The sequence below is a fragment of the Monodelphis domestica genome, chromosome 4 (genome assembly GCF_027887165.1).
Source record: "Monodelphis domestica isolate mMonDom1 chromosome 4, mMonDom1.pri, whole genome shotgun sequence".
Lineage (NCBI taxonomy): Eukaryota > Metazoa > Chordata > Mammalia > Didelphimorphia > Didelphidae > Monodelphis > Monodelphis domestica.
The window spans coordinates 326,291,018-326,363,106 of record NC_077230.1 but is presented as its reverse complement, the minus strand read 5'-3'; the positions used below and the strand labels follow the sequence as shown (position 1 = coordinate 326,363,106).

General features: G+C 39.5%; 1 protein-coding gene across 1 annotated transcript; it reads right to left on the bottom strand.

Annotated features, from left to right (window-relative positions):
• Positions 1-14,078: 14,078 nt before the first annotated feature.
• Positions 14,079-53,169, bottom strand: RAB38 (RAB38, member RAS oncogene family). The gene is made up of 3 exons (XM_001362328.4): positions 52,432-53,169; positions 33,445-33,725; positions 14,079-14,815 (listed from the first exon to the last, which is right to left on the bottom strand). Exons 1-3 carry the CDS (start codon positions 52,631-52,633, stop codon positions 14,663-14,665), a joined length of 636 nt encoding a protein of 211 aa, XP_001362365.1. The 5' UTR covers positions 52,634-53,169; the 3' UTR covers positions 14,079-14,662.
• Positions 53,170-72,089: the final 18,920 nt, after the last annotated feature.

Below are 72,089 nucleotides of genomic sequence, written 5' to 3'. Positions count from 1 at the left end.
AAAAGAGTATAGTGCCAAGAAGCACAAGATCCAGGAATCCACCAATCCCTGGGGGATTAATAAGAATCTGAGCCAAGACAAAGGACTTGTTTGGGATTTGAAGAAGTGGATATTTGACAACATCAGATGCTGGACTCCTCCATGCCACATTCTGACAAGTACCTAAGACCAAAGGTACCATCAGAACAAGGAATCATATTTCCCTTTTACATCAGAATCTAGTCCCTTTTTCTCTTTTATAATATGGCAATTTTCAGTCCTGGCTACCATTGGGTAAGTGCAGTATTGCTGTATTTGTCCTGTAGGTTTGTAGGACATAAATCCTTTTTAATTGGGTCTTGTTAGTGATCCAAGGACTTATTACAAGTTTGTTTATTCTTTTTTGCTTATAATTTTATTATTAGTATGGACTGATCCCGGTGTTGGTCAGCACCCTCCTCAGGGGGAGGGGGGGTTGTATAACTATCCCAAAATTCAGAATTTGAAATCTTTTAGAGGAATTTTAGGAAAAGAACCTTACCAACACCTCGAATCAGGAAGACTAATCTTTTGAAGAGGGTGCCATGGAGATGCCTGAGGAAACCACAGGCTGCATCAAGAGATCCAGAATGAACTGAACTAAAGGGTGTTGAACACATTTATTCTGAATGTAAACTCTTTTGACAAAGGTAACTGCCCCCTAATTGGCTTTTTTTGTCTATGCATCTATTAATTATTGTTTCTCTTTTCTTCCTTTTCTATTTCTGTCTTGTTTCCAGGTTGCTGTAATTTACCCTTAGAAAGGGCAATATTTTATACACCTTTAGTGGGAGAATCCTTAGAGATATATGTTGGTTATTTGAAATGATTCATTGGGGAGACTAAGCATGTTAATCTCCCAAAGCCCCAATTGAGGAGATTTCAACATGCTTGTCTCCCAATAGAATCGGGGGGGGGGGATTGTGAAAAGGGAATTTGTATTTTGACTTGATCAATCAGAGATTTAGACTTCCCTTCCATTTGTTTTGAATTTGGGTCAATCAGCAACTAGGGTATTGATCCCATAGGCACTGTCCCCGAGGTGGTGCCAGGCTAACTGAGAAATTGTGATTGGTTCCTGGGGAGTAATGTAAGAGAACTAGTGGGTGTAGTAAGGATTTATAAGATGATACCTAGGAGGAAGCTGGGGGGGGGGGAGGTGTTTTCTAAGGCTGAGATTTGGAGACAGACACTGAGTTGTTAGGCTCTGAATTATTAGGCTAGGAAATTCTTCACTTTCTATCTATATTTCTCTCTTATTTTCTTTTTCTTACTAATAAATCTAGCTATTAACAATCTTGTGACTTATGGGTTAATTATAATTTTGCGACCACCCATTCTAATCATTACATTAAGCAACAAAAATATTGCTTGAAGAATGACTTGTTTAAGTGATAACATTTGTACAAGCCAGTGAAATTGCTTGTTGGCTCTGGGAGGGGGCAGGGAAGAGGAGAGGAAAGAAAATGAATCATGTAAATATGGAAAAACATTTTTTTAAATAAATGAAAAAAAGAATGACTTGTTTATGCCCACCTCCACAGAAAAAAGTAACAAACAGAAATAAAAGAACAGTTTTATATATACATATATCTTTTTATAAAATGATGCCTTCTTTAATGGGAGAAAGGAAGAGAGGGTGATACGTAGGTATTTTAATGTAAGAAACAAACAAATCAGTTAAAATTTAAAAATTTATACTACCAAATCATTTCATTTCCAGGCTAAAAGCCCCCAGTTCTTTCCATATAACCATTTTTTATGATCTCACAGCCCTACATACTAGGGGTTCATAACTTTTTTGTGTGTGTCATGGACCCTTTGGCAATCTGTTGAAACTAATGAACCCCTTCTCAGAAAAAGGCTTTTGAGTGAAACAAAATAAAATACATAGGATTACAAAGGAAACTCATTATGTTTACATATAGTCATCATAATATTTTTAAAAACAAGGTCATGACACTACATAGCTGGGTGACCCTGGACAAGTCACTTGACACCCATTGCCTAGATCTTACCATTCTTCTGCCTTGGAACCAGTAATGAGTATTGATTCTAAGATGGAAGGTAAGGGTTTCAAAAACAAAAACAAAAGCAAACAAGCAAAATAACAAGGTCATGCACCCAAGTTCTGAACCACCGAACCATATTTTTCATCTGTCTCTGGATACACATTAGCTTATTATCCTTCTAGAAAATGTAGCATCTTGTGCTGAACATATTATTCTAGTTAAACTTTGAGTAAGGCAGAGTTCAGTGAGACTACCACTGCCCTCTTCTTAGGTCCTATGTCTCTCAATGCAGCCTGAGATCACACCGTATTCTTTGGTTGCCATATTGTACCATTGGCCCATCAGTAATGAAGCCCTCAGAATATTTTTAGAACTCTTCTCTAGTCATGACTTCTCTATCTTCTATTTGTGAAAATAATTTCAAACTACAATTGTAAGATTTTATATTTACTTTTCTTAGTAGAAGGGAATCAGCCTGACTTATGAAAATTAATAGCAATAACTTGGTTATGACTTAAGAGGGACAAGAAAGATGCCTTCAAGGACCTGAACCCTGTTATGAGTAACAGAGATTAGGCTTATTCTCCTTGACTGTGTAGAGCAAAACTAGGAACAGAGTTAAGGGCAGAAAAGCATATTTCATCTCAGTATAGTGAAAAGTAGCCTAGCAAATATGGAATGAGCTGCCTCAAGAGGTAGTGGCTTGCCCTTCCCTAAAAGTCTTCAAATGGAACCTATTCCCACTTTTGGGGGAATGTGTAGAAGGAATTCTTCATCTAGATCTAGTAAGACTGAATGCCATCTAAGATCCTGTCTAGGTTTTATATTCTGTATCTTTATGGTATTGGCTCAAAGTAATATAGAATGTTTTACAAGAGGATAGCATGAAGAACTTAGGTGATAGTTCTGCTTGATTTCCAAAGATCAAAGGATCATATGATTGGAAGGATGTTTTATTATATGGTCCAGGACTCTCCCTGAAGGATGAAAAAACTGAGATGCACAGCATAAAAGGAAATCCTTTACAGAAACAGGTATACTTAATAGAAGCAGAGGTGTGATTTGAACCCAAGTTCTTTAAACATAAATGCATTACTCTTTGCTATGCCATGCATGTCATCTTTGAGTTTGGCTGGTAGATATATACTTTCAATAACACAAAAATGTCCAAGCTAGAGTCAACTGAACACATCTGGTCCAACTCCTACCTTTGACTGACTGATGGAGAACTTGAGACTCAAAGAAATGAAGAGACTTGTCCCAAACCACAGAAATAAGAGAAGAGAAAGGATTTTTATTCATTTTTTCTGACTCCAAATTTACTACTCCATTTATTAATCAGGAATGTGATTCAATAAATCTAACATTTCCCAGACTTTGTCCCCTTTAAGTAAATGTTTTAATCCATTATTTTATTTATTGTTTTTTGTTCAAGTAAATATATACCCTACTTATTTAGTTGATGAGTCATTCTCTCTGTTGTGTTTGTCCCTTATTGACTTCAGTTTTAATCAACCTTTTTCTTTCCTGAAAGTCTAACAGCATCCCTAAAGCAGTAAGAAACCCAGTTTGGCCAGCCAAAAGGGAATGTCTATAATTCTGCTCAGTGTGTTGGGAACAGAGATTGATAGATGAGGAACTAGCTGTTCCAATGCAGTGTTTTGCAGTCAGTTAAGTTATTCAGGCCTTTGAGCTATGATATGAAATGGAAAACCATCCCTGGCACCATGCTATTTATGTTTTGTATTTTATTTGGAATATCATTAATATTTTAATCAAAGCCTTTGCTAGTACAATTTTAAAAGGTTTGTTGCATTTTTGTACATGATTTGTGCCTCGAGGCCAACATTATTCTCCCCTTCCACAACTATACATATCCATTTCCTGAATCTTGCATGCATGAGCAGCAGACATTTGTTAAATCATCTAGAAGTTATGTTAGCTTTTATAATAACGTTGTTTTAAATTCAACTTGTGGTCCACTCTGACTCCTAAAGGCAGTATGGCTGCTTTAAAAAAAAAGTCATGTTGCAAAAGTATATTTCCTTTTTTGACAGGGTTACTGGCCTGGCACATCAGATGTGAGATGCTGTAGATATTGTTTACCAAGAATTCAGTGAAGCATTTGACAAAGTTTCTTCCTCATGCTCTTCTTGTGGCCAGGATAAAGTCATGTGGGCAAGATGATAAATGGTGCTGTTAGGTGGTTTTAGAACTGGTTGAATGGCTCAACCCAAAGAGTAGTCATCTATGGGTCATTGTCAACCTGAAGGGAGGTCTCAAGTGAAATGTCAAAGGGGCCTGTCCATGGTCCTTTTCAGTTCAATGCTTTTATCAGTGACTTGGATAAAGAGATAGGAGGGCATATCGGTCAAATTTACAGATGGTACAAAACTACATACTTAACACTTTAGATGATAAATCTTGAGCCCAAAAGATCTCAAAAATCTAGAACAATGGACCAAAGCAAATTATGCAAAATAGAAAAGGAAGAAATGTAAAAGGTCTTAAAAAACATTCAAATAGGGACTGTATCATATTTGTTTTTGTATTCCCAGGACCTAGCATAACGCCTTACTTGTAATAGGCACTTAAAACAAGTTTGTCAAATGAATGAAAAGTTCAAGCCTCAGTAGTATGGGAAGAACCATTTGTATGAAAAAGACATGTCAGTAGAAGGGAAAGTTTCATAAAGTAGAAACTAAAAACAAGTTAATGGCAAAATATTGCAATAAAAAAAGCTGATGTAATTTTAGGCTGCATAAATAGCAGTTTTTTTATTTAGGTACAGGTTAGATTCGATGATCTGTGTTTGTTTTTAGAACTAAAGTTTGAAGATTCTTCTAATAGTCACCTTTCAATTAAATAAATTACTTTTTCCCCCTCTTAAAACTCTTACCTTCTGTCTTAGAATCAAAATCTAGTATCGATTTGGTAGCAGAAGAGTGGTAAAGTCTAGGCCAGTGGAGTTAAGTGATTTTGTCCAGGGTCACATACCTAGGAAGTGTCTGAGGCCAGAATTGAACCTAAAACCTCAGGTCCTCAAGCCTGGCTTTCTATCTACTGAGCCACTGAGCTGACCCTTTTAGTTTACTTTTACAATTTATTTTAAATTTACTAAGTCTTCTCTCCAACAGAACGGTAGAAATGGGCTAAGTGTTATTACCCCAAATATAGAAGTAATTTTTATAAGTCTTGGAGAGGTTACATGTCTTGCCCATAATTATGCACAGTCAGAATGTCAGTGAAACCCAGGTCTCCTAACTTCAAATCCAGTTTATTTCTGCAGTGTGTCTACTCAACAATTTCTGCCTTATAATTATACAGCTTATTCCCACCCCAAAAAACATACCACCCAATATTTATCCCCATTTAGTTGTAATCTGCTGGTTTTATGTTCATTTTATTTTTCTCATTGGCATGAACTATTTGGTTGTATTCCAAAATGCCTTTGTCAACAGTGTCCCTTTGTACTCATTTACTATTAGGACAGATGGAGTAGGTTATAAAAAAAAAAAAAAACACTCTGAAGCCATAAAATTTTCACTACAAACATAAGGTTATGTAGCAAGAAAGGAGATGGGATTGCTAGGTGTAGCTCCAGCTCTGCCATTAATTCACCAGGTAACCTTAAGTAAACTACTTCCTTTTCTGCATCATAATTTCCTATTATAAAATTAAAGGATGGGGCTAGGGGCGCTCTGCAGGCCCCTCCTGGCTCTAACATTCAGCATCACATGAAATTCAGAGTGAAAAGTAAAAGTAGCATCAAGAGCACAGTGGAGCTGATGAAGAACCCTTTCCAGAGCACACCTGACCACTGGTTATCCAACCTTTGCTCGAAGACCTCCAGTGAGGGGAACCTATCACCTCCTTTATTATTCTTTTATACCTTTTTTGATGTTTTCTTTTTACATTACAAATATTTATGATTACCTCTGCTCCCATCAGAGAAGACTCTTGTAACAAAGGAAAATGGAGTAAAGCTAAAAATTTATCTGAAAGTGCTTGCAACATTTCACATCTGAGCACCCCCATCTATTAAAAATATTAACAGAAATATGTTTTCTTTCCTTCACAACCCAATCCAAAAACACAAATACCCTTTATAGAACAAATATCCATCATCAAGTAAAACAAATTCTTCCAGTGACTGTAAACAAACATTTATATATATTTTTGTTGGTTAGTAATTTCAGTCGTGTCCAATCCATCTTGACCCCATTTGGGGTTTTCTTGGTAAAGATATTGTAGTAGTTTCCAATTTTCTTCTCCAGTTCATTTTACAGATGAGAAAACTGAGGCAAACAGGATTAAATGATTTGCCTAGGGTCACACTGCTAATAAGCGTCTGAAGCCAAATTGGAACTCTGGTCTTTCTGACTGTAGGATCAGTACTCTAGCCACTGAACTACCTAGACAAATAAATAACTACATATATATATATATATATATATATATATATACATATGTCTAAATACATATATGATATACATATTCCCTATTTATTTACTGGTACATCATCATTCTCTGTTATGTTTACCCTCTATTAGCTTCAGTTTTAATCAACCTTTTCTTTCTTTAAATACACTCCTACACCCCATATATATTTTATTATTATATATTATATTTTTATTATATATTATTATATCATATGTAATTTTATTATATATGTAATAAAATCTATAGGAAGAGATGGAAAGATATATTTCATTTAAAGTGACTACAGAATAGTGTCATATTATCAGTATGATGGAGGACTCACATTTTCTTAGATTCCCAGGACTTCTCAAATCTCTCTAAAACAAAAATTTTGTGCCAAAGACAAAGCAACTTCAGCTGTCTTCACTGGCAAGGACACCAAGGAACCAAAATAATGTTAAAAACAAACAAAACCATAAACTGATACTTACTCTGAGCTCCCTCAGCACCTTCACCCTTTCCAATCACACTCTGAAAGGGAGAAAGCCTGCCCTAACTGACCCAACTCATGGGGCCTACAATAAAACTCAACCCTACACCCTGGTCCCTCCTGCAGATGTGCCAAGAAAGGTGCCCTTTCCAATGCCGTGGAGATTCAGGCTCCTGGTTGTAGATGTTTCCTAGCCTCTAAACAGATAGCCCTGGGGGCAGCATTCTGTGATATGAACGCTCTCTGTAAGAGAGTGGAGGAACAGAGGGAAAAGGGGAAGACCATTTTCTTGCACTTAAAAAATTGATTTTTTGAACCCAAGTCAAGACTTTATATTGATTGCTGTTCAATTTCATCTCATTTGATTGAGAACTTTTCAAACCCTTTAACATTGTGTTAATTATCCCTCCAAGCTTCAAGGCATTCTCTGACCTAGTAGAAATTTCATTATCCCACATTTTAATTATTCTTTTCCTATAAGCATTATTCCTCAAGTAGAACATATATACCCCTTGCAGGAAGGAACTCATCTTATACTTACTGTGTGCTAGTTGCTTACTGTAAATCCAACTAGCACATAATGAGGCCGCTAGTCGTGATTGGAGAAGCACAATAGCCATATTACTGAAGTGTTTTAAGGTTACCCAAAGGTTTCCATGAGGTTGACATGTATATATTTATTTAATAATTAACAATTATTTAATAATTAATATTAATTATGTTGCAAATATAATTTATAAATATAGAAATGAATATAATTATTAATTTTAAAATTAATTAAAGAATAAATAAAAATACATTTATAATGAAAAGTATTATGACTTCCATTTCATAGTTGATAAAATGGAGCCTCAGAGAGGTTAAGACAGTTGGCCAGGCACACACACACTGCTCCGGAGCACCAGAGCTAATATTGAAACCTTGACTTGCTTGAGTCCAAGGATGCCAGGATCACATCTGCTCTCCTATAGAATTCTAAAAATGAAGCTCCTAAGACAAAATGGAATGATGTACTGCTGAGTATGTAATATCACCTTTTTGAAATACTGCACGGAAAGCCAAATATGTCCTCCAAAGGTTCCTTCCTAGAGCCAAGAAAGTTCTATTGTAAGAAAGAGACAGAATCAGTCCCATCTGGAAGTTTTAAATACCAGGGGCTTGTTTTCTACATGCCAGATTCAGCATGAGTCCTGTACTTACTAATATTCCTTATGTGCCTAAAAGTGCATTAGTTTAAAAAAGGAAATCTTTTGTGAGTATGAGAAAATACTTATTTATATTGCAGACAACTCTAGAGCCTTCTTTAGCCCCACCTCTCCTTTCCCAATCTATTAGGTATTTAGAACCAGGGATATGCCAAGAACTAGCTCAAACTGGTTTAAGAGAATTGATTGTTCAAGTTTCAGTGTAGGGACAGCTAAGTGGCTCAATGAATTGAGAGTCAGGCCTATAGACACAAGAGGTTCCAAGTTCAAATTTGGTCTTAGACATTTCTTAGCTGTAAGATCCTGGGTGAGTCATGTAACTTACATTGCCCACCCCTTACTGCTCTTCTGCTTTAGATAATATATATTAATTATTTATGGAATATATATGTTACACACATGTAATATATATACTATATTATTCGGTATTGATTCAGAGACAGCAGAGGAAGAGTTAATTTCCCCCCCCATGTAAATATTTGCATCTTGGAAATTAATAAATGCTACATACTGAGGCCTGATTTATTGTTTTGTTGATTGTCTGAACTTAAGACCATAAAAGGAAAAAAATATTAATAATGAAGATTAAACTGAAAAGTTCACTCTGAGTACATTCACTTTTTCAGAGACAATTATTAACCATTTCCCAGCATTCCCTGGCTTAGAACTCACTCTGGAAGCTCTTCTACAACAGTGTCCAGGGACCTCGGCCTCTTTCCAGATTCTCTTTCTTTGTCCCAGTCTTAGAATTCCATGAATTATTTCATAATGATAGAGCCCAGGACAAGCATGATTCAGCTTCCAAGTAGAAGACAGGTCAGGATATGCAAAAATGTATGTGGCAGAAGGAAAATCCTGCCTGTTCAAGGAAGGGTTCTTAGAATGGGGTCAATGAACTTGGCCTTTTAAAATATATATTTGTGGGTCTTGTTGATTTGGGTATATGTTTTGGGGTTTGGGCTTTTATAAGATTATTTACTTACAAAAATGGATAATAATAGAAATATGTTTTATGTGATAATACATGTATAACCCAGACTGAACTGCTCACCAGCTCCAGGAGGGGAGAGGAAGGAGGGGAGGGAGACAATTTGGATCATGCAACTTCAGAAAACTGATGTGGAAACTTACATGTAATCGGAAAATAAAATACATTTTGAAAACATTTGTGAGTAACAAATGAATAAATAATCTAATGTTTACAATATACAAAATAAATATCTACACATATACATGTAGATATAATTTGGAAGCAACTCGTGGCACAATGAAAATAGAACTGGTCCTAGAGTCAAAAAGACTTGAGTTCAAATCTGGTCTCAGATACTAGCTACATGATCTTGGACTAGTCATTTAGGTTCTGTTTGTCTCCATTTTCTCAACTGTAAAATAGAAATAGTAATAGCATTTACTTCACAGGGTTGATGTGAGGATCAAATAGGATAATAATTGTAAAGTGCTTTATACAACACCTGGCACATCCTTTAACTAATTATTTCAAATTTATCCTAGATAGGACATGTTTGTAAATGGTTGTTTGAGTGTTGTCTCCCCTAGTAGACTATGAGATCTTTGAGAGCAAGGACTGCTTTCACTTTTCTTCGTAACACCAGGGATGAATGTGGTGTCTGGCACATAGTAGTTATCTAATGTTTATTGACCGATTGCTAACTATATTTTCATTTAACTAGCTTCTTTAGTGACCAAAATATAAAAATACAATTATCAGTATTTATATGTATTTTATTTTATGCATTTAAAAACATGATTTGGAGATTCTGTTTCATTTGAATTTTGAAGTCATGGATCCAGTTGTTTTTATAGCTAAGCCTTAGAGACAAGGGGATACACTCTGGGCATGGGACACTGCTAAGGCAAAACCATTGGAGTTGGAGGGCCCCGCATGAGGAACAGCAAGAAGGCTGTTTGGTAGGAAGGGCATTAATTAAATAGAAATAACCCAGGAAAGATCTGGTCCCTCTATTGCGGAATATATCCCAGCTTGTTTATATTTTTCAGAATTTCTAGACATCATTCTAGGAAAAGCATAAACAAGCTGGGATATGTCCTCAATAGAGTGACCAGAATGACAGAAGAATTGGACATGCCATTTAAGAATTGGGTGGCCTAACTGGGGACAGCTGGGCTAGAGAAGAGAAAATTAGAGTAGAGGGTTTATCTGTTTTCAAGTGTTTGGAGTGTTCTCAAGTAGAATTCATTACACCTGGTCTGGTTTGCTGGGCCCCAAATTACAAAGGAAGGGACAAAAGTCACAGAAATCCTTGTTTTGAAGTAAGGAAGACTTTCCTAATATTTAGTGGTAACCAGATATGGGGCAGACTGCCTTAGAAGCAATGGGTTCTCTCTCACTGGGAACCTTTAAACTGAGATTTGATGATCACATATTTATGATTTCCAGAGGTGATTATTATTCAGGTACATGTTGGACCAGATGGCCTCTGAGCTGCCTTCCAAAAGATTTTATGACAAAGCATCTAATGAAATTATAGTGAAAATTAATGGGAAAATCCAAAAGGCAATATGGTACACTGGGGAAATGACTCCCAGCTCTGTAACTAACTCATTGTGTGACCCAGTGTAATCCAAGGAACATTTAGTAAGCGCCTAGTACATGTTGGGCACTGGGCATATAATTAAAAAAACAAACAAACAACACCTCATCTTCCTTCTTAGAATTATATATTGGTTCCAAAGCATGAGTGGTCAGGGCTAAGCAATGGGAGTTAAGTAACTTGCCCAGGTTTACATAGGTAGGAAGTGTCTGAGGCCAAATTTGAACCCAGGACCTCTGGTCTCTGAGCCTTGCTCTCAATCCAAAATAAGCAGTCCCTCCAGCAGCCCCCAGAATAAATTAAATAATTAACAACCAACTAGTTTAAACAATTAATTAAAATTTAATTTAATTAAAATTAAGAATTAATAAAAAGGGCAGTCTTTGCCCTCTAGGAGCTCACCATCTAATGGAAGGAGAGAGCATCAGAATGATGCAGGATGGTGGTAGGAACAACAGCAGGAGGTAGCTGGGCATTCTGTTCTATGGAATTAAAACCAGGAAGAACAGCAGCTGCAAAGAAGAGTGAGCCAAAATGTCTCGTTTCTGCCTTCTGTAAAGAAAGCCATTGGGAGGAGATCGACAGCCCCCTCTCCAGGGAGGCCAGTGAAGGCTTTAGTTAACAGCATGATGGTGACAGTGATGGGAATGAACTTAAAGTCTTGGGAGAGTTGAAACTGGCTGACCTGAATTCTTAGCCTTTTGTTTTTCCATCAATTAATTAGGTTGGTCTTAAGAGAATCTCTAAGGCACTTCCTAATGAAGTGCATGTGTGCAGCGTACCCAGAGCCGAACTTGGAGCCGGAGGCGGGGGGGGGGGGGGGGGGGGGGGGGGGAAGGGGTTCCAGCCTTCCCGTGGAGGTACATGGCTCCTGTGCTGGCCCATCTCGCGGGAGTAGTTACGAGAGTTCCTAGCCTGGCGCCTGGCGCCAGAGAGACTCACCATCCTGGGGTCCAAGAAGCGCCAAGACACTGACTCACCATGTGACTCTGAACCATCTTGAACCATCTCGGCCTCCATTGCTTTCTCAGCTGTAAAATGAGCTGGACAAGGAAAGGGTGAACCACTTCCGTATCACTGTCAAGAACACCCCAAAAGTGGTCAAAAGAGAGTCAGACACACGCAGACAGAACGAAGATTCTCCGTTCTCCCGATAAGGCTGTTTTTGCAACTACATCCTTAAGAGGAAGTTCTTCCCCAGATCTGTGCCACAATCAATTCAGATTTAGTTCCCATCGCAGTCCCTATATTATTTACAAAAATAATAATAACTGTTATTATTATTTAATGGATTTACCTACAACTTTTTAAGAATATAAGCGGGATATAAAAACAAGTGTACTTGTCAAGACTTTCTTGCATTACTGCTGGGTCTGTACCCCAAAGAGATAATGGACAAAAAGACTTGTACAAAAATATTCATAGCTGCGCTCTTTGCCGTGGCCAAAAATTGGAAAACGAGGGGATGCTCTTCCATTGGGGAATGGCTGAACAAATTGTGGTATCTGTTGGCGATGGAATACTATTGTGCTAAAAGGAATAATAAAGTGGAGGAGTTCCATGGAGACTGGAACAACCTCCAGGAAGTGATGCAGAGCGAGAGGAGCAGAACCAGGAGAACATTGTACACAGAGACTAATACACTGTGGTATAATCGAACGTAATGTACTTCTCCATTAGTGGCGGTGTAATGTCCCTGAACAATCTGCAGGGATTCAGGAGAAAAAACACCATTCATAAGCAAAGGATAAACTTTGGGAGTGGAAACACCAAGGAAAAGCAACTGCCTGACTACAATGGCTGAGGGGACATGACAGAGGAGAGACTCTAAACAAACACTCTAATGCAAATTCCAACAACAGGGAAATGGGTTCGAATCAAGAACACATGTGATACCCAGTGGAATCACGAGTTGGCTATGGGGGGGTGGGAGGGAGGAAAAGAAAATGATCTTTGTCTTTAATGAATAATGCATGGAAATGATCAAATAGTAATAATATTATAAAATACTATAAAATAGTATTTTATAATACTATTAAAAAAAAAAAGACTTTCTTGCATTGTATTGCATTACATTTCTAGATCCTGGGCACAAAGACTTTTTTCCTGTTTTTGAAACAGAACAAACAACCCCCCTCAACCCCATTCCCTTAGAGGCAAAAGGAATGCACAGGATAAAAGTTCCAGTTCTCCTAATTAGGAGTCAGGTGAGCTTTGGGCGAGTCCTCCCAGATCACTGGATTTCCAATCCCTGATTGGATGTGATCACTTTTTTGTTCCACCCTGGCTTTAAAATGGAATGTTTCTAGGGTGGGGGGACAGACCTGCTTCTATTTTAAATATTCTTATCATTGCCACAAAGTGCCTCATTTCCAATCCTTCTCCTGAATTAAATCTTTAAAATTGAGTGGTAACAAAACTGGATAAGAGATGAGACCGGATTCGAATCCCAGGCACTGGGGAGAGTGGGCTGGGCTGGGCTGGAGAGTCTGGAGGCCAGAATGGGCTATTGATTCAGGATCTTCTTTGCTGGATGACCTGGAGCAAGAAAGGTAACCTCCCAGGCCATTTCCTCATCTGTTTAAATGGGATCCTAAAGGAATATATTTCACAGAGTTAAGTTTAATCAAGTGACAACATATGTGAAGCACCACACCATCCTTAAAACACTACATAATGGCAGTTACTACCATTATTATTAACAATTAACTAATTATTACTAATATATTGTATGTAAATAATATTAATGATTTTAAAGGTTAATTTTTAATTTAAATTTAAGCTGCTCCAGCACAGGGGACAGCTGGGTGGCTGAGTTGACTGAGAGCCAGGCCTAGAGACTAGAGGTCTTGGGTTCAAATACAACTTCAGATACTTCCTTACTGTGTGACCCTGGACAAGTCACTTCACCCCCACTGCCTAGCCATTCCTGTTCTTCTGCCCTTGTCACAGAACTAATATACATTATTGATTCTAAGATGAAAGGTAAGTGTTTAAATAATTATAATAATAATTAGCTATGTGTGGGGTGGCTAAGTACCACACCTGGAGTTGGGGATATAGGTACAAATCTGGCCTACCTGGACAAGTTATTTAACTTGATTGCCTAGCCCTTTCCCTTCTTCTGTCTTAGAATTGATACTAAGACAGAAGGTGAGGATTAAAAAAAAAATTAGTTGTGTGACCTTGGGCACGCCATGTTCCTCTGTGACTCAGTTTCCTCATTTGTAAAAAGCAGTGGAGTAGCCAACTTCCAAGGCCCTCTCTGGAATGAAAACATTTCAGAAGTCTATGAAATGATTCTGAAAAAAAATGTGCTTATACATTCAGAAGAGAAAATAATAGAGGAACAGAGAAGTTATATATTTCCATGTTTTATTTTCCACTTGAGAAAAAACAATATTATATATACATACTCTAAGTCAAATATTCACCCCACAACTTGAGTAGGAAGAAGCATGTAGAAAAGCTTTTAGAGGGAGAGGTCTGTAACTTGGTTTTCCACTACTGGGGCCAGGGAAGGGGAAGATTCAAAGGCAGACATGACCTTTTTTGGCACTGATACCCAGAAGCCCTGGCAGGGTGTTTCTGAGATTCCTGCCCTCTCTGAAGAGCAGGCTGAAGCCTTTCAAAGGCCCGGCAGACAATGGGCAGCTGCCCATCTACAAAAAGCTGAGGACCAGGAGGCTCTAACCTGATGGGTGGGGAGGACCAGCAGGGAGTAGGAGCTTGTAAAACACTCAATTTTCTGAAAACTTGTAAACACTGTGTTGGTGATCTTTGAAAACAATCAATGGAGTTTTCTCTCTTGCAGGACACATGGGCAGATCTTGGTGCAGAATCCTGGCATTCAACGGAAACAATAAATATCCAGTCACAGCAGATGGAGCCACAGTATCGCCCTTGAGAGATTCCCACCAGAACGGGCCTAGGAGAACTGGCCTAGGACCTGGAACAGCCGGAGCAGCTGGAGACTCTGGAGGGAGAAAGATTTGGCTTCACCACATCTGTTTCCACCGACTGTGTCAGGTCACTCTCATTGGCCAGTATGTGCTTCACCAGGCACCTGGAGGCTTCATCAATGTTTATATTTTCCTAGAGGGAAAAAGAGAACAGACATTGGCTTGGGCTAGGTCCTGAGATGACTCTGAGACCTGTGCGAGTGAGCTGTGAGCCTTAGGGACTAATGGAGAAAGCCCTTTGCTCAACAACTTCAAAATCTTCCCCACTTCCTTCTTCATTCTAGTCCACTTTTCCCATGAAAAACATTCCCCATTATAGATTTTCAATTCAACGAAGGCTACAATGAGCTCAGTAATAGTGATAAAAAGTCAGTATAGCACAGAACCTCCTCTCAGGGAGGTTAATAAGGAAAATGTTACATATTTATTATTAAAAAAGGAAATTATCAAATAATTAATTAAATAATTAATTAATAAACAATTATACAATAATTAAATAATTAATTAATTAAATTATTAAATAAAAAATTATTAAATAAGGAAAATGTTACATATTTATTATTAAATAAATAAATGTATTCTTTAATATTATTTTAATAAGTAAATAGCAATAATTACTTAATAAATTTGTTTTTGTTTATATTTATTTATTATTATATATTTAAATAAGTGTCTAAAAGGGCTTGAAAGTTTTGGGCCAGTGATGAATAAGATTTAGATGGCAAACGGGCTGTAGGCCCAAATGGTAGGCCTGACCTGCAGCTGAAAGTCCAAATGCTATCTGATTGATATATACGATGATAAAAATTTTTTTTCTTTTTTTTTGGTTTATTGATCTTTTAAATAAAAGAGAAAGGGAGAAGGACCAGCAAAGAAGAGTCCCTAAACTAAATCCTCTGGATTCTCCTCCCTCTGGCCTGCAGGCCTCTCACAAAACTGTCTTCCGTCTCTTCTGGCTGCCTTTCCTACTCTATCTGAAACCTTTCACTATCTAACTTCCTGACCTATTGAGCTATCCTCCAACTTGATGGTGGACAAGTTAATAGTTCATCAGAAGTTGATAGGGTTGAACTCTTGTCAAGTTCACCCTCTTGAGGTCTGAGCCAAGATGGCTCCAGGCCTTTCTCTCACAGACGGGTCACTGGGCAAGTTTCTTTTCCGCTGTCACAAAACCACTTTGGATACCAGATCTCAGGAACTCAGATGGATAGTATGGAGACAAGGTTGGCAGGATCTCAAGACACAGTATCCCTCAATGGCTTGCCATAGGAAGGAGGGAATCAATGGCTTCCTCCAGAGACAGGCAGGTAAACCCACAGGAAGTAACCCTTCCAGTCTCCTCCAAAGGAAAGGAACAACAGCTCCCCAACTGTGGCCTTGTCTCCTGTTTTATAAAGTCCCTAGATTCTTAGAATAGGGTCCTTATAATTCTGTGCATGTACCAGACCCTCTTTGCAAATTCTTGCAATCAGTATCCTTTGCAAAACTTTCTTCCTGTCTTTCTCTCACAATATTGTCATATATAATAATATATTATATATAATATATTGTTGTTATAATTAAGCCAAGGGAAGGTTAGAGGAATGCAAAGGAGTGGAGGGAGAAGGCTGAGAGAACCTGAGGAATGAAGGATCACTCTCAGCAGAGGTGCGATGGTGGTACCTGAAATTAGATCCTGATAAACAAGAGATGCTTCAATAGACAGAAGCGATGGACTCTCCGTGTAAAAAGAGAGATACGTTTTTGGACATGCCTAATGGGAAAATTGTTTTGCTTGATCAATAAGTCTACTATGAGTTGCTGGTTTGTTTGTTGTTTTTTTTTCCAGTTGGATAGAGAAAATAAGAGAAAGTGAATTATATATATATATATATATATATATATATATATATATGTGTGTAAAGATGGAGATGATGGGTGCCCATTCCTTATAAAAGGGATGATACAAGCAAAGTATGCAAAGTCCTTGGAACAAAAGGAAGATTTTTTTTTAAGGGGAAGGAGAAGAGAGAATTGTTTTTCAGATTCAGAATATATATATTATATTTAAGATACAGTTTTATTCAATTAAGTATACACATGAAGTTTTTCTATATATAAATGTGAGAATGTTTTTGTTTATTCCACAGAACAAAAAAGGGACTTATATCTTTAAAGTGGTACTTCCTTCTGGCCTGGGAACTGTGGGATGATGGAAGATACACTCATAAGGGAGTCCAAAAGCTGGGTTCTTTCTAGGCTTTGCTTTCCCTACTGTTCTACAGAGAAGGAAGCATCTTTTCCTACGCTATAATTGCTCTTTCTGTTGTCCCATCATAGTATGTCCCACCTCAAATGATTAAATCAAACTACAACTGATTTTCTATGGGATGTGGCTCAATCCACCCCACTCTAGCAGCCCCCAATGTTGTCATCTGTAAAATAAAGGTGCTGTACTAGGCCAAGGGTTCTTATCCATTTTTGTGTCATGGACCACTGGGCAGTTTGCTGAAGTCTGTGAACTCTTCTCACAGTAATCCTTTTAAATGCATATAAGATACATAAAATTAGAAAGAAACTCAATTATGTTGAAATATAGCTATCAAAAATTAAAAACAAAAAATGAATTCACCAACCCCAAGGTTAAGAATCCTGATACTAAATAATCACTAAAGTTTCTTCCATTTTTAAGCCATATGATCCTCTGTGCAAGAAAATCTTTAATGCTATCCCATCATGCATTTATTTGTGAGTTAAACAAGCTTTTTTCTTTCAAACATGGGAATTACAGGGCATCAATAAATGATATAGAGTTAAAAGAGAATGCTGACAGATCATTGCAAATCCATTTTCATTACTTACCAGAAAAGCCACTAAAACCCTTGTCCTATTAATTTTGGGTCAGCTGCCCAGGCATCTTAATACGACATAAGCATGACTTTGAAATGTAACCAAAGAGGCCGGCTAAGTAACAAGAGGTAGGGCAGAGAGGGGGCATAAGAGACAGAGTCGGTCCAGAAGTCTGGAAGGCTCATCTCCCCAGGTTCAAATAGGGCCTCTGACACTTCCTATTTGTATCACCCTGGACAAGACACCCAATCCTTTTTGACTCAGTTTCCTTATCTGTAAAATGAGCTGGAGAAGGAAATAGCAAACCACTACAATATCTTTACCAAGAAAATCACAAATGGGGCCATATAAAGTCAGGCCCAACTGAACAACAATAAATAACAAGACCTAGCATGGATGAGGCCTTTGATGGATACAAAAAAATGGCCCTCTACATCCTCTCATCTGAATATCACAACAAAGATAGCATTGGCCCCTTTGCATGAAGAAGGGCACTGAGCCTCTGAGAGGGACAGGCAGATAGACAGACAGACAGATATTCGTAAAAGGCCAAGAGATATTAAGTATCAGAGCCAAGATTTTATTCTGATTCTTAAGCCTATGGATAATCAATCATAAATAGAGTACAAAAACCTGGGCTTTCTGTGTGCAGACACACTGTCAGTCTGAATTGCATAAAACAGCCCAGCTTCTACTCTAGTATTTCCAGTCACATTTGTACCTATGAATAAATACTATCACCATCAGCAGCAAGATCTCTGTGTATGAACCGCCCTCCCACACACACACTGAATAGGAATATGGATTATTTATGTTCTTACAGTCTGAAGAGATACTGAGAATGCCCAATCCTCTCCGCTGTTATCGGTCTCATCACTTGCTATGCTATGATTTAATCCCTGCCTCTACTGACAATGTGATTTTCATATGCATGGATCCCTCAAAAATAGATTTTAAAAACCACCTACAAGCTGTCCTTAAAAACAGATGTGCTAAAAGCCAACGAAGAGCCTTGTGGCTTGATATTAATGGAATATATTTTCAAATATGTTATTTTTATATAGCGCTGGCTGCAGGTTGCTATGGAAAGAACAACAGATGTGGAATCAAACAACATAGGTTCAAACAGCAGGTTTGGCACTTTACCTAATATCTGTGTGACTTTAGGCAAATCATCTACCTCTCTAGGACTCAGGTTCCTCTTCAGTAAAATGGGTTTAAGAATGTTTGCATTAAATACCTAAATCACCAGGATGTTGTTATGGTTAGCACTTATAATGGGCACAAAGAGATTTGAATGTTGGCTATTAAGGTCATGGGATGTTAGCATGGAAATGACTTTGCAGTGGGTCTGTTCCAACCCACTTATTTATGGGCTGTGAGATCCTGGGCAAGTCACTTAACCTGTCTTTCTCAGTTTCCTCAACTTTAAAATGGCAATCACTTTTCAATGACTTTCTGAGGACCAAATATGCTATCTGTAAAAGGGTTAGCACAGTACCTGGAATGTAGGAGGCACTTAATAAATGCTTATTACATCCTTTCTTCCTCATTTGAACCTTCCTTCCTTCCTTCCTTGAATTTCCCTTCCTCCTTTCCATCCTTTCTTGAATCTCCTTTCAACCCTCCCTCCCTTCTTCCTTCCCTCTCTTCTTCTCTTCCTTCTTTCCCTCTCACTTTCCTTCTAACTCTCTTCCCTTCCATTCATCCTTGCTTCCCTCCTTTCTTTTCTTCCCTCCTCCAATCATTTCTTCCCTCCTTCCTCTCTCCCTTCCTTCTGTCCTACTCTTCCTCCCTCCCTCCTTCCATCCCTCTTTCCTTCCATAGCTCCTTCCTTCCTTCCCTCCCTTTCTTTTCTCCTTCCTTCCCTCTTCTTCCTTTCTTCCTTCCCTCCCTCTTTCTCTTCCTTCCCTCCTCCATTCCTTCCTTCCTTCCTTCCTTCCTTCCTTCCTTCCTTCCTTCCTTCCTTCCTTCCTTCCTTCCTTCCTTCCTTCCTTCCTTCCTTCCTTCCTTTCCTCCCTCCCTCCTTCCATCCTCCTCATGTTGCCAATGAAGAAAGTGAGTCTGAAATGATTTATTTAAGGTCACGGAGTTAGTAACAGAATTTGGTTAGAACCCACCTCCTCATTTTCCAGTCCCTGCATTATTATTTTAAGAAATGCTTTTCCGCTGTTTGAGAACAGGAAGCCATGGCTTTAATTCTCTCTGTAAGGGCTCCTAACCTGTTTGGATGTGTGTCACAGACCCTTTCTGCATGCTGATGAAGCCTATGGACTCTTCAAAATAGAAACCAATGAAATGGAAATCATTCTCTATCTACCTCTCTAGCTCTCTGTCCATTAGCCAGTTCAGGGGCCCGGGTTAAGAGTCCCAGTTCCACAGAGGAGCCCATAGAGAGTAGCGAATGATAACTAACATTTTTCTAGAACTGCCTCAGTGCCAGACTCTGGGCTAGGAGATCCACACACAGAGCTGCATCCATCCCTCCATCTGTATCTGTCTCCAGCATTTACACACACAAATGCATCCATATGGAACATTTACATAGCACTTCCTGTGTGCCAGGCACTGTGCTAAGTGCTTTACAATGATTATCTCATTGGAGCCTCACCGCAATTCAGAGAGCTAAGTGCTGTTGGTATCCCCATTTTAAAGATGAGCTGGGTATCACAGTGGATAGAGAGCCAGGCTTCGAGGCAGGAGATCCTGGGTTCAAATATGGCCTCAGACACTTCCTGGGCCAGCCACTTCACCCCCATTGCCCAGCCCTTATACTCTTCTGCCTTAGGAGCAATACCCAGTATTGACTCTAAGATGGAAAGGAAGGGTTAGAAAAAAAAAAAAGCATTGTGCTAGATAGCTGGGATGCAAATACAAAAATGAAATGATCCCTGAACTCGGGGAGCTCACATTCTGGTGGGAGAAGATGACAAGAAGACACAAAGTATGGACAGAATGAAGAGCCCTTTCTGGAATCTAGCCCTCTGTAGAGAGGAGAGCGATTCCTTAGTGCAAAAGCACCAGCCTTGGGGATTTCCTCATGAGTATTAAAAAAAAAAATAAAGAGGAACTTGAGGTAAGTGAGACTAAGTGACTTGCCCAGAGCATGTGAGGCTGGATCAGCACTCAGATCTTCCTGGCTCTAGGCCCAGTCCGCAGGCAGCTCCCCTACCAGACTAACATTTCATTCATCTCTTCATGAGCTCATAAACCCCCCTTTTAAGGGTCCAGTTAACTTGAAAGAAGCGCAGGATCTCAGAGTGGGAAGGAACATCAGAGGGCAATCTATCCCAATACCCCCAACCAGGGATCACCTCAGCTGTGCTTGAATACTTCTCAAGATGAGAAGCTCATTCTGTCCCAAGGCAGCCTATCCCACTTAGGAACAGCCCTGATGAGGAAGAAGATTTTCCCTGAAAGGACCCCAAGTTTGCTTCTCCATGACATCTCCTCACGCTCCTACTTCTGCCTTTGGGTCCGCACAAGTCCTTTTTCCATATGGTAATCCCTGAAAAACCTGAGGACGGCTCTCTCGCCAGGACCGCAGCTCCAAAGCCTTTCGTACATCCCCAGAGGCCAAGACCCAGGGTGCCCTCGGCCCTGGAAGCCCACGCCTCGGCTCCCTTTCCAGCTCACATAAACAAAAACTCATCCCGGCACTAATTCAGTATTTGTCATTTGTGGTCCCCTTAGTACCACGAAGCAAGAAAGGCTGGGACAAAACACACACACTCACAGTTAGAAGCTGATACGTGTCCCTCTTTCCTTTCTCTTCCCAAATAAACCAGCTGTAAATAAAACACACGTCTTCTACATGACTATGGCTCTAAATTCCTCAGCTCCATAATAAGGTTTTTCATAGCCCTGTGAAATTTAATTAGCACAAACACTTAGAAAAGAGCCACACTTATTGTTCTGTGGTGAGCGGAAAAGCTTTTCAAACCCCACATGTGGTCTTTTCTGGAGAACTGGTTTATCGTCTTACATGCAAGTCTGACCATGTCCCTCCCTCTATCCCCTGATCAATAACCTACCATGGCTCCCTATTATCTCAGGATCAAATCTAAAACTCTACTTGGCCTTTAAAGCCCTTCATAACCTGGCCCCTTGCTACCTTTTCAGTTTTCTTCTATCTTTTTTTTAAACCCTTCCCTTCCATCTTGGAATTAATACTGAGTATTGGTTCTAAGGCAGAAAAGTGGTAAGGGCTAGGCAATGAGGGTCAAGTGACTTGTCCAGAGTCACCCACCTGGGAAGCACCTTCCATCTCTAGGTTTGCTCTCAATTTACTGAGTTACCCAGATGTTCTTCTGTATCTTATTTTCTTCCATATATTCAGCAATCCAGAGACAGTAGCTTCCTTGCGCAAGATGCTCCATTTTCTGTCTAGGTGCTTTTCCTCTGGCTGTTCCCCATGCCTAGAATTCTCTCCCTCTCAACTCTCCTGGGTTTCCTGACTCCCTTTTGGACCCAGATAAAATCTTATATTCTATTGGAAAAGCCTTTCCTGATCCACTTAGCACTTAAAGCTAGTACCTTCCCCTAAGATGACTTTTAACTTATCCCATAGAATAACTAGAATTTTGTTTCTTTCATTTTTTAAAAAAAAATATTTTTCTCACATGTTGATACAATTTTTAATAACCATTTTCTGAGGTTTACAATTCCTGTTCTCTCTCCTTCCAGTCCCTTCCTCCTCCCCAAGGTGATGAGTCATAGGCCATAAGACTGTATGTGTGTTGTGTTATCATACAATACTATTTTCATGTTTGAGAAAGAAGACATGTATCACTTACATGAGAGAAAAAATCATGGAGGAAATAAAATGAAACATGGCCATAGGCAAATCACTTAAACAAATGCTCTGTGCCTCAGTTTCCCCATCTAAAAGGTGAAAGGGCAGGTCTTTGGCCACTAAGATTGCTTCTGGATCAATATAGATGAGCCGCAGACCTCTGGAGCATCGATGATCCCATGGATTTGCTCCTTTGTAGGAAGGGGATGCTCACCATACCAGACTACTCCATTTCTTTTTTCTTTCTTTTTTTTTTAAAATTTACCTTCTGTCTCAGTAGCAATTCTAAGATAGGAGAGTGTCCAGGACTAGGCCTGTGGGGTTGAATGACATGCTCAGGGTCACCCAGCAAATCTGAGGCCCAATGTGCCCCCAGGTCCTCCTGATGCCAGGCCTGGCTCTCTAGCAACCATGACTAGCCCCTTCCAAAGCACCCTTGTAAAGAAGGCACTAAAAGCCATCCGAGAAGAGCGGTGTATGGGGATTCCTGAGAGGGAGTCTCCAGGCTGCTCGGGTACCGCCTTCCCCCTGGCCCACCTGCACAAACATAGTGCAGGAAGCCTGCACCGAGGCCCCCAGAATCAGAGCCATGTGCTCCTGCACACCTACCTTCTCAGCCTACTCAAGAATTTTCTCAGCAGTCATTCACATAGCGAACATTTAAAAGCATACCCAGTAAACACAAACACAAGTTATCGCTTAGGCAGGCTGCACAGGCCTCCTCAGATGGCTTAGCAGCCCCTGGTGAATAGAGAAGTCATCAGTCACATAAATCTCTCCCGGGAGATGGCGCGTGGAAATGTCCAGACGGCCTCATCCAGTCATTTCCTGGACCGAGAGATGAAGCAGCACCCAATTGACTTCTGTTGGGAGTCGGGGGTTTCCCCTTTTCATAAACACCAACAATACTTATATTGATTTATATGTATCAAGACCATCCACACCTACTGGTGTCTTAGATGGTAAGCCGGCTCTGGTCCCTGCAAACAATGGACTTGCTGCAGATGCTTGCTAAAGGTTCTAAATGGTGAAGATTAGAGGCGGAGCAATGACCAAATATGAGATTGTATGATAATAGAAATAATATACATTATATAACAAATAATATACTATATATAATGTATTGATGTAATAATAAATAACATATAATAGGAATAGGAATAGTTGGAAGAGACCTCGGCACATTCTCTACTTCAAAACCACCATTTGATACAAAAGGGAAACTCTCAACTCTGGACTCGAAGGGCTGGAACTAGATGACTTTACGTCATTTTTAAGTTTAAATCTTGAATCACAGTCTTCTGATAATCTTGATATCATTCCTCCCAAATGATTAGACCAAGGAAGACTCCAACCTGCCTAGGTGAGATAAAAGGAAGAACATTCTAGGAACAACACTGAGGTGGGGTGAGTTATGGCTGAAGATGGGGCGGAAAACTCTCCCACTAAAGAGAATGAAGAGACTGCCTACCTGGAAATAGGATGATTACCTTAAACTTATTTGATTTGTTCCTGTTCTGTTGCTTTAAGAACATAAAATAATAATTTATAATCAGAAAGAACCTTAAAGATTACTTTGTCCAGTGCCTTCATTTTACATAGGAGGGAACTGAAGAGAAGAATGATAAAATAACTTGTTCAAGTCATGTGTTTTATAAATAACAAATTCCAAGGATGGCACTGAATTGAATTCATTACACTATCAGGGCAGCTAGGCGGCACAGTGGATACAGGAGGCCTCTGATACTTCCTGGCTGTGTGACCCTGGGCAAGTCACTTACCCCTCATTATCTAATCCTTACCACTCTTCTACCTTGGAACCATTGATTTTAAGATGCAAAGGAAGGATTGGTTTTTTTTTAAGGTTGCATTAAATGCCAGCTGCACAGAGAGCATCAAGTACCCAAAGGTACAAAGCCTCTGCTGTCAAGAAGCATTTGCTATATATAATAGTAGGAAGCTGCTCCCAGAAACCAGTGCTCAGCATCAGTGTGCAGGGCTCAGCTCCTGAACTGAACTCTGGCCTTTCTAGCTTAGAAGGAGGCACCCACCAGCAGCATCAAGGACTCCCCCAGACTATGCTCCATCTCCACATCCTCCAGCCAGACCAGCAGCCCTTGTGCATGTGCATGAGAGCCTGAGAGATAGAGGAAGCAGACACGCAGAGCCTGGGATGGTGTTTTGGGTGGTAGGGCTGGAGCTCTCCCTTTCCATCTTCCCTGGTGTTATGGCACATGCCCCCGGCTGCCAGGCCATGGCGGAGTTGGTGTGACAGGGTAGTATTCCCCTGGAAGTCTTGGGAGGTCCATAGTCAGGACCCCAAGGACACAGGCAGGGCTGCAGCATCCTGCAGGCCTGGCTTCAGGGCTGCAGCATCTGATCCTTTGTGAAGGAAGACTTCCCAGAGGTGGCACCCTCATGAGGGAAGATGATTCCTGCCAGAGATCATACTCCAGTGGGAAAACCTTGGGGAGGCCTGGGTCCCTGCCTGACATGAAGCCTAGGAGGAGGCCTTTTGTGGCCCCCCTCTCTATATTTTATAGAAAACAGGCCACCGCTGTCCATTTCAGACGGTGTGTGTGTCTATGGCTGGATTTCTCTGGCATCTTTCCTTTGGAATCAGAAGAAAGCACAAGGCTAAAGTACGGCAGTCCTTCAAGCACCCGTTGGCTCTTGTTATGTGCCATTTAGAGGTTTTATTATAGCTGTTTACATTTCTAACATGCTGCGCAGAGAACATTTTGCTTTGGCCTCTGGAAACCCCTAGAGTAAAATCCAGCCATTTCGCTGGCCCCTGGATAATTCTTCAAGGTGCTTGTTTGAGCCCAGAAAGCCTTGCAGGCAGCATGGGATTTTCACCATTTGCCACAGAGGCATAAAGTGGATCCAATTTGCTAAAGAAAACCTTATGGGAATTCTTCCAAGTTCTCAAATTTGCTGTGCTGCTCTCTTGGTGGACAAGATAAATCGCAGTTTCATGCAGCACGTGCAACATAAATAATGCAAGTACGGTACAGAAGAATACAGTTTTATAAACACTGAAGTTCATTTTAATTCATTTCAAGTAGTTTTTTATCAAATACTTAGGATGACTCCCACTTAGGTGATACTTTACAAAGCATTTTTCTACGGGAAATGGGGAATGCCAGTATGATTCATCCCCATTTTGAAGATGAAGAAGCTCACAGAGATCAGTTTGTAATTATTGAGGAAGGGAAGCCCAGCATTGCTCCATCAATAGTGGGTTATGCAAGATTAGCCTCATTTCTTTTTTTTTTTTTATGAGGTTGCTAGACTGGTAAGTCAAGGAGATGCTCTACATATCTTGTAATTGTTCAGTCATTTCAGTTGTGTCTGACTCGACTTTTCAAGACCCCACTTAGGGTTTCTTGGTAAAGATCCTGGCATGGTTTTCCATTTTCTTCTCCAACCCATCTTACATATTTTTACAGAAACGGAGGCAAATAGAGTTAAGTGACTTGCCCAGGGTTACAAAGTCAATAAGAGTCTGAGACCAGAATTGAACTCAGGTCTTCCTGACTCCAGGTCTGACACCCTATCCACTCCTTCTAGAATCCCATTATTCTTCCCGGTTTCCTTGCTTGTTTTGGTGCCACAGTGCTGTCTGTGAGTCCCTGAGCCCTAGGGAGAAGGGAACCTGCAGGGAACAGATAACTTTCTTTTCCATCCACAACTGCTCAGCTAGCTAGTGAAGTATTGATTTCTTAGACGAGCACACCGGGGGGAAATCAATATTCCATTACACATAGTTGAGGAGTAGCCATAGTAATGCATCAACAGCCCATCCACTGTCCTAATGTCAGGTCGGCGTCCAGAAATTGAGTTAGACTGAGGAGTTCAAGGATATTTGGGAGTAATTACATTATCTATACGATCATGTGTCTGGAAAGCAACTGATGAAAAAAACCAAGAAGGGGTGAATCCCCTTCACTGAATTAAATCATAATGATTTGCACTCCTATGGAAGGTGCTTTACAGGTCCCAAAAGCATATTCCTCCCAAAAGCCCCTGCACGGATGACAGTCTGCAGAATACATTGCCATTTTACAGATATGGAAACTGATGCCAAGAGAACAGAACAACTGAAAAATATACCCATGGTGACACAGCAAAGAAATGTAACTATGTTCAATCACAAAAATACATACAAAGGCTTCTGTGGAGTGAGCAGAACCAGAATGTTGTATACAGTAATAGCAACCAGGTACGATGATCAACTGTGAACAAATAATCATCAACAAGGCAACTCCAAGGGACTCATAATAAGAAAGACTTTCCATCACCATTGAAGAAACTGATGAAGTCTGAATGCAAATTGAAGCATTCCATTCTTTGTTTTATTTCCTCCATGAATTTTTCTCTAGTATAAGTGATATGGAAACATAATATGACAAACATGGAGATCTGTATTATATGAAAACCTATATGATATTACTTGCTATCTTGGGAAGGTGAGAGAGGGGAGGGAAAGAACATGGATCACAAAATGTCAGAAGATGATTATTAAAAATCATATTTACACATAATCTGGAAAAATATAATTTTAAAAATATAGGAAAGCTCAAAAAATATTTATCTATGTCCTGAGTATGGCAAATAATGAATCCTATGAAGTGGTTACATTTTTGGAATTTGCACTGCATATTTCCATTGGGTTAGAAACAATGATCATAATTTGTATGTAATGATAACTTTTAAGAGTATGAAATTCAAATAAACAAGATCACATCACAAGATTGCTTATTCACATGACTTGGGACCTGGCTGAGCTGGGATTCCAGTGGGATCTTAAGATTCCATGTCCATATGTCCTATAACAAAGCAGGCCCATGGAGTAAAATAAATTTTATGTATGTATGTATTTTATTTATTATTATTATTATTTTGATTTTTTTATGCCTGGAGTCAAGACATATCAGTTGAAGACTTTTACAATGCCTTACAACAAAGACTACATTGAGAGGTAGCATGCTTTAGTGAAGGAAGAAATTCAGGACATGGAGCCAGGAAAATAATCTCTTTTGAAGATTGGATTTGGGTATCTCCTGATTGTAACAATGAAGGTTTATTTATATTATATATATACATATGTATAAGAAAGTATAGTATTAAATTATACTTTCTTCCTTTATAGTGAAGCTAGAATTGTAATCCACAATCTATTTTTAGATTTTAATCTACAAAAAAGTGATAACTCAGTATTTTAAGTACATCTACCCATTTTAACCACAAAAAGATGCTAAGTAACCCAAAAAGATAAAATCTAACCAAAGAAGGTGAAAACTAAAGAGGGGATGGTCCTGGAGAAAAGCATCTGCTGTGATTGGTATACTGAAATTTAGGGGAGGTGGCACAAGAGAAAAAGATTCTTTAAAAAAAGGACAAAAGGTGAGAAGAAGAGATACTTAATTCGAGTTTTGATGGAAGGAGGCTTTAACTCGGAAGAAAGACTGGAAGACAGACCTTTGAGGAGTGACCAGAAGACAAAACACCCAGACTTCTTTCCATTTAGACTGTCATCACTGGTGAGTGAAAGGCTGACTTAGTGACCCTGCCTTTCTGGAGATGTGAAGCCTCTAGGAAAGGTCCATCCTCTTGAGACTTGCTTCCCCTGGCTGGGGCTTAGAAATTTCTAAATGGCTCAGAGGAAGCCAGAGTTTTCTCTCTCTCTCATTCCTTAATATCTTCCCTCTATTGTAAATAAACTACCATAAATTCATTTTACTTTAGTAATTCATTTGGGATTTAGAAATTTAAATCCCTGGTGACCACCTATTATATATTCAGAGTCCAACAACAATTAATTTTAACTCTCTGTAGGATTAAATAAATTACTTCCTCTCATCTCAGAGTCTCAGTGTCCTTATCTTTAAAATGGGGGACAGAAACCTAATTTATGGGGGGCAGCTGGGCAGCTCAGTGGATTGAGAACCAGGCCTAGAGATGGGAGGTCCTAGGTTCAAATCTGGCCTCAGACACTTCCCAGCTGTGTGACCTTGGGCAAGTCACTTAACTCCCCTTGCCTAGTATTTACCACTCTTCTGCCTTAGAACTAATACACAGTATTGATTCCAAGATAGAAGGTAAGGGTTTTAAAAAAGAATATATAATAATATTATGAGGAAAACACTATGTAACCTTTTAGAGCTACACCATATTAATGTAAATACTTACTGTCATTATTATATTTTGAATCCAATCTCAACATTCTTTCCATGAATTCATGAGCCTAGGGAAACTAATCCTGCTATAATATAGATGCAACAACCTCCAAAATAGCAAAGAAAAAGTTATAAAAAGGCAGAGTTGGTGGCAGCAAGATGACTCAGTGGATCGAGAGCCAAGCTTACAGAGGAAAGGTTCTAGGTTCAAATCTGATCTGATGGTAGCTGTGGGACCCTGAGCAAGTCACTTAACCCCCATTTCTAAGTCCTTTCCACTCTTTTGCCTTGGAACCAATACACAATATTGATTCTAAGAGAGAAGGTAAGGGTTTACTTAAAATTAAAAGAAAAAGACAGAGGCCATAATGGGCCTCCTTATAAAACATCAGAAATTATAGAATTCCAATGTCATTTATTTTCCCCTCACATTCTTCTCTTTGGGGCACACTCACAATTCATCAGAGGGATGGGAAAGTCTGGTGACACGCTGACACATCAGTGTGGGTTAAAGAACATCCCCTCTCTCTCCTCCTCGATCCCACCCCCACATACCAAAGCATCTTGCTCCAGGCCTGAGATATCTGCCAGGGCAATGCTAAAACACCAGTGAACCAGGATGGGCAGAGGGCCCAAATCCAGGAAATGCCTGAGTTAGGACAGCCGGGGGACATTCCAACACCCCCTGGAGACTGAAAGCAGAAGCTGCTATGAGTGCTCATCAGTGACTCACTCTTTCCCTGCCCTAGCTCCCATCTTACCTCTGCTTCATCCATTATCTCCCTGCAGCAACAGAAGGAAGGGCTCTCTCCACGGACCTGTGGCCTTGAGTGTCCCCCTAAATCTTGTGGGATTCCTTGAATGATCCTAAGTTCCCTTGCTTTCTCTAGGAGGCTGTCTACTCTCTCTGAATTCTCCCCATGCCTTAGCCCTTTGCCCAAGGAACACACAAAACTGGAGAATCAATATTGCATCATATACTATTGTGGGCAGTGAGGCAAAAGGGACCATAAAGCAAACAAGAGTCAGGAAGACCTGGTTAAAATCCAGTTTCAGATAAAATCCCTAATTGTGTGACCTTTGGCAAGTGACTTAAACCTCTGTATGCCTGGGAGGCAGCTACTTGGCTCTGTGGATAGAGTGCTGGGCCTGGATTTAGGGGAACCCGGGTTCAAATTTGACCTCTGACACTTATTAGCTGGGTGTCCCTGAACAAGTCACTTCACTCTCTTTGCCTCAGTCTCCTCATGTGTCAAATGAGCTAGAGAAGGAAATGGCAAACCACCCCAGCATCTTTACCAAGAAAAACCCAAATGTGCTTAAGAAGAGCTAGACACAACTTTAATGCCTGAACAACACTTTTACTACTGTCACTGAACCTCTGACCACCTGACAAAAGGATCCACTGTGTCCAAACTACTCCAGGACCCATACCAAGAACTCCCCAAGGATTGCTAAGGCCCTTGGGCTCACAAAGAGTAACACCACTGAATGACAGCAACATGACTACTAAACGAATGTGATATCTGACCTTGAACAAGATACTCCATCTTCTGACTCGGGACATTTTCACTAGCTGGTCTCTCCCAGGTTTGTGATCTTCTTTTTTTATTTTTAATTTGAAAACTATTTCTTTAATTTTATTTCTATTGTCATGCAAAACACACTTCCATGTGGGGGAACCCTGTAGAATGCATCATACCAAACCAAAATCCCAAAATAAAACCATAAATACACTGATGGGAAAGATGAGTCCAGCAGTTCTTTCTCTAGAATGTTACATAAGTCTTTCAGGATGGTCCCAGATCCCTGCATTGCTGAGAGTCAGGTCTGGGATTTTCTTCCCCCTCATCTCTGCCTCCTGGTTTCCTAAAGTCTCAGCTCAAACCCCACCTTTTACAGGAGCCTTTCACAACCTCCCTGTCTTTTCTCTGTTGATTATCTCCAACTTACCTTGTACACAATTATTTGCATTCTGCCTTCCTCATTGACTGAGCTCTTGAGAGCAGTGCCTATCTTTTTCCTTTTTATTTGGATCCCTAATACTTAGCACAGGGCCTGGCACAAAAGAATACTGAAGAGATGTTTATTGATGGTTGAATGAATTTCAGGTTGGAAGGAATCTCAGTGGCCTGTGAGTTCAACCCATACCTGCCAAACCGCTTTCCCTGCCATCTTCCCAACCACTATATGATGTAAGATCTCTGACGAGAGAGAACATGATGATCCCCAGGGCCACCCATCTACTTGTTCAGAAGTTTCTTCTTATAAGTCTACATTCAGGCAGAATGCTTCTAGTCCCATCACAATAGGACAGCCCTTGAAGACAGCTGGTAGATCCGTGGAATCTTCTCTTCTTTAGACCAAATGTCCTCAGTTTCTTCAACCAATCTTCATATAGCATAAACTCAAGGCCCTTTACCATATTGTTAATATATTAATTATTACCATATTATTAATATTGTACCATATACTATACTAGTATCAATATTGCTATTATATTATCAATATCTTTTTTTCTTAAAAACATAAAATAAAACATATCTTTTTTTTAAAACCCTTACTTCTATCTTAAAATTGATTTAAGTACCTGCTCCAAGGCAAACTAGTGGTAAAGGCTAGCCAATCAGGACCCATAGCTAGAAAATGTCTGAGGCTAGATCCTCCTGATTGCAGTTGGGTACTCTAGCCAATGAACTTACCTAGTTGCTCCTAACTATATCCTGCTTAAAATGTAGTGGCCAGAATCGAACACAAAACTCTATATGCAATCTAATCATGGGAAACAATAACAACATGGCTGTTCAGATGTTTTCAGTTGTGTCTGACTCTTTGTGACCCAATTTGGGGTTTTTGTGGCAATGATACTGGAGTGGTTTTCTATTTCCTTCTCTAGCTCACTTTACAAGTAAGGAAACTGAGGTAAACAAGACTGAGGGACTTGCCAAGTCATGTTCACCTTTGGGAAGTGTCTGAGACCAGGAAAATGAATCTATCTTCTGCACCACTTAGCTGCCCCATAACAGTAGTAACATCTCCTTACTCTCAAAAGCTGCACTTCTCTTAATGTACCCCAAGATTGCATTACTTTTTTGTTTTTTTTAAATAATGTCATATCATATCTTTTGACTTAGAGTGACCTTAAATACACTAAATTTTCCATATCTTTTTTTCTAGACAAACCTCAATCTAATTATTCTTCTCTCATCTTTGTACTTGTGAAGTTAATTTTTGGAAGCCAAGACTAATTCTTTATATCAATCCCTATTAAATTGCCTTTTATTTACTTTGGCTAAATGTTCAATTTGTCAAAATCTTGACCTTGTCTCTAAGTCTAGCCATGTCTCTCGGCATATATGTGCTCTTTCTGCATTTATCCAAGTCATTGATTAAAAAAATATTAAAAGAGAAAAAAAGGGCCATTTGGGAACTGTTCTACAGCAGGCCTTCTGATGACTATTCTTTGAGTCTGGAAATTCAATGAGTTATGAATATTTGTAGTATCATCTAGCCTATGATACTCCACTTTTTCCAGAGAAATAGCAAAAGAAACCCTACCAAATGTGCTTACTGAAATCTAAGGAAACTATAACAGTTCAGTAACCCTATCAAAAATAAGGATCTTAGATTAGTCTGGCATGCCCTATTCCTGATGGAACCATAATGGTTCTTTGTGATCACTGCTTCCTTTTTGTTTATTTACTAACTATTCCTTTAATAACCATCTTCTAGGTTTTGCTAGAAATAAAAGTAAAGCTCACTGGTGTATAATCTACACATTTTATTTTCTTCCTTCATTTTGAAAATTGGAACATTTGCCCTTTTCTGGGCATAACATATAATGGCCAAGTCACTTAGCCTCAATGCCTAGCACTTACTGCTCCCCTGACTTGGAACCAATACTTAGTATTAATTCTAAGATGGACAGTAAGGATTTTTTTAAATCTATTAATCAAAAATTATTTGTAAGAGTCTACAAAATGAAATGCACTGTGCTATATGCTAAGGAGATAGCGAAAAAATGAAAGTTACTTCTTTCAAAAAGAATCTACCTTTCTAATATTAAAAATACTGGTGATAAAATATACAAAGTTATGAAGAATAAAACAAGCAGAATCAAGAAAACATTACATATAGCAACAGAAATATTATTTGAAAAATAGCCTGTTCATGTCTTCCTCCAGAGAAAATAGAATGATAAAAAGAAACAAGCAAGACAGTTTTATATATACCATATCTTTTTGTCAAATGATACCCTTTCAGGATCAGCTAAATGCATCAGTGGATTGAGAGCCAGGCCTAGAGATGGGAGGTCCTGAGTCCAAATCTAGTTCCAGATATGCCCTAACAGTGTGACCCTGGACAAGCCACTTAATCTCTATTACCTAGCCCTTACCCCTCTTCTGCTTTGGAACAAATACATCATATTGAGTCTAAGACAGAAAGTAAAGGTTGGGTTTGTTTTTTTTAACAATGCCTTTTATATTTGGGGAAGGGGAGGGAAGGAGAGAATTTCTGGGATATTTTAATGTAAGAAACAAATAAATATTTTTAAAAGAATCTATCAACACATCTGTGATTTCTTTCAGCACCTAAAGATACAATAATTTATCCAGCCAGATAATTTAAATTCATCTAAGGTGCCCTAAGGTTTTTAGATTTTTAATGTGTTTAACATACATGCACACACATATTTATGGATCCATTTTTGTTTTTCAAAAACCCCTAAAAATATTCCTTCCAAACTGACTGTATTCAAGACAGCTACTGCCTGAAAAGTCAATATCTACTTACAGTTCTAATGACTTTCCTCTCTATTTTATGCTTATCTATGCTATGGCTGGTTTTCTATGGCGATGACCAGATTTCAAGCCTCCACCTTAGAAAAATGGAAATGTGTGATTTTTTTCACATCTGATACTAGCAAGGATGTAAGCTCATTAAAAATAAAATTACCTTTGCTGATGTTTCAAACCATCCTACAAAACCATTTTCCTTGCAGAACTGGTCCATCTTGAGTCCATTGTTGAGGAGCACATCCTTCCCTTGATCGCACTTGTTGGCCAAAAGAACTGCAGATACCGGTTTGCCATTGGGGAGAGTTAATTTGGCATCCAAGTCACTTTTCCACTTTGTCACTGCCTCGAAAGTGGCTGGCCTGGTGACATCAAAGACTATAAATGCTCCCATGGCTTCTCGGTAATAGACCCTTGTCATATTTCCAAATCTTTCTTGGCCTGTTAGAAACAGAGCAGAGAGCACACTTATATTTGTAATTTTATTAGAACTACAACTCCTAGGTCAGACTCCTTTTTTCAGTATAGTATCAATAGAGTATCAGCATGTTTTTCAAGGAGTGATCATAGTAAATCCAGAAAAAGCCATCATCAGGTGGAAGAGAATCAGAAAGAAGCACGAGCAGTAACGGGGACCTTCTCCTAGAAGGCAGGATGTGAAAGAAAGCCAGTGAAGTCGGGAGGTAAAGGAAGGAGGAAGCATGTTCCAGGCCCAGGGACAGTCGGCCTGCCAGGGAGGATGTAGAGACTGGGGAGAGGGATCATGGTGACGAGTGATGGGGGAGAGATACAGAAAAGGAGGAAGGAGATGGGTTTTCAAGTGCTCTAAAAGCCTAGCCGAGGATTTTATATTGGATCCTGAACATAGAAGAGAGACAGTGGAATTTACAAAGAGGGAAGAGAGAGAAGATCAAACCTGTACCATAGGAAGATGGGCTGGAGAGACTTGAGGCAGGGACAGGACATCCCACCAGAAAGCTGCTGCCATAATTTAGAAATGAGGAGATTTAGAAATAATTTAGAAATGAGGAGTGGCCAAGGAGGCCAAGGGGCACTTTGGAGGCAAAGAATGAACAGAACTTGGCAACAGATTGGATACTGGAGGTCAGAATGAAGAGTGGAGGGTGAGACCTGGCTTTGGGTTCAGACAGCTAGCATCATTCTTTGTCTTTGACAGTGCATGTGTCTCTCTAACTACATTGTTGATTTCTCTTCTCTCTCATGGATCTATGATCTCTATCATCCATCTCATATCTATTTCTGTTATCTCTCATATCTATGTATTGCTCTCTATTATATCTCTATCAGTTTCTATTATCTCTCATATATCTTTATCTATTATCTATCATCCATCTTCTATCTCTATTATCTCTATCATTGATCATTATCCTTTTTAGCTTTCTCTCTCTGCTTATCTACCCATCCTTCTACCCATCTCTCTCTCTTTCTCTCTCTCTTTACCTACCTACCCATCCACCCATCTCTCTCTGGAGAGATATATCTGGACATATCTGGAGAAGTGGGAAGGGGAGAAGAATCTTCCAATAACTTTTCTGCCCCGGTGTAACTTTGTGATCCAACCTGGACACAAAAAAAGGATGGAATGCCAGACTGCTTGTGAATTCATATTGCCTACCTAGGATGTATAAAACCAAAGTTCCTAAGTCAATTTGCAAAACATTAGTAAGTGCCTACTACTATATTCAAGATGCCATGGTCCCAAATTAGAAGATTTCAGAGACAGAATGAGCATTTAAAATCACCTTCTCCAGCTTCCTCAGGTCCAACATGATGAACCTGGTTAGTAATGATCTGGCCACGACCACCCGGGTAAAAACTAGCAGAACTGGGATTCTAAAACAGCTATTTGTAACTTTAAATACTGTTATCTTTCCAAAACTCCATGCTACTACCTCTTGGGCTAAGCACTAGATCTCTAGAATTTGTGCCATTAAATAAGCTGGCTAGTCCAGAGCGATCGGGTCATCTAGGTAACTCTGGAAAGAGAGCCAGGCTTGGAAATGAGAGTTCCTCTGTTCAGATCTTGATCTTAGATACTTCCAAGCTATGTGACCCTGGGAAAGTCACTTAATTCAAATTGCCTAGCCCTTGACATTCTTCTGTCTTTGAACCAATACTTATTCTACTGATTCTAAGACAGAAGATAAGAGTTTTGAAAAACAGATATTCTATTTGGAGGAAGAAACTGTGAGTAAGGCACATAATAATAGTCTTGGCAACACACTGCAATACCTGTAACACAAAAGTAATATTTTTATTTCCGCAATTTTTTAGCGTAGTCAATCAATGAAATAAAGTCTGTGGATGGGAAGAAGCAGGAAAGGAATTCATTCATATGACACATAACCCTTCAAATGAACTTCTACCTTTTCTAAATCAGTTTGGGGGTTGTGTGTGTGTGTGTGTGTGTGTGTGTGTGTGTGTGTGTGTGTGTGTGTGTTTGCTGAAATACACACGGGTTTCCTTTGATAAAGTTCATCGTGGCTGTGACATTTCAAGAAAAATGTATGGGTGTTCAGAACTCTAATTGCTTCTGGGCTTTTTCACGGTCTTATGATCCATTTCCGTGAACTAATCAGATGAGGGGCTAAGTCATGTGTTACTCAATAAGCCCCTTGTGAGGAGGTTTTTCACGTTGGAGGAAGGTGGCCTTTGAGAAGAAAGATTGTGTTTCATAACATGAGTTTTATCAATTTTTTTCTAGACAGTGAGAATCAAATGCATATCTGTGTTTATACTCATATACATACAGGAACAAAGGGATACAGGGGTGGGGAAGGGTAGGAAGATGGATAATTGGTTTTTTGGGGGAAATCAATTGTTGTTTACTGTGGCCACTAGGCTGTACAACTTTGATGTCTATCTTTCAAGTTTTTCTGCAAGACATCACACTCAGATTAGAGATGGCTCAGATTCTCAAACTTGGCATCACGGGTTTAGACTACGAAAGGCTCTCACAGGTCATCTGGCCCATTTCTTGCATTTTACATTGGATCAAGTTGAGGCTCAGATAAAGTTACTTACCCAAAGTCAAAGGCCTGAAAGGCAGCAGCAGAGCCACAGACTTAATTTAAGCTCAGGTAAGCAAAGTTACAAAGTCTCTTTTATACTGTATCCCACATTTTCCTCTCCTCCATCATTACAATTCAAAAATTAAGACGATAAACATTGATTAAGCACTTATAATGTGGTAAGCACATTGCTAAGGGCTGAATTCAACAAATATTTATTTAGCACCAATAAGAGCAAGGCAAGATTCCCAATTCTAGTAGGAAAAAAAAAGATGAAACAATCACCACTTTTCAATGAGCTTACATTATACTAATGAATAAGATATACTTCTCATGGTTGGTTTTGTTTTTTGGACTGAAAAATTAAGTTAAAATAAAGAGGGCGGGGCATCTGGGTGGCTCAGTGGATTGAGAGCCAGGCCTAGAGATGAGAAATTCTGGGTTCAAATCTGATCTTAGATTCTTCCTAGCTGTATGACCCTGGGCAAGTCACTTAATCCTTATTGGCTAGCCCTTACTGCTCCTTTGCCTTGGAACCAATACTCAGTATTGATTCAAAGATGGAAAGTAAGAGTTTAAAAAATAAAACTAAAAAGGACAATATAGCCCTTGTTTATCATTCGTTTTCTATATGCAAGTAGAGATTGGAAGCAAATTATGCTGATTTGGAGGGGAAGGGGAACACAGATGGGATTTAAAAAAAAAAACAGCAACCTTTACTATGCACTGGATATCCTTACTGGTTATCAAAATCACTATACAACGGTCCATTTTTGCCTATGTAGTCATAATCTATGTCCATTTCTATATGCTACATGATAAAACAATGAAATATCAAAAACAATGAAAATATCATTGGCTTAAGATTTTGTTTCATAAAGGTGAAGTGTTTGATCATAAAAAATATACTTTCAAAATCACATTTTAAATGGTGAGTTTACCCTCAATTCATTACTCTTACCTTCCACACCTAAAATTAGGATAATTCTCTGTTAATACAAAGTTTATAAATCAATCTATAATTAAGAACCCAAGTTAAAACACAAATTCTTTTGAAACAATTTAAATAAGTTTATAATTTTAATTAGAGTATGGAGTTAATTGTTTTGACAGCTTTTAACTGTTTTAAAATTCCTTGTTATCTTTCATCTAAGCATCTCAAAGTACTTTAATAATTAATGTTTATTCCACTGAAGATTCCCGTTTTTAAAATACTCCTTTCATTTTAATGACACGAGTCATCATTTTTTAAAAGATATAGTTTTAGTTAGTGGCAAAGGTAACATTAAAATTCTGGATACTAGATGTCTGTTTCTAGCTCAGATTTTTGAACTATTAAAATCTTTATAATTATTAGTAGAAATATAGCTTTTTAATAAAAATATTTTAAGATTGATAGAGAATATAATCTCTATATTCTTATACCTACGTTCTAATTTAAGGATAATACTAGTATTAGACCTAGTCTTAAGTCACTTAATACTCCCCCCCCCCCCCACCATGGCCTGGCCCTTACAGAACTGCCTTGAAACCAATACACAGCATTGATTCTAAGACAGAAGGTGAGGGTTTCAGAATTGAAATAGTATAGACAAAATGGTAGGAGGTACTGGTGTTGGACTTACAAAGGCCTGGGTTCAAATGTCACTCCAGAGGCTTTCTAGCTATGTTGCCATGGATGTATCACTTCATCCCTGACTCTCACTTCCCTCATCTATAAAATGGGGATAATAACATCTTTGGTCCCTACCTCATAAGGTTTTTATGAAGCTTATAAGAGTTAATACAGTTTCTAAACTATAAAGTGCTAATTGAAAACCAGTTATTATACTAAGGGATCTGAGATCCAGCCTAGAATAATGGCTAGAAGGAAGAGATGGGTTCAAATCTAGCTTCATACCCATATCAAGGTGATGATAGGCTAATTCTCTTAGAGCTTAAGTAGCCAATTACATGGCTAGAGAAAGTGTTTCCTCAAGTTTTACTACACTGTAAAATCACAGATTCTGGCCCATAAAAATAACATGGGGCTTGTCGTTCAGTCATTTTTCAGTCATTCTTTGTAACCCTTTTTGAGATTTTTCTTGGCAAAGACAATAAAATAATTTGCCATTTTCTAATCTGTCTCGTCTTACAGATGGAACCGAGACAAGGTCTTCTTGATTCCAAGACCAGAGCTCTAAACTTTAAGCCCAAAGCCCAAGCACCATGTAGCTGCCAATATGGGCTTAGTCTAAGCCAAATGTGAGCTTCCTCATTGAGAGAGAAAAAAAAATCAACTGCACAAGGCCAAATTTCCTTGTCTGCAAAATGAGCCGGTCAGACTTGACAGCTTCACAAGTCCATTTCGGCACTAGATCTGTCATCCTATAACCCAAGAACAGGCTTTTGGTAATAAGGAGAGGCGATGGGGCAGATGGACTGAGTTGGACTGGACCAGGAGGCATGAGGACAGGGTTAGAGTCCCTTCCCTCAGACCACCTGGCTGTGGGTGAGTCACTGATCTTTGAGCTTTAGCTTCCCCTTGTTGATGGTAAAATGGGCCAGGGGGCCAGGGGGTAGGGGGGATCCTTGCACTATGGAACAAGGTTATTGTGAAGAAAATACTTTGTACAACACTTGATCCTTGAGAGGTATTGTTTTGGATCAGGATTCAATGCATTGGAAGAAGGACTTTGGGATCCCTCTCTCCCCCCACAAGTCATCAAAGTATCCAAAGAGTCAGTCATTCAATAATTACTTATAAAGTATCTACTGTGTTCCAGGGACTGTGCTGAGCAGTGGAGATATAAAGAAAGGCAAACTAACTAAATAAATAGTTTTAGAGATAGGGTAAACAGCTGAGGGGTCCCTTAACAAGTAGCTTTAAAAAATCCATCTAAAAAAATGTATAAGAGATTATAAAGTGAATTTTACAGAAAGCTGGGGTCTCCATTAATATAAATACATTGAATATAAATAAAATATTTCAAAGTAAATGCAAAAGTGGGATCTCTGTAATAGTAACCTTAAAACTATTGCAAAAGTACCAGAGACTTCAAAATGAATTTTAACACATTTTTAAAAGTTTTAAAGAGATACACATATTTCCTTTTAGCTTAAAAGAAGAAGTTGATGTGACATAATTGAGAGAATGATGGCTTTGGGACCTTGCAAAGGTCACATGATTTCTCTATGCCTTGAGAAATTCATTATGATTTATTTACTAAGCCACAGATGGATGGATTGCAATCTAGTTCTGAGTTAGTGTACAACCGCAAAACATTTGTTCACTGTGAGGTATCATTTTGGACCAAGATTCACTGAATTAGATAAGGGCCAATAAGAATCCTCTATCCCTCCAAATCCTAGGATCCTAGATGTTGTGCCAAGTACTGTACTAAGCAGTGGGGATATATACAAAGACAAAATTAAATTAAGATCTATGTAGTGAGTTTCTGGAGTTTCCCCAAACTAATAAAATCCCAGATCTTAGTATAGTTTAAGATCTATTCATTCCAAAAGCATTTATTTTATATACACATTTTTATTTTTATATATAAAATTTTAAATTTTATATATAAAATATACTATATATACATAATATGCATATTATATATATATAATGTACCAAGCTCTGTGCTATGTGTTGGGAATATAAAGCAAAAACTAAATCATCCTAAATCTGAGGAGCTTATAATCCATTAGAAGTAAACAGTACATATTCAGAAAGATTAAATTTAAGACATAAAAAATCATATAGAAAGGTTTTTAATAAAACTGGCCTTATTTTGCTTGCCCTTACCTACTGGAAGTAATGGAATTTTAGCCAGAAACTGACCTAGATTTCTCCAGGCTGATCTACAGTACAGTGATTGCACTATTCTTTGTGGTGAAAGAGGGGAGGTGGTTTGGGGATTTGGATGAAAATCCAACAAAAGGAACCTGATAAAGGGCAGTCAGAGAGGAAGGAGGAAAAGCCAGGACAAAATGTCATGAAATCCTGAGAAAAAGTCTATGAGAAGGGCATGATTAACAGGTCAAAGAGGTTGAGGACTGAGAAAAGATGATCAGATCTGGCAATTAAGAGATCTCTGGCAACCTTAGAAAGAGCAATTTCTGTTGAAAGATGAGGTTGGAAGCCAGAGTGTGAAGGTGTTGATAAGTGAGTGGGAGGTGAGAAAATGGACATGAAATGCAGAAAGATTTTTCTAGGGGCTCTGACTGTGGGGAGAAGAGAGATAGATGGAAGAGATCAGCTCCTGGAAATGGCAGGCTTCAGTTAAGATTTATTAAGCATTTTGTTAAGAGCAGGAAGGAGTCCCAGGATAAGGGGAGAATGAAAATTAAGAGAGAAGCAGTAAAGGAAGGAGTTTGTTCTCAGAGGGTAGGATGGGGTGAAGGGCCTAAAAAGAAAGCTCATATGGAGAAGGGACATTTCTTCAAATCAAGGAGGAGAGACTGACAGGGGCCATAAAGGAAGCCTCCATTTTTCTGGAAGTGAGGCCCTCTCCTAACAGGAGCTAGGATGGGGAGGTCTGTGTGACATGATGGAGGAGATTACTTGAGACAGACACATGAGGAATATAAGAGAAAGTCAATTGTGAAATCAAGGAAGAGTAAATAGGATTATCATAGAGCAATGAGTGCCTACTTGAGTTTAACCAAAATATGATATGGGATTCAGTCAGTATAGTAATAATAATAATAACAAAAGTAATATAATCAAAAGAAGAATTCACATTTAAAACGTTTAACATTTTAAGACTTTTTGAAAGACCTAGATCAAATGAAATAGGAGTTTTAAAAACATTAAAATATAATATAAATATATCATAAATATATTATGTAATATAAAGAACTTGCATTTATATTTATCTATAACTTAAATAAAAATATAAATATATTAGAAATGTAAATGCGGTTCTTTTTATTAATATAATTGTGGTTATTATTATTGCTATTATGATGTCCATTTTAAGCATTGGCCTGAGTTTAAGTGACCTGACCAGGGTCATACAAGTAGTAAATGTCCAAGGCAGGATTTAAATTCAGAGCTTTCTGACTTCAGGTCCATCCACTGCTCTCTCTGCCACCTGTCATAATTATGTGACTTCTTCCATAGATGTTCAACAACATATGTGTAAGGAGCAGAAAGGGTGGATGGCAGAAGTAATCTTGAATTAGGGTTGGGAAAGAAATAACTGGTGAACATGATATAAAGTTGAATGATTTAACTCTAAGGCTGAGACTCTGAAGGGAGAACTTATTTAAACTCGAGGAAGGGGTGATGGCCAGGAAAAACAGAGACATTCGGGGTGACAACTTTGTGGAGATGATAGAAGAAAGCTTAGACAGAAAGGGATTGGAGGATAAGAGTTAAGATAAGATGGAAGAATTTCAAAGTTACAGATGGTGGAGGTTGAATAATACATATAACTGATGAGATTAAGGATATAGTATATGGTATAAATATATATTTATTATGTTATATAATTATATATAGTCCATATCCAAACATAAAGCATATATAGACTTATTTTATTTTATTCCTATATTTAATATACTATGATATTTATATAGTATAAGTAATATAATTTAAATTTATATAATATAATAAATATATACATCCATACCATATCCTATATCTTTGATTTCATCTCTATATAAACATATATATATCATATATATATATATAAAACATATATCTTGTAATAGCTGTAGCCCACATTCACCTGAGGAGGTTTATGGAAAATAAATCAACTTTTCTTCCCTTTTCAGGAGAGGAAGGTTATAGGTAAGGCTTATAAGATAATTAAATGTTAAACCCAAATGTAAACAAAGAAAAGAAAGGTAAACATTTGTTCAGACAGATGTAGGCTGTGGTTCTCATGGGTGACACCTGATGGTTTATTCATTCTTTAAGACTCTTGCCTCCCTGTTATTGTTCAGTCCTGGCAGACCCTTAGTGGCCCCATTTGGGGTTTGCATAATAGAGATACTGGGATGGTTTGCCATTTCTTTCTCCACTGAATTTTTCAGATGAGGAAATTGAGGCTGTGCAGTAGAGTTAAGGATTGGACCAGGGTCCACCGCTAGTAAGTGCCTGAGGTCTCACTCCATCCAATGTGACCAAATCTTCATGTGCCACAAGTAACAGAAAACCAAAATTTTCTAACTTTAAGCACAGAGCTCTCTCCACAACAGCAAGCCCCACTTTCTTGGGGCAGATCCTCATGACTTCCCATCAACGAATATTTACCATGTTCCTAAAATGTGCCAGGTGCTTGCATCAAAGACAAAAATGAGAAACCCTGACCTCAAGGAGCTTTTGGACAAAGCCAGAGAGGACGACATCTGCCTAGAGACAAGTCTATGGGAAAGAGCTAAATGGTGACTTGAAGGCAGAACAGAAGGAGCTGAGGGGGTTGGGGCAGGCTTCAGCCTGGCAGAAAGCAGAAGATCCTGAAAGATAGAGTTGAGGAGGGAGCACATTCCATGCTCGGGAGGTCATCCACACCCAAAGACCGAGGGTCATTTCTAGAGGAACAGACACTGTCCCATTTGGCTGGGCCGAAGTTAGCCCTAAATCCCTAAAGAGGAACAGCATGTAAGAAAATGGAGAAGCTAGGAAGGGGCCCCTCTGAAAAAAATGCCAAATGGGGGGTTACATTGATTGTAGAAGCCACAGCTGCAGCAGGGACAATGGGGGCCTGAGCTAGGCTGGAAACCATCTAGGTCACTAATGGCAAACCTTTTAGAGATGGAGAGCTGAGCCATCCACCAGACTGAGTGCCATGCCCCTCCCCCCACCACAGGCTGTGTGCCCAGCCTCCCTTACCCCATACAGTGGAGGGAGGAAACGCTCCCATTGGGTTACTGGGCAAAGGGGTGGGTCAAGTGAGAAATGTCCTCCCATTGGGCTACTGGGCAAAGGGGTGGGTCAAGTGAGAAATGTCCTCAGTAAGTGTAGAGAGGGGGAGGGGAGCAGCCTGAGCTCTCTGCTCCCTTCCAGCTCTGCTGCCTGTGAGTCGCCCACCTTACCAGCTATGTGCTCCTAGTGGGCTGCTGGGCATAGGGGTGGGGGAATGTGAAAAAATGTTGTCAGGCACAGTGGGGAGGAGGATGGAAATAGTTCCACTCGAGTCCCTCTGTCTTTCTAGTAACAAACTCTTCAGAGGGGGGACTGGCCATGTGCCCACAGAGAGCACACTCCATACCATCTTTGGCACCCATGCCATAGGTTCACCATCACTGATCTAGGCTGAGAGAAGGCGGCAGATGAAAGAGATAGAGAGAGATAGGACAAGACTCAGGTGCTGCCTAGATTGGGAATAGTGAGGAACAAAAGGAACAGACAGCTGTGGTATCCTCACAGTGACTAGGGAAACTAGAAGAGACTAAGGGAGCAAGGAAAGGCAAATGTGGTGATGTTCGACTGTTTGGAGGCTGAAGGACAGAGATGTCTGTTCAGAATCAGGTCTGCTGGCCTCCCATTCTCTACTGATTCCCACATCCTTCATTCTGATGAGGACCCAGGACATCCCAGGATAGCTTTACTTAAGCAAGACCTGGATTTAAGTCAGGCAGAGTGGCACAAAGTCATCAGCCTCACACTCTCTTCCACAGTCATTGTGGTCTAGTGATGGCCCAGGGGGCAGCAGACAATCGATATCTGCCACAGCTCTAAGCCCTCCATAGCACCTGCTTCAGCTTCCCTTGGAATACATTGTTCTCATGTACCCATTCCCCCAGGAGGAATGTTGCATGCTTGGGGTGGACATTCCCATGATTTCCAATAATTGAAGGCTTCTCACTTATCCTCAGGCCAGTGTGGCCCATCTGTCTAGATGGCTTTCCTAAGGGGCAGTGGCTTTGCATGCCACAGCTTCTAGGGAGTTGGGGGAAAGGCAGACATCAAAGGTGAATGAGCAGCCTGAAAAGGGTTCAAGCCCTCCTGGCAGGGCTGCTAGTCCTCTTGAACAGCCCTCCAGCCCCTTGAATCCCACAGAGCACCACTGAAAGGACTCCTGAGCCATCCAGAGACTGTAACTGCTCCCTCTCAGCTAGGCCAGCCTACAAAGAAACACTTCTCACTTGTGCCATATTCCTTACTCCTTCCATTTCGCATCCTGATATGCTCTTTCACTCACTAACCAAAAAAAAAAAACAAAAAAAAAACAATCTACCTCACCAAAGTGTGATAGTACACAGCACTGCTACCAATCTGTTTTAATGGAAAAAGCCCTGGAATGAGCATCAGGAGACTCGGATTCTCAGCGTGGCTCTGCCCCCAACTCCCTGAGTGACCCTAAACCAGTCACACTATACCACTGTTTCCTCGTCTGGAAAATAAGGAGGGGAGACCACATGGTCTCTCTCAGAGGTGTCTTCCACAGCTTTAAGTCTGATATTTTCCCCTTAAGGCAGTATTCACTTCCCTCTCTTTCTCTCAGGGATTTATGGATTGTCAAAAATAAGAAGACAATGTAGAAAGATTTTTTTTTAAATGGTCACAAATAGAGTATTTCATTTGTAATCTTAAAAATGAGGAAGCATAGAATTAGGGGATGATTTTAGGAAAGCAATCCTTATAAATAAACCATGTGTTTCCTGATGTTCCTATTTATTCCAAAGAAGATGTAAAGGAATAATAATAATCACTCTTAAATTTAACTTTACTGTTTTCAAAACACTTTCCTCACACAAACTTAGTGTATTATCATACCTTATATAAAGATGAAGAGATTGTGGTTCAGAGAAGTTAGATAATTTACCCATGGATGACTGTTACTAATACTTGAACCCTAGACTCCTGGATCTCAGTCCAATGCTTTTACCACTTCAGAAACTCTTCTCTACGGGGGATTATTTAATTTCTATCTGCAAAGTCTTTTTGATGATAATCTGAGCTAACTGAGTCAACATAATTGTATTAATTACATATCACTTATTATATAATTATTACATTGTATATCATGTAATATACATATAATGTAATTTATTTCAGTGCTTACTATAATTCTGTCCATTTTTTTAGTCTTCTGGCTGTGCCTGATAGCCACACTCTTGTTCTGGCTGTCACTATCATTGAACAAAAGAGCAGAATGGAATATGATGAAATTTAATAGGGATAAATATAATTAATGAGTCACATTTGGGTTTAAAAAAATTCCCCTCTACAAGTAACTAGACAGAAGTTTATGTAAAAAAAAATCTCAATATCCTAGTGGACCCAAAGCTCAATATTAATTAACCATGAGACAGGGCAGCCAGAAAAATTCATGAGACTTTAGACTACATTAACAGGGGTAGAGCATCCAGAAATAAGGAGACAATTTCAATGGACTCTACCCTAGTCCTACCATATTTAAAATATGGGATTCAGTCCTGGACAAAGCATTTTAGGAAAGACACTGTTCAGGAGAGAATAATAATGATAGTGAAGGCCTTCAAGTTCATGCCACAAGACTGAAGGAACTGGGAATGTTTATCCTAGAGAAGACTTCTCAAGGAGCATAGTGAGGGAACAGAAGAAAAATGTAGTGACTCATCCATGGTTACAAAGGCACTAAGTAGAAAATCCCCAGGTCCAAGTCTCCAAAGCTAGAAAGTCTTCAAGTATATCACGCTGTCTTCATAACAACGGCCTTCCAATTTTGTATGGCTCCCACCTGGAAGAGCCACTCACTCTAATCCATCATCTATCAGTCAACAAAGTTGATTTAACTAGGGCACAAGACTCACTGCGTCACTACCCTTCTCCATAAACTCCAAGGGGCTCCCTATCACCTTCCAGAATCAAATGTAAAATCCTGTTTGGCCTAACATTCAGAGCCCTTTCTAACATGCCTCCTCCTCCCTCTATTGTCCTCCTTGCTTTTCCTCAAACAAGACACTCCATCCCCCATTTCAGGCATTCTCCATGGTCTCCACCATAGCTGGAATGTTCTTCCTCCTCATCTCTTCAGCCTTTCCAGTTCCATTCAAATCCTAGCTAAAATAGGACCTTCTTTATGAAGTTCTTAATCTCCCTTAATTTTAATATTTCTCTTTATTATCTTTAATTTATCCCTTATGTATATACATATTAAATTATATATTACATATATATGTATCAATAATATAATTTGTTTTGTGTGTATATATTAATGTGTATAATATAATTTTATTATATCTGTATTATATAATGTAATTTTATTTTTACCTGTATTATAATATAATTGTATTATATAGTTATTATGTAATATAATTGTATTTTATCTATATTATAATACAATTTTAGTCTATTTTATTTATTATATTTTATTAAATGTCTACATATCTATAATATAAAATATTACACATATATCTTGCTTGTATATTTGTTGTCATTAAGTCATTTCAGGCACATATGACTCTTTATGATCCCATTTGGGATTTTCTTGGCAAAGATATTGGAGTAGTTCGCCATTTCCTTCTGCCACTCATTTTACAGATGAGGAAACTGAGACACACTGAGTGAAGTGCCTTTGCCCAGGATCACCCAGCCAGGAAGTGTCTGAGGTCACATCTGAACCCTGGAAGACTCATCTTCTGACTTCAGGCCATCTGGAGGAATAATGTATTATTTTACCCTTCTGACTGCAAAGATTAAGTAAGCAGGGTGCCTTTACCAAGCCTAAAGGAACTTGGCACACTCTGAATTTCCACTGGTCTTGCTCACCTGTGAAAATGGACTCTTTCCCTTCCCCGTCCATGTCTCCTCCTTACACTAATTCCCTCCCCACAAACTTAAGCTCTGCTCTTCCCCAGCAGGGTAGGACTCGGAGCTGACATGGGTAAATCAGTGAAGGGGAATGAGGCTGGAGAGTAGGGAGAGAGTCTGCAGAGCCCATCCCCAGAGCAAGGGGGTGTCTTGATGTCTACAAGCATCTGCATGCCCCAGAATCGCAGATACACTTCCCAGATCCCTCTATGCCACCATCTGGAGTTCTATTTTCATTTCTGCAGTACCCACAGAATTCTGGAAGAATAGAATACTTCTGTATGTTACAGAGAGATTATTTCATTTTCTCTCTGGACTCCTACCACCTGGCCAGAACGCCCAAAATATATAGTAGGTTTAGAATAGGTAATAAATAAATTGTAAGTACATAAATAAGGGGCAGCTAGGTGCTAAGCACTGGGCTTGGAGTTAAGGAGATCTGAGTCCAAATCCAGCATCAGATACTTACTCATTTTATGACCCTGAGCAACTCCTATTATAACCCCTATTTGTCTCAATTCCTCATCTGTAAAATGGGAACACACAGAGAAGAAAATGGCAAAACACTCCAGTATCTTGACCAAGAAAGCCCCTGGACAAGAATCCACGGGGTTACATGGACTCAGACATAACTAAACCACTGAACAACAACAAATGAAGTGTCAATTGATGGACAGGATTTTGGACATCATCTAGTCAAGCTCATTTCATTTGATTTTTAAAAATCATCCACAAAAACGGAGCTTGAGACTTAAGAGAAGCAGGTCTAGTACTGGGGTTTGGGTCCTCCAAATCCTGGTTCAGTATGCTTTTATTGCTCTAATGATCACTCTTCACATTTCTATACTAGCTTAAAGCTCTCAGAGACATTTTCCAACACCAGTTCTTCAAGGTAAGTCATTACAGAAATGAGGAGACTAAGTGAGCTCAGAAGTGATTGTGCTTTATAGAGTAGGGAACATCTAAGTTCAAAACCTATTCCAGACACTTTTACCAGCTATGTGGCCCTGGGCAAGTCACTTAATCTTTGCCTGCCTCAGTTTCCTCATCTGTAAAATGAGTTGGAGAAGGACATGGCAAACCACTCCAGTATCTTTACCAAGAAAACCCCAAATGGGGTTACAAAGAGTTGAATATGACTGAAAAACAACATAATAATAAAAGGAGGATAATGATAGAACCCCCATCTCAGGATGGCTGTGAAGATCAAATAAAATACAATTTGTAAAGCACTTTGCAGACTTTAAAGTGTGATATAAATTCAAGCTATCCTGATTATCATTACATGAATCCAAGTTTTTGTACAACAAATGTATGCTCTCACCTAGCCAGTGCTGGTGGACCTTTTAGAGACAGAGTGCCAGGCCCTTTCCCCAACCTACCAGACTCCAACTCTTCCCCTTTCTATTTCTATAACATCACAATTGACCCCTTCTCTCTACTCACCCATTTATCACCTTTAACACTTTGAAATCAATGGTATCCAACTCAATGGGGAAGGTGGAGGCAACTAGGTGGCTTGGTGGATTCAATGGGTTTTAGAAAGTCCTGGATTCAAATTTGACCTTGGATATTTCCTGATTGTGTGGCCCTGGGCAAATCAACTAAACTCAGTTGCCTAATCTTTACCACTCCTCTGCCTTGGAACCAATTCACAGTATTGATTCTATGATATAAGGTAAGGGTTCAAAAAAAAAAAAGTAGAAACTGGGAAGCTAATGCATAGGGATCCCTTTTCTTGCATGATGATTTGGTTTAAAATGATTTGGTTTAAAATATGAAATTACCTTGTTTTGGTGTATATTTAGTTAAATCTTTCCCAATTTTAGTTTCTTATTATGATTTCTATTTGCTTTGATTTCAATTTATAATGTTAAATATTTCCCAATTACATTTTAATATGATTCAGGTACACTAAGGAAGGTTCTGAGCCTCCCACAGCTCCAGGCATTTTGTTTGACAATTCTGTCCTAGATTATTACACAACTAATTGGTCTTCCTGTCTTAAGTTTCTCCCTTCTCCAATCCAACCTTCACACTGCTGTCAAAGTGATTTTCTTTCAGCTCAGATTTAGCCACATGACTCCTTGGCTCAATAAACTCCGGTGGTTCCCTTTTACCTCCAGGTTTATTCCAGGATAAAAATATAAAAACACCTATGTTTAACTTTAAAAGCCCATAACAATCTGGGCTCCAAAATCAGTTTTCTCAATGTACATCACCCTCCCTTCAGAACTCTATAATACAACCAAACAAGTTTGGTTTTTTTGCCATTCCCCTCACCTTTGCAGTGCCCATTCTCCCATCGCTGAAATGCCTCTCCTTTTCTTTTCTTACACCCTTGCTTTCTGCATTAGAATCAATACTGTGTATTGGCTCCAGGATAGAAGAGTGGTAAGGACTAGGCAATGGGGTTAAGTGACTTGTCCAGGGTCACACAGCTGGGAAGTGTCTGAGGCCAGATTTGAACCTAGGACCTCCCATCTCTAGGCCTGACTCTCAATCCACTGAGCTACCCAGCTATCCCTCCCAACTACCTTGTATTAAACATTCTATCTATCTATCTATACCATTAGAATTTAGGATCCCTGAGAAAATAATTTTTTTTATTTTTTGTATAGGTGATTTAATGGTTAGAATATCAGGCCTGGAGTCAAGATAGGCTGAGTTCAAATCTGGCCTAAAACACTGTGAGACTCTGGGCACATTATTGAATTGTTTGCCTTAATTTCCTCATTCCAAAAATGGTGATAATAATAGCACTTACCAGAAGGGTTGTTGTGGGGATCAAATGAGACAATCATTGCACAGTGCCTGGCACATATGTATAAATGTTAGTTATTATTATCATTATTATTATTATTATCTTTAATACCTAGCACATTTGTGGCACACAGTAGTACTTAATAAATGTTTGTTGATTAACTGAAATATGTTGCAGGTACAAATATATGTTAAACACTGACTTTTTAATGAGGGGATTGCTGTTTTGGCTAGGCCTATGCTGTCACATCAGCCCATAGGCTAACAACCAGATCACTCCATTTAAGAGATTTATGTTGCTAAGCACTCAAAATTATTTCTAAGATATTTAGCTATTGAAATGTCAGAATTTGACTCTCCAACATATGCAGAAATTGCAGAGTTAGATTAAAACCCAATGGAAGGGGAAACTTTCTAAAATGATCACAGATCTGTCTCCCACAGGAAAAAGCTTTCCCTGAGAAGTGATAAGTTTCTCCTTATTTTGTTAATTCAGTTATTTTGGTTTTTATCTGGCCCTTCGTGACCCATTTTTGGAGTTTTCTTAGCAAGGATGCCATTTCATTCTCCAGCTTCATTTTATAGATGAGGAAACCTAGACAGACAGGATTAAGTGGCTAGTCCAGGATCTCACTGCGAGTACCTGAGGCCACATCTGATCTCAGGTCTTCCTGACCCTAGGCCAGGTGCTCCATCCACTCCACCACCTCACTGCCCCAGGAAAGGTTGAAAGACTACTTTGGTTCCTAGTAGAGTCCCAGTTTAGGTTGGACTTTGCTGCTGAGGTATTCCAACAAGATGGGAAATGCCTTAATTCTTTGTTTCTGTGGTGAAGGGATTCTTTCATGCCCAGCTATGCTTGAGCTAGACTCCCTTCCATTGATTTTGTGACTTAAACCCCACCCCACCTCGTGCCCCCAGGCCCCAATGCCTGACCTGAAGTGTCCAAAACCCACTTATGATTTTAAAAAAGTACCCCAAATCTTATTTTTTTCCACCTGATCTCTGCATGTGAAGTTCTGGGCTGAGTCAATAAATCCATGACTGGCTGAGACAGCAGGCCAGGGCATGCCTGCAGAATGTGCCTCGAAAGTATTTTTAGTCAGGTCCTGCCAACACTTTAAAGTTAAGAAAGAAAGAAAAAAAGAAAGAGAGAGAGAGAGAGAGAGAGAGAGAGAGAGAGAGAGAGAGAGAGAGAGAGAGAGAGAGAGGGAGGGAGGGAGGGAGGGAGGGAGGGAGGGAAAGAGAGGGAGGGAGGGAGGGAGGGAGGGAGAGAGAGAGAGAGAGAGAGAGAGAGAGAGAGAGAGAGAGAGAGAGAGAGAGAGAGAGAGAGAGAGAGAGAGAGAGAGAGAGAGAGAGAGAAAGAGAGAAAGAGAGAAAGAAAGAGAGAAAGAGAGAAAGAGAGAAAGAGAGAAAGAAAGAAAGAAAGAAAGAAAGAAAGAGAGAGAGAGAGAGAGAGAGAGAGAGAGAGAGAGAGAGAGAGAGAGAGAGAGAGAGAGAGAGAGAGAGAGAGAGAGAGAGAGAGAGAGAGACTTTCTAGCAACCCGTAACTCCCTGACCTGGCTGGTTTTTGAGATCTTTAATGGCCCAGTCCATGCCCTTGCCAGCCTGGCTGGCATGACCGCTCTGAAGATGCAAGGGTGACAACCCGGCCAGAGCACATGATGGAAAAGGCTAAGCAGGAACTGGATGAGCCCAATACAGTTTCATCATCATTCCAGCCGCAAAATGCAGGTCAAGGCTGGCTCTCCCTGACCTGACTACAGTGAAGGCACTTCACATACAAGAAACAGGGGCCTGTTCCCCCCCCCCCCCACTGTCCTGGGGCAGGCCCTGGGCAACAACTCAAAGGGGACAATATGAGCAAACCAGGGGGGATGTGGGGGCTGGGATGAGAACCCCAATTTAGAACTGTGTAGACTCTCCCTGGAGAAACTGGAGAAAAAGGACTCTGATTTACAGAATTTCTAAACTGGACAGGAAAAGGTGGCAGTTTGGAAGTTTAGGGAAAGAGTGAGGGAAGGAGGGGGGAGGAACACACAGAGAGACAGAGACGGAGACATGAGGAGAGGGAGAGAGAAAAGAATGAGAACTGTAAACATACAAACATATATACTAGCGCATGTAAATAGGTATGCATATATGTGTGTATACATGCATGTAGACACGTGTGTAGATAATATACACGTATTCACAGCTAATGCTGGAATTTGCTTTGCTTGACTATGCATATTTGTTACAAGGTTGTTGTTTTTCCTCTCCCAAAAGGGGGAGGGGGAACAGGAGGTTTTTCTTTCCTTGTTATTTAAAACAAACTTGAACATTTAATTAGAAAAAGAGAGGGCTCCCGTGCCCCAGAGAATGGGAACTCCCAGAAAATTTGGTTGAAGCAAACCTAAGAAACACAATTATTCGAGTCCTCTGGGAGGAAACTTCGTCTCGCTCCTTCACCAAGTTTTGCACCAACTCTCAGAAGTTCCCCAGGCAGCAGCCGCCCTGCGCCTATGGGATGAGCCATAGAAACAGGACCCCATGAAACCGTGTTTGGTCCCGGGATCTAGAGGAAGCCCTGACCCTAGCCCCGGCCCGCGGGGCGGCACGGCCCCTCCCGGCCGGCCGCACTCACCCGCGATGTCCCAGAGCTGCAGGCGCACCACGGTCTCCGGGTCCCACTGGAGGACTTTCAAGGCGAAGTCCACTCCGATGGTGGCCCGGTAGTGGGAGGAGAAGTTCTGGTGCACATAGCGCTTGATGATGCTGGTCTTGCCCACGCCCAGGTCGCCGATCACCAGCAGCTTGTAAAGATGCTCCCTTGGCTGGCTCTGCATTCTGCCTCTGCGCCCAAGCCCAAGCCGGCAAGCGCTATTACAGGCCCTGCGCACCCGGCGCAGGAGGGGCGCAGCCCCAGGAGAGACCCGGGGTGAGTCTGAGAGTATGTGTGCGTGTACGTGAGGGAGGGAGTTTGTGTGTCCCGTTGAGAAGCCAGGGGAGGCAAAGAGGAGAAACTGGGAGGAGAAAAGAGGCGGGGCAGGCGGGGCTCCGCGCCCGAAGACCGCCCTGCCTCTGCCCTGGGAGGCAAAACTCTGCCCTGACTTAGGGGGAGGTGAGGGAGAGAAGTGAATCTGAGGGAGAGGGACACTGAAGCTTAGCACGTGCGGAGCGTGGAGGTAGGGGTGGGTAATTGAGGGGGTTCTTAAAGTGCAAAGGGACGCGGAATGGAAATGCCGGAAGCTTTCCTCTTTTATATCTCTTTGTATCTCTCCACTTCTGGACTTTGCGGACGACCTCCTGGGATGCCACACTGTGGCCGGGAGGTGACCTCGCGGAGGAGGAGAGCGATCTTCTCCTAGAGCTGAGCTGAATTGAATTGAAAACCCTGGAAGATTTGTCTTCAAGGACCATTCTGTCACATTCGAGGGCGTGTTGTTTCCTTGGTGGAATACCAGGGCTTCATCACTGTTGACAAATTACTTATCAAAGTTTCCCTCTTCTCCTGGGGCAAGTGGACACTGTGACTCACCTAGGTTTTTTTAAAATAAAAAGCTAAAGTTCCCACAGAACTAAATTTCTAATCCTTGATTCTAATTAGGTTATAGAGAAGGTAAAAAAAAAAGTTCACATTTCTCCAAACCTCACTCTAAAATGTGGGTGATAGTGCTGTCTTGTCAGGGAATCGCTAATTAAAATAATTAGAAATTCTTTTGTAAATATCAATTGGTAATTCCTCTCTTTTCCTTTTTTAAAAAACAACAAAAACCCTTGCCATCTGTTTTAGAATCAATACTGTGCTTTGGTTTCTAGGTGGAAAAGAGGTAAAAACAATGTAGAGTAAGTGATTTGTCCAGGGTCACACAGCTAGGAAGTGTTTGCAGCTAGATTTGAACCTAGGACCTCTCATCTCTAGGCATTGATCTCAGTTCCTACCTTTCTTTTTAAGGACTACATTTTATTGGGTCAGTAATGGCGGAATGGGTTGTATTTATCTTTGTCAGACACCTAAAGACACCTTATTCCTTTTTTGATTATTATTGAGTAAGAAATATCAAGAGGCAAGCATGGGATAGTGGCTAGAGAGCTAGTTTTGGAGACAGGAAATGAGTTTAAATCTTGCCTCTGATACATGTTAGCTGTATCATCAAGGACAAGCCGCTTTAACATCCATCTCAGTGCAGCAGACAAATTTTCTAAAACTAAGTTATGTAGTTCAGTTGTTGATATGCATCTGGGAATGCAATTTCCTTATTGAAAGTTGCCCACACCTCTGATATCACTGGTCTAATACCCCCCCCCAAAAGTTTAAAATGAAAACAAGAGAATAATAAAATCAACAACTGAGGAGGAGGAGGAGGAGGAGGAGGAGGAGGAGGAAGAGGGTGGTGGTGATGGTAGAAATGAAAGATATTTCCTTAATGCTTTGAGGTTTACAAAGCATCTCATAGATTTTTTTTTTTTAGTTTGGAGGAGGACATGGCAAGGACACGGAACTGTTTTGTGTAAGGAGATGGGGCCTGTTTAAATGAACACCATTATTGTTGGAGTCCTTAAAATACTAAGATGCAAAACTGATCTTTCTAAAACTATTACATAATTATCAGATATAATCTACCACTGACACATAAAAATATCCTACATCACTATTTTAATAGACAATCATGGCAGTTTTAAATGGTGTTAACCTATCTTTGCTTCAAATAGTTATTACCCTTTTATCCACTAAGATCAGACAGTGCTCCTCCCTACTTCTCTGGGATCTGTGCTAACTTGCTTTGCAGTTGATAATTTGGACAAGACTCCAACAAAGACTGTCAAACAGGAAATGACTTATTTTATTTATGAAGGAAGGAGAGATGAGTTGCAGTTGCAAAAACTTTAAAGGAATGATCGCAGACATTTTTAAGGATTTAGACTAGGTAAGCTCTTTTACAAAAGGAGAAAGGAGGTGGTGTTTACCTCTGTTACCTGAACTCTGGTTAACATGATAGAACTAGAAACAATAGAAAGAAGTTGAAAAAAAAAGGAAAATTTATATTTGATGTATGCAACACATTTCTAACAATTGGAACCATCCAAAAGTGGAATGGGCCGTCTCAGGAAATGGTGAGTTTACCATTATTATTGGTTCTTGAAGCAAGGACTCAGATGATGTGAAGAAAACTCTTGTTCATGTGTGGTTTGGTATATAAGGGGCTTGAGGTTTCTTACATCTCTGAAATTCAGTGAAAAGCATATAATATTCCCAAAAGTTATCTTTAACAATAGTTTTGATCTCCACTAAACAATTTTTGTTGGTTTTCTTAAGATTAGAAAGAGCTTTGGATTCATAGAAATTCATTTGAATCCTGTTTCTGCTGTTTAATTGTGTTATCTTTGGTAAGTTAATAGACCTCTCTGAGCCTTCATTTCATCTGTAAAATGAGAGGGTAGACTAGAGGATCTCAAAGGTCATCCTCCAGCTCTAAATTCTACCATCTTTTGAAGGGTGCAAGGAGCATAAGGTCAAGAGATAGGGATTCTCATCCTAACTTTGCCTTTTGCCTGCTGTGTTACCTGGGAAAATATTTACCTTTCCTGAACCATTATTTCCTCGTCATTAAAAATGGAAATAATAATACTCCTTCCCAGTTCATTTCACTCTCTGATCAGCTCTACCTCCTCACCAGTCTTGCCCACCTTGGTTCTGGGCCCCCTCTCTTGGTTGGTAAGTCCCTGGCCTGGATGACCATCCCTTGAGAAGCCCCAGAATGCTTACTTCCTTCCCTTCCCAAGTCACTGGATTGTTCAGCCTTTCTTACCAGCATTACCTCAGCTGCAGGAAGTCTCCAGGTGTACCGACTTTTCGTGCCACTGGACCCAGGCTTCCAACGCCAAGAGAGTGGGACTGTCTCTGTGCATCGACTTTTCCACTTAAATCTTCATGCACAAGTGTCTTTGGTCACAAAAACACACAAAGACAATAGTCAACCTCGGTTACCAAGAGACTACTACTACTACTACCAGCATTACCCCTTTCTTTCTTCACTTCCCTTATTTCCTCCTTTTCTATTTCTTTATGTTTTCTCTCCCATTGTTAGAACATAAACTCCTTTGGAATAAGGATCATCTCATGCTCTTCTATTTGTATTCTTAGAATTTAGCACACAAAGGCTTAAAAATTCTCTATTATCTATCTATATCCATCTATCAATCACTTCTCTATTTGTATGACACTATTTCTTGGGCAGCTAGGTGGCTTAGTGGATAGAGTAATGGGCCTGGAGTCAGGAAGATTCATCTTCCTCAATTAAAATCTGGCCTCAGACTTACCAGCTGTGTGACTCTGGGCAAGTTAAGTAGCCCTCTTTGCCTCAGTTTCTCATCTGCAAAATGAGCTGAAGAAGGAAATGGCAAACCATTTTAGTATCTCTGCCAAGAAAGCTCCAAATGGTGGAATTATGCTAAAAGGGCTATAAAAGAATGCATGTCCTTTGATCCAGTGATAACACTACAAGTTCTCTATCCCAAAGAGATTTTTTAAAATGGGAAAATACCTGTTTATACAAAAATTTTTATAACTGTGCTTTTTGTGAGGACAAGGAATTGGAAACTAAATACCCTACACTATTTTAATAGACAATCATGACAACAAAATGTGGTATATGTTGGTGATTAAATAATATTGCATGATAAGAAATAATGGGCAGGATGATTTCAGAAAGAGCTGGAAAGACCTACATGAACTGATGCAGAGTGAAATGGGCAGAATCAGGAGAACACTGTACACCATAACAGCAGCATTGTAGAATGATCAAATGTGATAGATTTAGCTACTATCAGCAATACGATGATTCAGAACAATTCTAAGTGACTTATGAAAAAGAATGCTATCCAGAGAAAGAACTATTGAAGTAGGAATGCAGATGAATATATATGACTTACCCCTTGTTTATTTGGGCATATGTTTTAGGGTTTTGGTTTTTATAAGATTATTCACTTACAAAAATGAATAATATGAAATTATGTTTTGCATGATAATACAGGTAGAACCCAGAGTGAATTGATTGCCAACTCCAGGAATGGGGAGGGAAGAAAGGAGGGAGTCAATTGGGATCATTTAACTTTATAAAACTTACATGGACATTTATTATTAAAATAAAATAAAAATCATTGCATCTTAAAAAAACTCCAAATAGGGTCACAAAAGGCAAGATACAGCTAAAACGACTGAACAACAATGAAATTACTTCATAGAGGTATCATGAGAATCAAGTGAGAGAATATATTTTCTGAAAATTCTTTGTGGCCACTAAGTGTCATTTAAGTATAGGCATTTTATTATTATTACTATTATGTGTCATTCATACTTTTGAAACATCAGATGGTAAGCTCCTTTCTTTCTTCTGTTAACCCACCAGATAGGACTGATAATTAAGAATGAAAGGGTCCAAATTCAGATATATAAGAGTTGAAAAGGGGGGCAAAGGGTAATTCAGAAACTATATCATTACCAAGAGCTGAGTTGATTCTAGTTCCAATTTGAAAAGATTTAGGAAACTCAGGGAAGCATTAAACAGAGATGGAAAGTAAAGGCTGAAAGTTCTGTTTCCAGCCTGTGTTGCAATATAAGATATCAAGACATAAATGTGTCATGCTCAGTAATTACTGGGTGAGGTTTTACAGAATCACTGAATCTCAGAGTCAGAAGAAGCTTCAGAAAATTATAGTGTCTTAGATATTAAGCCAAAAGAGACCTTGGACATCATCTCTTCCAGTCCTCTTATTTTACCTATCCAAAAACTGAATTCCAAAAGATGTGGGTCCTATAGGCCATACATGAGAACAGGTCATTTAGTTACTATGGAGCAAATGTGATCACCAATAGTGAAAAAAGTAGCAGGACAAGTTGAATTAGATCCCTCAGATGACAGTTCAAGCTTCCTAATGCTGTCTTCCCATCACCCAGTTCTTTAGAAAGATTTTTTGGAGATTGAAGCTAATGTTATAGGGAACGTGGAGAATTACTCTTTAATTTTGCTGGCCTTTACCAACCTAATGCCAATAGTACAGCTTGCAAACAAAAAGGAATAAAAGGAAACACTTGTTTTGTGAACTCCAACATTTCAGAGAAGCTGTACTAAAGAATGACCTCAACGAAGAGGACCCAACCTTCACTAAGGTCTCAGTAAACTTAAAAATAAAAAATTGGGGGCAGCTAGGTGACTCAGTAAATTGAGATCCAGGCCCAGGCATGGAAGGTCCTGGGTTCAACTCTAGCCTTAGACACTTCCTAGCTGTGTGACCTTGGGCAAGTCACTTAATCCACATTGCCTAGCCCTTATCACTCTTCTACCTTAGAACCAATATAGTAATGGTTCTAAGACAGAAGGTAAGGGTTTTTAATAAATAAATAAATAAATTCTGAAGCACCCCATTTGTTACTACAGGTATCTCTTCTACTCTAGTATTTAGAAAAAATCCCCAAATTTTTTTGCCCTCCCTTAGTACCAGAGAAGTCTATTTCTATTTCTTTTCAGATTGTTTACAATAAAAGAAATGATGATATTTATGGTATTAAAAGGTAAAGTATGTTGATATTATACAATACTATACATGTATCTTATGTATTTCTGAGTCTCTAAACTTTTTTGTGTTGTTGGATGGCCTTTGAGAGTTGTCTGTGGCTTCTACGAAACTCCCAAAAGATTCCCACTTAATTTCTCATGCCAGCCCACAATATGTTGAGACTGAAATGTGGAATGTCAGACCAAAACTAGGATAGCTCTGAGGCAAACCTACCAACTAGGAGGCTGTTGCCATAGTTCAATGATAAAATGAAAAGAACCAGAACTGGAGTGGTAGTGGTTGTGGTTATGGTCGTTAGTCCTTTGTTTTTGAAGAGGATCAGTGACATCATGGGGTGATGTCTTAACTTGCCTGTGAATTGGATTTAAGTGAGACAGAATTGCTTAAAGTCATCCACCACACTTTCTTCCTTATCATCCAAGTTCAGTGGCGAGACAGGCAGGACAGCTGGTGATGGCCTGGGAAGAAGCAGATGGCGTGGCATCTTTGAGGTCTGCCCAAGCTCTAAGCCCTCCACAGCACGTGCTGTGGCCTCCTTCATGGCTGTTGGAATAAACTGTTCTCATCTGCTCCATTCTGCTGGGGGACATCTTCACCTGTTCGAAATAGGCATCCCTCTAAGTCACTGATGGGTGTGAGCTCAATCAGTTATCCTCAGCCTGGTTTAGCCCATCCACCAGGACAGTTCACTGAGGTGTGGCTGCTGCACGTGCTACAGCTTTTCTTGGACCCACAGATGAAAGCTGGGTAGAAGGTAGATGCCAAAGATGGATGAGCAGCTCTGCAAAGGGCTCAGTAAGTCCTCACACCCTGAACACCCAATGCACCCAACTAGAGGAAGGTCCGTTTGAAAGGAAAGGAAGTAATTGATGAAGGAAGTGTTTTGGAGGAAGAATCAACAGATCTTGTTCACTAACTAGATATGGAGGAAAATAAGAATGAGGAGGTGAAGATCAGAAAATTAGAAAGTTGCCTAGAAGGACTATTGGATTGGATGTGCGCTCAGAGGACCCGGGTTCCAGACCTTATTCTGAAACTTACAACTGTGTGACCAGAGACAAGTCCTTTCTCTCCTGGGGAGAGTCAGTTTTTGATGAAGTATTATCATATACTTAACACACAGGATTGTAAGGAGAAAATGCTTTGTAAGCTTCAGAGTGTCGTTTAGATGTGAATTGTTATCTAGTCCAATTTATCATCCTATTTATTTTTAAAAAATTCAGTTTCTCCTGTCTGCATACTACTGTCCTAAGCACTGGGAGAGAAGATACCAAGTGAAGTTAAGACATAGATAGACCTTGTTTTCACAAAGCTTACTTTGTAGAAAGAGGATAAAGATACAAACAGGGATAACTTTAATAGCCAACATTACCTGACAGGTACATTAGGGAACTATAGGAACAGTATCATGTGAGGTCCTAGAAGAAAGGGGTTTGAATGAGCATCAAGGAAGGCTTGAAGGATACATAGATAAATAAAGAGGGGTTAGGGAGGATGTTTTAGGCATAGGAAAAAGGGGTGAGCAAAGGCATATGGGTGGATGACATATTCAGGGAATGGAGAGTAGACTGGTTTGACTGGAACATCAAGTGCATTGAGTTTAGCAACATGAGATAAGATTGGAAATGGTAGGATGATGCTAGGGTGTGAAATGATTTGAAGGCCAGGCAAAGGTGAGACTATGAAGCCACCGAAGATAGTCAAGCAGAGGATTGGCATAATGAGATTTGAGTAAGGAAGATTATTCTGGCAGCAATATGGGGGACATGTTGGAAAATTCCCAAGGTCTCAAGCTTGTTAGCCTGAGGCAATAACAGCCAACTCTAAAATAAATAAGGAGAGTGGCTGATTTTAAAATAAATAAAGAGGTTGGGAGAGGAAGTCAGCTTGTTGGCATAAGAAGATGAATTTGATTTGGGAGATGTCCAGATGAAGGTGATAGGACTGGTGCTTTAAGAGAGTCACTTCAAGGGTGAGAGTCACTCCTCCAGGTTTGTAGGACAAATGCTGTCTGACTGGTTCTGTGGTGTCACATCAATTATGCCATCCATAAAATAAGGACAATGACTACCTGAAATGATTCCATTGATTGGGATCAGCAGGATCAAGATGAAGAATTTTCCCAGCAACAAAGAAAGTAAAATCTAAAACACAAGCATCAGAAATGGCTAGAAATCTAACTATACCCATGCCTGGCAATTAGACAATGCCATTTTTGGAGCCCTAAAGGATTCCGAGAAAAGTCCTGGAGGTTTTAGGAAGCTACTGCCTAATATATAGGAGACAAAGAAAAAGGTACAAATATAACAGATGTGTCCTTTACCTTCCCTTTTCTCCCAGGTTAAGTAAAAGAACAAAGATGATGTACACTTCATGGTACTTTTAAGAGAAACCTCAGGTCGTGGAAATTCTAAAATAAGCCAATATTGAGTGCTAGAATGTAGTCATTCATGAAAACAAAGTGGGTAAGAAATACTTATTTTATATAGTAGGAAAATGAAAGGAGACAAAATAAAACCAACAACAACATTGCCCAAGCCATTAGGAAGTCCTAATCCAAAGCTCTTCCCCAAATGTGACCTTGCCCAAATTGTCAATTCTCTCTAGACCTTTATAATTTCATTTGTAAAGATGGAATAATCTTTTATCTACTAAAGATATGAAGCTAGACCAGGTGGGACATCTACTTCAGAGTTCTGCTACAAGTAGAATTATATCCGTTAATATCTATATCTAGCTATCTGTTTATCCATTTTTATATAGATAATTGCTAGAGAAGTTGTGCCACTGTGGGGCCCATCTGGGAAGGCATCTGGAAGTTTTGGAAGCAGGGAGGAATGTGGTTTGTGGTTTAGAAGGGAGCATTCCCACAGGGAGTGGGAAAGCTTGTCTATAGGAAAGTAGGATGCCAGGGATGATTAGAAGGTTAGCTTGAATAGAAAAAAAGAGTAGGAATCAGAGTGTAACAGAACATAAAGACACTAAAGAGCGAGGAGAGATTTGTTGGAAAGCCTAGAATCTGATGATTAAAGATTTCCATTTGGTGGAAAAGCTCTATGGAGCAGTTATAGGATTCAGAGCAAGGGAATGACATGATTCAAATGTCACTGGGGGAAGATAAGCCTCAGAGCTGTGTATAGAAAAGATTGGACTAGGAGAACCTTGCTCCATCAGGCAAAGAGAAAAGAAAAAAATCAAAACAGTCTCTGAAACTATGATGATGCCATTTATTTAGACTCTCTGTAATGCATGGGTCTCCTAAATAGCAGAAAAGTAGGGAAAGAGAGTAGGGAATATTTCTTGGGTCTGTAACTCTAAAGGGTCCAAGGTTTGACCTCAAGGTATGCATCAGAGAATTGGAGATTAAGAGGATAAAACACATCCCACCCCTTCAATTACGAGGATGACCAATTGGGAGGCTCATCTCCAACACAACCACACCAACTCTTATACCTATTTGCAGCCTTAATACTCCCACAATATATTTCCTCCCACTACAGTTCATCTCCAAACCTTAATTTTTCTAAACTAATACTGACCTCAAAGAACAATTATAACCAAATCCCAAACAAGTATCCATAGCAGCATAAATGTAGTGCCATTTGGGAAATCTTTCTCTAGCCTCTACCAAGTTTTACACAAACTAAAAAATACTTATATTTTGATCAAAAAAATTGGAAACCATTTTCCTAATAGATAACATATAAAAAGAAACTTAATGACTCATAAATCTAACTGTAACCCCTGATATCAAAGGAATTCTATTCCTGTGTTTATTTTTTCACATTTTAATTATTTTTTCAGATTGTATATAGATGTAATTTTAATAATAATTTTCTGTCATTCTGTGATCCATGTTCTCTCCCTCCCTCCCACACCACTCCATTCCCAAGATGGCCAACAAGATGATATGAATGATACATATGCTATCATGCAATACATATTTCCATTTCCATGTTGGTCATATTGTGGAAAAAAGGGTACATAACACTTATATTAGGAAAAGAACTCATGAAGGAAATGATGTGAAAAATGGCATGCCTTCATCTGCATTCAGACTCCCTCAGTTCCTTCTATGGCAGTACTAGCCTTTTTCATCTTGAGTCCCTTGCAGTTGTCTTAGATCCTTGCATTGCTAATAATAGTTGTCATTCACTGTGGATCATCATAAATTATGGTTGTTACTATGTACAAAGTCCTCCTTGTTCTGCTCATTTCACTTTACATCACCTCATATAGATCTTTCCAGAATTTTTTGTGATCACCTTCTTCATTTCTGAGGTCACAATAGAATTCCATTACAATCATATACCACTACTTGTTCAGTCATTTCCCAATTGATGGACACCCCTTCAGTTTCCAATTCTTTGCCGCTACAAAAAGAGCTGCTATACATTTTGGTATATGTAAGTCTTAACCCCCTATCTTTGATCTCTTTGGAAAACAGACCTATTAATGGTCATGCTAGATCAAAGGGTCTGCACAGTTTGATGGCCCTCTGGACATGGCTCCCAATTGCTCTCCAGAATTAGATCAATCCATAATTCCATCAACAGGATATGAGTGTCCCCCTTTTCCCACATCCCATCCAACATTTATCATTTTCTTTTTTGGTCACATTACCCACTCTGATAAGTGTGAAGTGGTACCTCAGAGTTGTTTTAATTTGCATTTATCAAATTCATGGGCCTGGAGGTCATGGATTTATATCTGGCCTCAGACACTTCCTAGTTTTGTGACCCTGGGCAAGTGACGTAATGCTTTCTTCATCCTCATTGGATTATGGAACTATAAGAAAACCTAAAGATCATTATTTCTAAAATCGTTATTTTAAAGTTAAGGAAATTACTGTCCCAAACAGAAGCGATAAGCTCAGGAAGCTCAGGGCTAGATAAGTGGCAGGACCAGTGTTTAAAACCAGGTCCTCACCCCAACTATAGTGTTCTTTTCACCATACTACAATCCACACTTAGTAGAATGAAATTAAAGACTTCTTTTTAAACCCTTACCTTCCATCTTGGAATCAATACTGTGTATTGGCTCCAAGGCAGAAGAGTGGTAAGGGCTAGGCAATGGGGGTCAAGTGACTTGCCCAGGGTCACACAGATGGGAAGTGACTGAGGCCAGATTTGAACCTAGGACCTCCCATCTCTAAACCTGTCTCTCAATCCACTGAGCCACACAGCTACCCCCTAAAATTAAAGCCTTTTAATGATTTAGAGTGCTATTCCATTTCCTTCCACCCTAATTGGAGCCTTGCTTACGGGAGGGAGCATGACCTGTGGATGGAGGGAGTTCTCTCCCCTGGAAGCTTCCTAGACCAATGAAATCACAAATCTAGCCTCTTTTCCTATGCATAAATACTGGGTTAAGTTTCTTTTACTGACTTTCTTTTCAAACTGCAGCTAACTAATGGTTAGGACAACCCTTCTGAGCATCAATAAATTGATGCACTTCCTGAATTTGGAACTGAAATGGATTTGCTACCCAAAGTCACAGAATCTTAGAGATGGAAGATACCTCAGAGACCATCTAGTGCAACCCTTACTCCAACTACTATATGCAGGAGTGTCAACCCTGCTTTTTTGAAGTCCCCCAGAGAGAAGGAACCCAAGGACTACTCAAAGCAGCCTTTTCCACTTTTAGATATCTATAATAGAGTGCCCGCTCTGGAGTCAGGACATTTTCATTTCGAATTTGGCCTTATACACTTACTAGCTGTGTGGGAAAGTCACTTAACCCTGTTTGCCTCAGTTTTCTCATCTGTAAAATTTAATGAAGGAAATGGTAAACCACTCCAGGACTTTTGCCAAGAAAACTCCCCCAAAAAGAGTCCCAAAGAGTCAGACATGACTGAAACAACTGAACAACAACAGCAACAAATTATTTGGAAGTTTCTTTTTTCCTTCCACAAAGTCTATATTTCCATCTTTGAAATTTCTAGGTCCTGCCCTCTAGGTCAAAGAAAATCAAGTCATATTTCCTTTCCTGAAGAAAACACTTCAAATACAATACTTGAAAACTGTTAGGTATCTCTCAACACCCTCCACCCAATCCAGTCTCTCTTTTCTAGGCTAATCATCTTTTGAACAGTCTTCATCTAGAATAATCCATGAAGAGCAGGTTCATTTAATACCCAGTGCTTGTGGCTCAGGTGCCTCCAGAGACTCCAGATCCTTCCAATGACAAACAACCTTTTCTTTCTTTGGTGAATGGATGGAAGTCTGTACATTTCTCAGAGTTTTGCCTCCTTTAGAACTTGGTCAGACTTTCTGCTGAAAGGAGCTTGAAGCTGCCTTGGAAGACATCTTTCCCACGGAACCCCCAAGAAGCCACAGCAGGCTAGCCAATGTCTCAGAGTTTAGGATTACTAGGGCCACATTCTCTCCTCCCTGCAAAGACCCTTACAATCCAGCCAAGGGATTAGGCAACTGTTGTTCTTGCCGAGGGAAAGAAATGGGCCAAATAAAAAATAATTGAAGATGAAGGAGATTTTCACAGTTTCAAATAGGCTAAGAAGATTACATGTATTCTAATTGTAATCATGGTTGTAGATTTATTTCCTGCTAAGGTTCATGCTGAAGTCACAAGTCACAGAAGGCACACAGGGGTTTTACTCACTTCAGAGAAGCAGTAACCCTTTTTTATCTTCTTGTTACTAATTAGCTAACTTCTGGCTGATTTTTATGGCATTGAAGTTTTTAAAGACAAAGGAAGTGACCAAGTCAGAAAAGTTTTACAGTTGGTCTCAAAAGTGTACAATTCCACTGGGCTAGAACCAATTGCCATTTTATCTAACTAAAACTGAATAATGAAAACATGCCACAACTTCACTATATTCTTTATTCCCATTATCATTACTTGCACTAATCAGGACCTAACTGTAGTCTAAGTTATTTTTTTAATAATGAAATTTTAAAAAAAATTTTTCCAGATGATGTCAATGCAGTTTTTTTAAACCCTTACCTTCTATCTTGGAGTCAATACTGTGTATTGACTCCAAGGCAGGAGAGTGGTAAGGGCTAGGCAATAGGGGTCAAGTGACTTGCCCAGGGTAACACAGCTAGGAAGTGGCTGAGGCCAAATTTGAACCTAGGACCTCCCTTTTCTAGGCCTGGTTCTCAATCCACTGAGCTACCCAGCTGCCCCCTGTCAATGCAATTTTTTTTAAATATTATTTTATTTGGTCGTTTTCATACATTATTCACTGGAAACAAAGATCGTTTTCTTTTTCTCTCCTCCCCCCCCCCCCCCCCCGCCTTTCCCTCTCCCATAGCCGACGCATGATTCCACTGGTTATCACATGTGTTCTTGACTCGAACCCATTTCCCTGTTGTTGGAGTTTGCATTATAGTGTTCATTTAGAGTCTCTCCTCAGTCTTATCTCCTCCAACCCTGTAGTCAAGCGGTTGCTTTTCAGCGGTGTTTTTACTCTCACAGTTTATCCTCTGCTTGTGGGTAGTATTTTTTTTTAGATCCCTGCAGATTGTTTAGGGAAATTGCATTGATACTAATGGAGAAGTCCATCACCTTTGATTGTACCACAATGTATCAGTCTCTGTGTATAATGTTTTCCTGATTCTGCTCCTTTCGCTCTGCATCACTTCCTGGAGGTTGTTCCAGTCTCCATGGAATTCCTCCACTTTATTATTCCTTTTAGCACAATAGTATTCCATCACCAACATATACCACAATTTGTTCAGCCATTCCCCAATTGAAGGGCATCCCCTCATTTTCCAATTTTTGGCCACCACAAAGAGCGCAGCTATGAATATTCTTGTACAAGTCTTTTTGTCCATTATCTCTTTGGGGTACAAGCCCAGCAGTGCTATGGCTGGATCAAAGGGCAGACAGTCTTTTATCGCCCTTTGGGCATAGTTCCAGATTGCCCTCCAGAATGGCTGGATCAATTCACAACTCCACCAGCAATGAATTAATGTCCCCACTTTGCCACATCCCCTCCAGCATTCATTACTTTGCATAGCTGTCATGTTAGCCAATCTGCTAGGTGTGAGATGATACCTCAGAGTTGTTTTGATTTGCATCTCTCTGATTATAAGAGATGTAGAGCACTTTTTCATGTGCTTATTAATAGTTTTGATTTCTTTGGCTGAGAATTGCCTGTTCATGTCCCTTGCCCATTTGTCAATTGGAGAATGGCTTGATTTTTTGTACAATTGATTTAGTTCTTTATAAATTTTAGTAATTAAACCTTTGTCAGAGGTTTTTATGAAGATTGTTTCCCAATTTGTTGCTACCCTTCTGATTTTGGTTACATTGGTTTTGTTTGTACAAAAACTTTTTAATTTGATGTAATCCAGATTATTTATTTTGCATTTTGTAATTCTTTCTAATTCTTGCTTGGTTTTGAAGTATTTCCCTTCCCAAAGTTCTGACATGTATACTATTCTGTGTTCGCCTAATTTTCTTATAGTTTCCTTCTTTACGTTCAAGTCATTCACCCATTTTGAATTTATCTTGGTGTAGGGTGTGAGGTGTTGATCTAAGCCTAATCTTTCCCATACTGTCCTCCAATTTTCCCAACAGTTTTTATGGAATAGTGGATTTTTGTCCCAAAAGCTGGGATCTTTGGGTTTATCGTATACTGTCTTGCTGAGGTTGCTTGCCCCCAGTCTATTCCACTGATCCTCCTTTCTGTCTCTTAGCCAGTGCCAAATTGTTTTGATGACCGCTGCTTTGTAATATAGTCTGAGATCTGGGACTGCAAGACCCCCTTCCTTTGTATTTTTTTTTCATTAATTCCCTGGATATCCTTGATCTTTTGTTCTTCCAAATGAACTTTGTTATGTTTTTTTCTAAATCAGTAAAAAAAATTTTTGGAAGTTCCATGGGTATGGCACTAAATAGATAGATGAGTTTGGGTACGATGGCCATTTTTATTATATTGGCTCGTCCTACCCATGAGCAGTTAATGTTCTTCCAATTGTTCAAGTCTAGTTTTAGTTGTGTGGAAAGTGTTTTGTAGTTGTGTTCATATAGATCCTGTGTTTGTCTCGGGAGATAGATTCCTAAGTATTTTATTTTGTCTTGGGTAATTTTGAATGGGATTTCTCTTTCTAGTTCTTGCTGCTGAGCTGTGTTGGAATTATATAGAAATGCTGATGACTTATGTGGGTTTATTTTGTATCCTGCAACTTTGCTAAAGTTGTTGATTATTTCAACTAGCTTTTTGGTTGAGTCTCTAGGATTCTTTAAGTAGACCATCATGTCATCTGCAAAGAGTGATAATTTGGTCTCCTCCTTGCCTATTTTGATGCCTTCAATTTCTTTTTCTTCTCTAATTGCTACTGCTAGTGTTTCTAATACAATGTCAAATAATAGAGGTGATAATGGGCATCCTTGTTTCACTCCTGATCTTAATGGGAATGGATTTAGTTTATCCCCATTGCAGATGATATTAGCTGATGGTTTTAGATATATACTGTTTATTATTTTTAGGAATGACCCTTCTATTCCTATGCTTTCTAGTGTTTTTAGTAGGAATGGGTGTTGTATTTTATCAAAGGCTTTTTCTGCATCTATTGAGATAATCATGTGGTTCTTGTTGGTTTGCTTGTTGATGTGGTCAATTATGTGGATAGTTTTCCTAATGTTGAACCAGCCCTGCATCCCTGGTATAAATCCTACTTGATCATGGTGGATGACCCTTCTAATCACTTGCTGGAGTCTTTTTGCTAGTATCCTATTTAAGATTTTTGCATCTATATTCATTAGGGAGATTGGTCTATAATTTTCTTTCTCTGTTTTTGGCCTGCCTGGTTTTGGAATCAGTACCATGCTTGTGTCATAAAAGGAGTTTGGTAGGACTCCCTCTTTGCTTATTATGTCGAATAGTTTGTATAGTATTGGGATTAACTGTTCTCTGAATGTTTGATAGAATTCGCTGGTGAATCCATCAGGCCCTGGGGATTTTTTCTTAGGAAGTTCTGTGATGGCCTGTTGGATTTCTTTTTCTGATATGGGATTATTTAAGAAAACTATTTCTTCTTCTGTTAGTCTAGGCAATTTATATTTTTGTAAATATTCATCCATATCACCTAGGTTGGTATATTATTGCCATATAGTTGGGCAAAGTAGTTTTTAATGATTGCCTTAATTTCCTCTTCATTGGAGGTGAGATCCCCCTTTCATCCTTGATGCTATTAATTTGCCTTTCTTCTTTCCTTTTTTTAATTAAATTAACCAGTACTTTGTCTATTTTGTCTGTTTTTTCAAAGTACCAGCTTCTAGTCTTGTTTATTAGCTCAATAGTTCTGTCACTTTCTATTTTATTAATTTCTCCCTTAATTTTTAGGATCTCTAGTATGGTTTTCTTCTGGGGGTTTTTAATTTGTTCATTCTCAAGTTTTTTGATTTGCATTTCCAATTCCTTGGTCTCTGTCCTCCCTAATTTGTTAATATATGCACTCAGGGATATGAATTTTCCTCTAAGTACTGCCTTGGCTGCATCCCATAAGGTTTGAAAGGATGTTTCGCCGTTGTCATTTTCTTCAACGAAATTGTTAATTGTTTCTATGATTTCTTCTCTAACTATCTGATTTTGGAGTATCATGTTATTTAATTTCCAATTAATTTTTGATTTGGGTCTCCATGTACCCTTGCCGATCAATATTTTAATTGCCTTGTGATCTGAAAAGGCTGCAGTTAATATTTCTGCTTTTCTGCATTTGAGTGCCATGTTTCTATGACCTAGTGTATGATCTATTTTTGTGAATGTGCCATGTGGTGCTGAAAAGAAGGTGTATTCTTTTTTGTCCCTATTTATTTTTCTCCATATGTCTATTAATTCTAATTTTTCTAAGATTTCATTCACCTCTTTTACCTCTTTCTTATTTATTTTTTGATTTGATTTATCTAAATTTGATAGTGGTTGGTTCAAGTCTCCCACTAATATGGTTTTACTGTCTATTTCCTCCTTCAATTCTCCTAGTTTCTCTATTAAAAATTTGGATGCTATACCATTTGGTGCATACATGTTGATTAGTGATATTTCCTCATTGTCTATACTTCCTTTTAGGAGAATATATTTACCTTCTCTATCCCTTTTGATCAGGTCTATTTGTACTTTGGCTTTGTCAGATATCATGATTGCAACTCCTGCCTTCTTTCTATCGGTTGAGGCCCAAAAGGTCTTACTCCAACCTTTAATTCTAACCTTGTGAGTGTCAACCCGTCTCATATGTGTTTCTTGAAGACAACATATGGTAGGGTTTTGGGTTCTAATCCAATCTGCTATTTGTCTGCGTTTTATGGGTGAGTTCATCCCATTCACGTTCAAAGTTATGATTGTTATTTGTGGATTCGCTGGCATTTTGATATCTTCCCCTAGTTCTGACCTTTCTTCTTTAGCTTTCTTCTTTTGAACCAGTGAGAAAGTGTCAGTCCCCCTAGTCCCCTCCCTTGAGATGCTTCCCTTTCTAGCCCCTTCCTTTTTATGCTCCCTTCCCCTCCCCCCTCTCCTTCCCTCCCTTTTTGTACTCCCTCTCCCCTCCCCCTCCTTGATTTTCCTTTCTTTCTTGCCCTAATGGATAAGATAGAATTCAGGATCCCACTGGATCTAGATGTTCTTCCCTCTCAGATTTGATTTCACTGAGAGTATTTAAGTAATTCCACTTCACGCTCTCTTCCTCTCCTTCTCATATGAGAGTTCTTCCCCTCCCTTCCCATGTGTATCTTTATATGGGAAAGATTATTCTATTGATTCCCCCGCTATTTCTTGAAGTTAATCTTAGTATTATTGCGGTTCCCCCCTCCCTTTTCCTTTCTTTGCCCCAACTTTCCCCAAATCTTCTTAATGCCCCAATCTTTCCCTATGCATGTTTCTTCTAACTACTCTTATGATGATACAATTTATGATAGTTACACAAAACATTTTCCCCACATATTAATATATATAATTTGATGTAAATGTAGTCCTTATAGAAGAGAGTTTGACTTAAAGAAAAAGATAAGATTTATCTCCTTTTCCCTTTCTTTCATATTTACCTTTTCATGTTTCTCTTGCTTTCTGTGCTTGGATATCGAACTTTCCACAGAGCTCTGGTCTTTTCTTAGCAAATGCTTGGAAATCTTCTATTTTGTTGAATGCCCATACTTTCCCCTGGAAGTATATAGTCAGTTTTGCTGGGTAGTTGATTCTTGGTTGGAGACCCAGCTCTCTTGCCTTTCTAAATATCGTGTTCCATGCTTTGCAGTCTCTTAGTGTGTTAGCCGCTAAGTCGTGTGTGATCCTTATGGGAGCTCCCTTATATCTGAAGCTCTTCTTCTTGGCTTCTTGTAGGATTTTCTCCTTTACTTGGAAGCTCTTGAATTTGGCAATTACATTCCTAGGCGTTGTCTTTTGGGGATTTAGTATAGAAGGTGTTCTATGAATCCTTTCTATTTCTATTTTGTCCCCTTGCTCCAGAACGTGAGGGCAATTTTCTTTTATAATCTCCTGTAGAATAATATCCAATTTGTTGTTTACCTCTGGTTTTTCTGGGAGACTGATAATACGAAGATTTTCTCGTCTTCCTCTGTTCTCCAGGTCTGTGACCTTCTCAGTGAGATATTTTATGTTTTCTTCCAATTCATTAATTATTTGGGTTTGCTTTATTGATTCTTGCTGTTTTATCATCTCACTTTCTTCGAGGTGCTTAATTCTGGTCATTAAGGACTGGTTTTGCTTTTCAGCCTTGTCTGCCCTTCTATTGGATGCTTCGAGTTCTTTTTCCAATTGAGCATTCTTATCTGTCAGACAGCTGATCTCTTTCTCCCATTTTTCTTTCCAGGTTTCCATCTTTTGGATAAGTTCCAGTTTGAGATCTTCCAGAGCTTGTTGATAGTTTCCATTTTGGGAGGCGTGTTCTGAATTTTTTTGGATTTCCTCCTCATTCTCCTCTTTTCCTTGGGTACTTCCACCATAAAAGTTTTCAATAGTCACTTTTTTCCCTTTCTTCCTGGAGGCTTGATTTTGGGCCATGTGAGCCATCCCTTTGGTGGTTTTATTCCCCTTTCCTTTTTGGTCTGGGGTCTGGGTTATATGAGCGGTTTTTCTGTGAATTTAGGTTGCTTCAGACTAGTTCTTCCCAGCCTCCGAGCCCAGGTATTCAGCTCCGCCTAGATAATCAGCGTGTGGTCCACGTTGTTCAGAGCAGCCCGCCCCAAGTACAGTTCCGCTGGATTCTCCAGTGAAAGCGCCCTGAGACTTTTTTCCTGGCAGTCCCCAGATCCCAAGGACCCTGGAGTGCCCCCCCCCAGACAGAGATGCTCCCCACTCACTCGCTGTCCCGGTGAGCGTTCAGGTAGCTCACTCTGGTTTAGTGGGGGAGGTGGGGTGGGGGAAGGGCGGCTCAGTTCACTTTTCTGTGCAAGCTTTTCCTTCTTATTTTAGTGTGAAAATGTTCAAGCCCCACGTACCTTTGCCTCTGTGGAGTACTGGGGAGTCCTTCTGTTCCTCCAAAGGTGATTTTATGCTCCTTTGATGTAGTCTATTTCGTTCGGTGTCGGGGAGAGGAAGCGTGTGGCGTCTAGATTGCAGCCATGATTACCCGGAAGTCCTGTCAATGCAATTTTTAATGTTGTTTTTTGACATTTTTCAATGCATGTTCTTTCTCTCCCTCCCATCCCTCTCCTCTCCCTTAGAAGGCAGATAATATGATACCGGTTGTACCTAAATTATTATATAAGACACATTTCCATGTTTGTTATGCTGTGAAACAAAAC

Bases quoted from the DNA above. Each gene is read 5' to 3' on its own strand.
- RAB38 (XM_001362328.4), bottom strand. From the start codon at position 52,633: ATGCAGAGCCAGCCAAGGGAGCATCTTTACAAGCTGCTGGTGATCGGC. The intron at 33,726-52,431 runs GTGAGTGCGGCC...TGTTTCTAACAG, and splicing joins GCAGCTCTGGGACATCGCGG to GCCAAGAAAGATTTGGAAAT. The intron at 14,816-33,444 runs GTAATTTTATTT...TTTTCCCTCTAG, and splicing joins GGTTTGAAACATCAGCAAAG to GAAAATATAAACATTGATGA.